General features: G+C 38.3%; 1 protein-coding gene across 1 annotated transcript; it reads right to left on the bottom strand.

The window, feature by feature from the left end:
- Positions 1-47288: 47288 nt before the first annotated feature.
- On the bottom strand, positions 47289-71523 carry LOC113043587 (39S ribosomal protein L23, mitochondrial-like). Its single transcript, XM_026203069.1, has 5 exons — positions 71363-71523; positions 68707-68829; positions 64321-64403; positions 59955-60028; positions 47289-48022 (listed from the first exon to the last, which is right to left on the bottom strand). The coding sequence occupies exons 1-5, from the start codon at positions 71377-71379 to the stop codon at positions 47858-47860; spliced, it is 462 nt and encodes a 153-aa protein (XP_026058854.1). The 5' UTR covers positions 71380-71523; the 3' UTR covers positions 47289-47857.
- Positions 71524-72089: the final 566 nt, after the last annotated feature.

The following is a 72089-nucleotide window of genomic DNA, read 5'->3' as shown; positions in this document are numbered from 1 at the left end:
CTGATGTCTCTGTAGTGGTTAAACAATATATATAGTTTGTTTTGGGTAAATCTAATTGGCAGTTTTTCTATGTTACTTTTATGCTGTATATCAGAGTGCATAATTTGTACTACTGAAGTACTTGATGGCTGTTGCTATTGTTTATTAAATATTTTAATTCAATAAATATTATTTTATATAAATTGTAGTAATATGCAATTATAGTTTTTAATACTTTGAAATGGAGAGTGTTTGTGATGGTGATAAGTTACATTGTTCCGCCATTAGATGGTGACAACTGTTCTTATGAGTGAGTCAGCAGTAAAGACTTTTATATTGAATGAGACTGAAACAGCCTTGTAAACAAGGAAGTTATTTATTACCTTCAACAACATCGTAGTCACGTCCCAGTTTGTAGGCTATTGCAAGTATTGGGTCTCGACTAAAATATAAAGTAAATAATATGAAGCTGTTAAATTTTGACTTATATCTTACTAAAATGTGGTTTTTATGTAGTTCATTCTTTAATTATTATGTACATAAATGGCCCATGGTGAACATATTTAAACAGGTTTTCAACTGTGTTTAGTTTATGCAGAACAATATAAAAAGTCCACTTATAAACGTTACTGCAGAAGCTGTAGTTATAAACTATTTGTTAATATTCTAGCAATAAACTTTGTTAATTTCATTTGCAAATAACAAAGTGCCTGAGTCTAACAATGCATTCATTATGTATTCACATTAAATGAGAAATGCTGAAGGAGTTATTATTTATTTACTTTTTTCACAGGAGAGCAACACAAAGTGGTATTTTATAATATGACACATATACATTAAACTGCCCAACATTATATAAGCATGGCTCAAATTGAGGAGGGATGGCATCACCCTGGTTGGCCAATCAGAACTCTGTACTGAAACAAGCTGTGCACAAGCAGAAGCAAGTTTTCATAATTTTTCAAAATGGTTCAAGTTACATTTTTAAATTCCTTTAAAAAGAAGATAACAGAAAATATTTGATTATGTGTATGTGTGACTGTTAGGGATTGAGAGATAATAGTAGAGATTCAAGGTTCAAGATTTTTATTCGCCACATACACAATTATATAGAGTACATATAACCAGCAGTGAAATGTGAGCTGACATTATCGAGTCATCAACTTTGCAAAAATCTAACAAAAGCACATATTGTCCAAAGAGTCCAAAAGCATTCTCTGCGCAATGACGCATATTAAAATACGAGTGAAATAACCTATAATTCATCAACATCAGCACATGTGTGTGAACATAAATGTGCTATTAATTTTATTACAAAAATGCACAGCAACACAGAGTTTCATTCCTTGAATGAATCTGATTTTGAATGAATCGATTGAGCCAGTGATTCAACAGTCCATTCAGATGGATAACTGAATCAGCCATTTTGAACGAATTGTTTGATTTTAATGATTCAATAAATCCTTTATTAAAACATGGAGTTGCTGCCACCTACTGGCAGTTTTATTGTCATCATTATTTATCTGTGACAGGCCTAGAAAAAAAAGGAAAGTGCCCCCCAAGAAGGAAATCCAAGGGGGAATGCTTGTCTCAGACGTCGAACTCCACGCATAAAAGCTGAGACCAACCGATGTCTCCCCAGGGGAATGTCATCCAACTCTCTCCGTGTGGCAATGGCCGCAACATAAACTCTCAAGGTAGTAGCCGCCGCCCCTGCCACACATTTTCTTGCAGGAAATCCAGTACTGAATCTATAGAGCAGCTGACTGTGTCCACTGCATGAGCTAAACACCATGACTCAAAAAACATTCCACTTGGAAGAATAGGGAAAGGGCTGGAAAGGGCTCTGGCACTAGTGATAATCTTCTGAACATCAGCAGGAAAACTAGAAATCTAAACTTGTGGTTTTTGATGAACCATACCCACAGCTTCCATATCTCAGGTTGAGGGTGCCAGATCTTGCCTTGAAGCTGAGATAACAAATCTCTTCTGATCGGAATCTCCCATGGAGGGCAATGCAGAAGGGATATCAACTCCAAGAACCATGTCTGGGATGGCCAGAATGGGGCCACTAGCATGGGAGGGACCCTGCTCTCCCTCACTCTGCACAGTACTACCGAAATCAGCTTGACAGATGGAAATGCATACAGTGTCAGGTTCAGCCACGGGTGAACGAACGCATCTATGCCCAGAGGTGCTGGGGAACATAAGGAGAACCAAAGTGGACATTGGAATGACTCCTGCAATGCAAAGAGGTCCAAACCTGGCGGTTCAGCATCAATTCTCCTGATCTGAGCTTCCATCTAGAAAGAAAATTGTCTGCAAGGTTCAAGATTTCCGGGACATGAACCGCACTCAGGTAGAGGAATCTGACTTGAGCCCAAAGGAGAAGGCGGAGCGCATGCCTGTCCAGGGTGCCTGATTGTGAACCCCTTTGGCAGTTTATATGAGATACTCCCGCCATGTTGTCCATCCAGACAATCACATGGCACCCCTTGAGAGAGGGGAGAAAGTGTGTATCAATGCCAGAAAGACATATCCAGCCTATTTATATGCCAGGAGAAAAACTCTTCGAGCCAAACTCTGCACGTTGGCCTGCCTTTGAAGACCATGTCCCAGCCCATCAGAGAGGCGTCTGTCATAACCATTTGGCGATGGTGAACAGCGCATATACTGACCCCTCTCTGAAGAAAACTTCGCTCCCGTCACACTGAACACGCGCAAAAGCAGCTGCATGACACCCTTATTAGGCAAGAGGCTGGTCCTGTTGTATTGTATATAGTATTCCCAGATTCCTCTACTAGTTTCATCTACCAAAGGAACGGCCTCATATGAAGCAGCCCCAGGGTGCAGCACAGGGAGGCTGATGCCATGAGGCCTAAAAGCCTGTGACAAATGCTTACAGAAACATGATGGCCTAGCTTGAAGCATGCTATGCATGCATTTAGACTGGAAATCTGGGCAGGAGCCAAATGGGCCTGCACCTGAATGGAATCCAAGTGAACCCCCAAGAAAACAGTTTTTTAAAATGGGGTGGGAACACTCTGAGCAAAGGAGCACATCCCTGTGGTGACTCACTAATTCCCTGGAGTGGGCCAAACTGAGTCAATTGTCCAGGTAAATGAGTATATGGATGCCCTGGAGCAATGGGGCCAGAGCAGCATCCATGTAATTTGTTAATGTCCTTAGTGCAAAGGCTAGGCCAAAGGGAAGAACCTTGTATTGGTAACTCTTTCCCCCAAAGGTGAACCTGAACAACTTCCTGTGTTGCCAAACAATCTGAATATGAAAATAGTAGGGGTGTAACAAAACACTAGTTTTATCGATGAATCGATTACAAACCCTGACGATGCAATGCATCGATCTCAGAACATGATTTTTTGAATAATGAATCGCTGATCTCGGACAGTAATTTAAAAAAAATCTGAATCGAATGAATTGCGATTTCTATGGCGACTCAGTGCTTTCAAAATATATACACCTTAAATTACTACAAGCTAAACTAATGGAGAACTTGAACAGTGTTATTGCCTTCCATCTCTCCTTCATGCCCTCCATTATTTACCACCTGTGACTGTCACAGGATTGCACTCGCTCTGTGCTCACGTCTGACGCAGCTGATGTGTGATCTGTCCTTAGGATTCGTGGCAAGTAATGCTAAAGTGAAGTACTGTATTTTTACTTTTCTATAGTTTTTCAAAGGCTTTCTGCATCTTACCAACGTTATTATCTGAGCAGTTGATGTATTACAAATTGCCTAAATATTCAAACTTTTTTAACTTTTGGTCACATTTAAAAAAAAAAAAATTCCCGCCATAGTAATTTCAGTAGGAATCCACTTCAATTGGGAATTTCCCCCCACACAGATTTCACAACAGGTTCAAATTGGCCACAAAATTTAGTCACACTGACCAACAAAGAGATTCTTGGTTTAAAAGTGACTTGCAATATTTTGTATAGTAATTTGTTGTTATTTCATGCAAACACATTCATACATTCTCAATTATGGCTCAAGTGTCTAATATTTTTGGGGTCACTATATGGACCCCATGAACTATATCTAGAATGTGTATTTGTAATAATATGATAATCCAACAGTGATTTAAGTGATAGTGGTTGTTTTATGTTTTCTGAGAATCAGGGAACATGGTTGAAGTGTTCAGTAGTACTAACAGGAACACTCGTCCAATTTCCAATAAAACTGTGAATAAATCCTGTTTCCCACAAGGACAAACAGCTTTTGTTTCTCTCATGCATGCTCAGAGGCAAAAGGCCTTTATTGGAAAATGGTTGTGGTGTTTTTCTGAAAGATCAGTAGGACTCATTAAAGAAGTCGCTATAAATGTAGAAAAAAAATATATGACACATTGCAGTGCAGACAGATTACCTATTTATGGAGTGACTTGTAGTGCATCTATACAATGTATATTAGACTATTTGAGGGATTACAACAATTGCTAAATCCATGAAAGTGGAGGAAACTAATGAACTAATGTTCCAGTCTGACATCAGTGATGTGTGAACTAGATAACAATGCAAAAAGTCAATAGATTCAGCTTGACATTTGTATGCCCTTTCCAGATATCCAATACAAAGCACACACCCACAATTTTTATTTACCAGCTGGTTGAGTAGTGTTTGGTCCGAATCCATCTTTTTGAGTCTAAGTTCTTTAACAATTGGGTTTAAATGAGAGACATTTATTAATATTTTATCATCTTAATTTTATGTTGTTACCTTTTTTATCTTTCATAATACATGACATGAATTTGACTGTACTAGGGAAAAAGAAAGTCTAAAGTGTCTAATCCAAGTCCACTCGATTGCATTCAAGTTCATTCATAATTACAGTTCGAGTCCAAGTACCCCATGGCTAAGTTAACCAACAAACCAAAAACAAATTTCAGAATTTTAGTTTATAGGCTCGTTGCCTTTATTTTATTGGTCAGTAGAGAAATTACATGAAAGTACTGGGACTGGGACATGACCCAGCCAGGACTCAAACCCAGGTCTCTATAACCACACCAATACTTTATGTGTCTGGAGCAACACAAGTAAGCTTTTCTAATTAGGGTAAATCGAATGAACTGAAGGAGAAATCAGCAGGGGACACTTAGAAAAGGTTGTTCGTTTGCCCTGGCCTGCATTAGGTATTTCTTGTTGCTAAGCAAAGTTTAAATAAACAAAGGAAAACATACCAATGTCTGTGATTTACTATTCTAGTATTTATTGGTCATTACCAATATATTTACTTTTCTTGAACATCGCCAACTAGAGTAAATAGAAATGTTCACTCCCAGTATTGTTTGGTTTAAAATCCCAGTTGTCTGATAAAACCACATTTACATTCTCAGTCCTCTGGATTTGACTCACTGGTATCATAAAAAGTGCTAATTTAATTTAGGAATATCATGAAGACAAGTACAGTATAATTACATTTGACAGTTAATTAGACTAATTATATTATAATGTAGACCACCTTATAAAATGTGACCCTGTCTGTGAAATTCCAGGCTAAGGTCTCAGAATCGAATTATAATGTAGCGCGTAGGAAGCGGGAATTGTGCCTTGATTGAATCCGGTGGTGGGCGTTTGGCGCTGCACCTTTAAATCCAGCAAGCTGGCGGTTTCTCTGATTAATGTTTTGCTACATATTCTTGGTTCCTTGGACTCTTGGTTGGTTGTACGAGTTGATCTTGATCTGGTGTGTGTGCGGTTATTCAGTGCCGTGGTTACATCCAGCTCTGTCTTCATGAGCCCTCACCGGCTACGGATTGTGTCTGCGAGTTACAATGAAAATTCACTGATATAGAGTATGACCACTACAAGTTTGCCGAGTGCTGTTCGTTGTGTTGAGAATTTTGGCCTGGGAATGTACGAGTAAAAACCAGACGGAATAAGGCGATTGCTACAGTATTATGACTAAACAAGCTCTTGGTTCGACGCTGTGTTCTGTTCATACAGGAAGACCGTCATATGCCATCTTGGCCACTGTTTTTCCTGTGCCCAGTTTTTAGTATTCAGTTGTGTGTGAGCATGTGTGTGTGGGAGGGAGGCCCACTGTGTTGCCCACCAGTCTCCCACTGTGTGTGTTGCTGTACGTTTCATGTTTGTATATTAGGGTTGATGCAATATCTTGGGGGGGGGTTAACAATTCTGCTGTGTGGTCACTGGTTTGCTGAGTGTAAATTTACTTTGTTTTTCCAGTGCATGTGATTTGTGATGTGCCCTTATTTATTCTGTGTTTGTTGATTGAGTTTTGCTGAATTTGTATTGTGTTATTCATCCAAACACCTTGATTTCGCACGTTGTTGTCCCCGTCTCTGAATTTGTTGACCAGAGGAGTAATGTTTGTCATTTTTCAAGTGTGTCTAACTTGAGAAAAATAAAGTAAACGGTTTCTATTTTTATAATTCTCCAGTCCCTCTCTCTCCTTTTATTTCCCTTTATTGGGATAGCCTGCTTGTGACATCTAAAATTCAGATTGTTGGTTGACTGGTTTAAAAAAAATTCCCCCCAGGGGTTACAATAATATAACAAGTATCAAAGTGTGACGTCAACCATTAATTTCAGTATGATTTCAGTCTCTGACATGATCTTACTCAGTCATTTTTAAATATATCAAAGTTACAATTTCACAGATTGTTCTTTACATGATAAAGAATGATTTAATGTAAAATAGTAAATCACAAAAAAAACAAAAAAAAGACTTTAGCTTGGTTTTCACAGGCAGAGTCACAAATTTCTTAAAATATTGATCAATCATTTTGACCATTTGGGCCCTATTTTAATGATCTAAATGCAAAGTGTAAAGCGCACGGCGAGCACCGGGGCGTATTTTTGGAATGGGTTGTCCCTATTCTCTTAATGAGTAATAGGCGTAACGTTCAATAAACCAACCAGAGTGTCATTAACCATTTCCATTTAAGAGCGAGATCGCTATTTAGAACTGCCGTTAATGACATTAAGCAGATCTTGGAGTAACCACTTCTGCTAATTAATCGGTTTGAGATCAAATCACATACACACTTTATTAAATGCTGCTTTAATAAAACAGAATGAAATCCGTATCATATAGTTTGTACTACATCTTAGCTTGCTTATTTGCTCAAGTGCATGATTTAGGTCTATATGTCATACTGATATAAAACACTGCTTTAAAAAACCACAGGAGTTCCAACCACACCACTTTGTAATGCTGTTTGCGAATGCTCAATGACTTGGTGTTTCCCGATTCCCGAATCCAACAAACATTGTTGGTAACAACAAAACTAGCAAACATAGTTGGCTAACAATGCTTTTGGGAAACACCCCAGGTTCTTTAATTTAACTCACTGATTCAGTGATTCAGTTGCAGTGATTAACAGCTCATTGAGGACAAGAGTCTTGGTCAAGTGATTCATACATGTGCTCTTGATAGGTCTGACACGGTGTTAAAAATACCTTTTTAAACGCTGATGTCTGGAGTTACTATTTTTTTGTGTGTCATTATGCTAAATACATAAATCTTTATGCCTATGTATTATGCTAATAAAAGCTAAACCATTATCCCCTGTTGGAAAAAAAAAACACCTGCCTGGTTTTATCTATTATTTCATAAAAATATTTCAATATATTATTTCCAAATTAATTCTGAAGAGGCACTTCCACAGTTTGGCCTTAGAGAAAAGTCCCCTGCTAGGTGTTTTGTTGGGTACTTGCATTGTTGAAGATGAAGACCATTTTCCACAAGCTTTTGTTGACATCGAGACAGCATTTCCTTTGACCTTTGTGTAGATCATTAGTGTGATTCTTTCAAGGGAATATGGATGGTCAAAGCCACCAACATTCCCAGGATGTGAGCCACACATAACCATCTACAACCTCCTCTATAAATCAATTCATTGAAATGTCACTGAAAGTCTTTCAGAGTCCAAAAGAGAACAAAATGAAGCAACAAATACATAATATGTATTATTTGTGTTAATATGTATTATATTATTACATAATATGGTCAGTTTTGAGGAGATACATGGAATTCTGGCCTAATGATGAACTTATAGATCCTGAGGGGTTCAAAAGCAATTAGTTGAGTATCTTTTTGTTTGTCCTAATGAACACCACAGTTAATGGCATTACAAAAGCTTGTTTGCTGTTAAAGACAAAGCAGCTATTATTCTCCCTCACTTGGTCTCTGACCTTGTAAACAAAAATGGGTGCCGTGTTGAAGAATTCACCAAATCGCACATCAGCGGGCCTAGTGCTTTAAGGTAATTTCATCCTGACAAGCTAATTTTTTTATTTGGTTTTTGCATCATGCACAGCATACACAAATTGGCTGTCCAAATTCATAAATCTGGAACATTTCAGAACCATGAGTTTGTGTCCACCCAGAATACAAGAACATAGATTTAAATTGGCATAAACATGCACTCAGCATAACAATCATACTGGCCTATTGATCTCCACACAATGTAATGTTGGGCAAAACTGGCATGAATATTCGCAAAAAAATCACATGAATGAGACATCAAGCGTCCACACTTGTATAGCTCTCAAAGTTTACTTCGCATAACCAGTTTTAACCCTTTCTGGCTTTCATGAGTAAGAAAATATTTTTTTTCTACTGTGCCTTTAAGGCTACAATAAGTAAATGCTTCTGTTTTGATTGCATAATTTCCACAGTGTTATTCATCAGGACAGACCAGTTTAGATTCATACTGCATGAGCTACAAGAACTCTGCTGTACACATCTGGAATGGAACAGGATATAAGCATAGCTAGTTATAAGTTGAAAGAGTTCATGACAAACAACCTTAAAAGGCCAACTTAGGCAAGCATAAATTTCCTTGCTGGAACAGGTTGGTTTGTGTTGGATTCATGTTGGTCTGGCTAATGGACTAGCCATGCTGTTCTCCAGCAAAACTTGGTCTTTCTGATGTATGGTCCAGCTGGTGGACCTAGGTCGGAGACTGATGTTAATCAGTGAAGTCTCCATTTGGTTTTTATAAGAAGCTTGCACTCACTCTTTACTCATGTGAATTGGCTCGACCAATTTGAATATGAACTGCTTTTAGTGTTATTACCATAAACAACATTTATGATACTGTTCATGTCAAATTTTATTGCTGTTTTGAGATATTTTATTGAAATGAGAGTTTGGCAAACAGTGTGTGAGATTTTGGTTATTTCCCTATTCAGTTAGACAGGAGCTGTACATGCATGACTGAAAATAGCTTTCCGATGGTGCTTTCCAAAGAAGACCGAAGAGTGAAGAACAGCTGAATGCCTGATACCAAGGCACACAAACTGGGAAACTCTTAAATAATTTTGATGTCGCATTCCTGTACAGTGCACCTTGAAACAATGCTGTCATGATGCCAAACAACCTCATGGATGAAAGAAGCCATTAAATAAAATAAAAATATCTTTTACAACTGTGACAATGAGATCAACTGAATGCTGAATTTTCAAAAGTTTAAGCTCATGGCAAAAGCTACAATCCTGCAGACTTGAGTTCTAACCATGCTCAAACACATCTGCTTGTAATTATCAAGCAACCCTGAAGACCTTGATTAGCTGTTTCAGGTGTGTTTGATTGGGGTTGGAGCTGAAATCTGCACGATGGTAGCTCTCCAGCAGCAAGGTTCGAGATCCCTGGTATATACTCTGCACTATTGTACAGTAAACTTTCACAACATTCTTGAATAAATTATTTATTCGTTGCATGCTGGTCTGTTATTGTAAGGACATCGGCTTTACATTTTCACTAGCCCCTAAACAAGACACTGAACCAAACAAACAAACTTTTATTAGTTGCTTTACTTGTCTGTTAGATGGCCTGTTGGATGGTCTATGGCAGGGTTCTCCAAACTATGCTGCTAGAGGAGACCGTCCTACAGATTTCAGCTCCAACCCCAATCAGGCACACTTGAACCAGGTAATCAAGGTGTTCAGGGCTACTTGTGAAATGCATGCAGGCGTACAATCCTTCTGCTGTCAGTCTGAAGATCTAGCAACACCAGATTAGTCCAGTACAGGCTCATTTGACAAACTTGTCTGTTGCAACATTTCTGCAAAACAATATCACATTGCTCCTTACACGCTTGTACTAGTGAATTGCACTAAAAGGGCTTTTGATTTTTTTGGAAACAGATGAACATTAATCTAGCAATATTTTATGTTATTTGTCTATTAAAAGGTTAATGCTCTATCGCACCTACAATAAACCCTACCCTAAACGATAGTGTTAACAAATGCAAATCTGAGATAAAAGCAAATTTGCTGAACCATGACATTTTAGCTTTCTCCTACAAGTCTTTAATGGTGACTTGTGTTTCACAGGACTAAAATCCCAGCATTCTGCTTTTCAACTGCAGTGGTGCACCAGGTAGGCTACTAATCATTTTTACCATGTCAGAAAACCGAAGTGAAGTCATAATTTGCCTGAAAAGTAATAAAAGTTAGTTGTGTTTTAATGTCATTAGTGTTAATTTCATCTATGTATATTTCGGTGTGTATATGGGTAAATTTTGTTTTTAATTTTGCAAAAATGCATGTAGGAGCATGTTTTTCCAATGAGCCTATTTTGGACTTTGTCTAAGGCCCAATCCCATTTCTACCCTTTGTTGTTCTTTTGGTTGGAGGGAAAGCAGTGGGGGGAAGGGCTAGATAGCCCTTCAAACAAAGGTTTTTTGGGAACCTACTTCAAATGAAGGGTTATAAAAATTATCTCAGCATACACTGGCTACAGTGGCAACATTGCTGTCCAAGTTAACAAGGAGACCCATAAATTTAGTTATTTTTGCCATTAATAAGGATTTGAATGAAAAACAAAACATTTGTTTTCTCCTAGCAGGCTCATTGATGTTGATAAGATATCAAATTGACATCCTACATTGGCGTCAAAATGCAAAATCAAACTGATGTCAAAAGCACTTATTCTTATTGTGAACAAAGATCACAGAACAATAGATGAATTATTACTGACGTTAGTCCATATCACAATTAGAATTTGATTAGATTGCAGTACTACTTCCTGATTGTTTACTTCAAATTGGCCAAATTCTGTTACTCTCTGCACTATACAGGGAATTTCGATTTTATGCCTGAATTTCATGGTTTCTTCCATGTTGTCTGCATTGCAGAAATCACAGGTATATATATAAAGTATAAGGGTTTTAACTGCATAATGAAGTAACTACCAAGTGAAATAGTGGTGTGCCTTTGATTATCCTCAAAGACAAACAAAACTATGATGCACGCATGCTACAGTGGTAAATTTAATCAGGACATTTGTTTTTCCTACCACGTACAGTAGTAGCCATGCCTTCACAAAACACTACTAGAAAAATTGCATCAAAAATACATATTTTATTGAAACATTCATGTAAGTGTTGAAAGTTAAAACTTATTTAACATGACATGACATGTACCCACCTGAGAGTGACTGAACATGAGCTGGACACAAGGTCAAAGTTCGTTTTAGGATTGACAGTGCTTTTAAAGCAGAGGCTTCCCTGTCACTACTAGCATACCACCATCTACTGGTGTCGTGTTAAACAGCTGATAAAGTTTTGCCATTGAATGGCCATTTTGAAAGGACATGAGTGCATAGATGTAAAAAAGGTCAGTTTGATTTTTAGGACATGTTTCAGAAGGAGAAGTGGCAAGCAGATAATGTCCAAGGTCCCAGTTAAAAAAAAAAAAGCTTAAACTGATTCAGGCTGACAAAAAATTCATATTATGCAATAAATATCAATCAAATACACAAATCATTCAATACAATTTGTCAAATCAATGGCATGGTTTGACGTCTAAACCATGACATTGGCTATGTTTTCATCCAAAGATTCAAATAAAAATTATGCGCAAAACCTGAATATCGCATAAAACATATGCAATTGTGAATATCACTAAGAATATAGAAGAAGCCACTGAATATAATAATTTTCATATATGATATAAATAACTTGCAGCTTGGAGTGAGCAAACTCAATAATGCTGTCAGTGCTTTAGAAGGTGAATTCTGTTGTTTGAGAACATGTCATGTAAGTCATGTAAGACAATTATACTTTGCTCAGGCATTTCACATTGACAAAAACAACATAAAGATGATGTGAGCGAGATTGGTCAGCTGCAGTCAAGTTATCCCATCTTATAGCGCAAAGTTACATGTGTGCGCATGTTTTTTGTGCACATTTTTAGAATTTATGCGCATCTTGGCATTTCCATCTAGTTTTTTATGCGATATTCCGAAATGTGCATAAAAATAGGTGGCTGGAAACAGCTATTGATTTGATGTAAACTATATTCGCCTACATATACAGTACTGTGCAAAAGTCTTAGGCCACTAGTATTTTAACCAACAACAACAAAAAATGGTTTTAAAGGTCCTGTTTTTCGTGCTTTTTTGAAGCTTTGATTGTGTTCACAGTGTGCAATATAACATGTTCATGTTTCGCGTGTAAAAAAAACACTGTATTTTTCACACAATTCACTTATCTGTATACCGCTGTTTTCACTGTCATAAAAATGGACTGATATCTTCCTTGTTCTATGAAGTCCCTCCTTCAGAAATACGTAACGAGTTCTGATTGTGCCAGCGGTTCCTGTGTTGTGTTTCGACATCAGCTTAGCGTGCGCTGCCCTCCTGGAAACCCGGTTGGGCTTGTTTTGGACTAGTTTGGGAAGCAAGTGGGCAGGATTTGTTTTGAAAACCTGGCAATCCTGATCTGAACGCCGGTGCTGGAGATGTACTCATAATCACAGGAGCGTTTTTATTGACGAGATGCGCAGGAAAATCGCTTTCGGTTTTGCACTGTCACTTTGTTTTATGTTTGTTTCTTGTGTTTAGTGTCAGCACATGGCCTTGTTAGTTATTTTCTCGGCCATGTGCTCCTTTAGCTCCTCCCTCCTCCTTGTTTCCTCTTTACCACACCCTCTTGTTAACCTAGTTGGTCTAATTGTGCTCACCTGTCCCTCATGTATTTTCCTCCCTATTTATAGTGCACCTTACCCTTTTGTGTTTGCCGGTCCATTGTCATTCTCACTGCCTCTGTCTGTGGCTGAATATGTATCAGTGTTTTCCTGTCTGGTTGGTCTTGTGCCCTTGTTTTGTCTAATCCTTGTGATTCTATGTTCTTGTCTTGCTCCTTATTTTAGTAATTTGTTTGTTCTTGCCCTTTGCTTTAATTTTGTAATATTTATTTAGTTTTCTAGTTTTGATTCTTGGTTTTGTTTGCTCATTCTCTTAAGTTGGTTAAATTGGTAATTTCTTATTTTGTTACTTTTATTAGTTCATTGGTTTATATTCTTTGTCTTGGATTTTAACTTTTTTTTCTTCTTCTTTTTTTCTTTTTTTGAGTTTTATCCTGTCTTGTGTTAGAGTTCCTGCCCTGTCCCCATGTGTCGTGTCCGGCCCTGGTTCTACCAGCCTGGCATCTGGGGCCCGTTCTTCGTACGTCGCTTATTACATCCGAGATCAAATGACACATCCAAGATGATATCGTCGTGCTAATCACGATCCGGCTAATTGGGTTCTTCGAACACACCAGTTGTGTATGATTAGTATCGCTGGATTGAGTTATCTGAGATAATTGCGTGTTCATGTGTTGTCTTAAAAGGGGATATGTATCGAAACTCGAAACCATGATCAGCAGTGCAGCGATTGGCTGGTTGCCAGACGGCAATGTAATGACGTCATATAATTTAAGACGACACTTGACAGAAAAACTTGACAATTTTCTGGACTTTTATAAGGAAACAGTCAAGCAAACAAAACTACATAAATGTTATAATAGATACATGAAACAGATAATAGACACATTTTTATTTTATTAGAATTTTTTTTCATGATTCCCAATTATTTAGATTCACAATTTATAATAGTTGTGCGGTCTTTACATTTTTATTTCAATGTAGAAATTATCTATTCATTTCATTTTATATTTGGACAGATTTGTTACATGTCAGCATTAATGAAAGTTTCTTAAGGGTCAATATCATGTTATCTGCATCTCCTGCGCTCCATCAAGCCACTCTTATAATAGCAGTCATCACTCAAAATAATGCACGACTCTATTATCTGTATAGCATGTGTGTAAGACTCTAATACAATTATGAAGTAATACTTTTATGACAAATAATTATTTCAGTGAGTAAAACTGGGTGTGTCTATAGTAGGCTGTTATGGACTACACAGCATTTTTATATTATTTTCAAAAAATAATTTGTATGATTATTATTTTAAATTATTGTCCCTGGATCAGTACGATACTCTTGTATTAAAGTAGCGGTGGTAGCAGACATATTTTGAGTATCAGTTCTGGTTAAAAATAAGCGATCTGATCCTGTTTACATGAAATAAGCTGCTCCCGAGCAGGTTTAAGCTTACGGACCTGTTGCTATGACAGCAGCTCCAGGATGAGCTTCGAAGAACCAAATGATCCCTTGCCCTTTGTGTAATAAGTTACAGAAACTGTTAAATGCACCAACTTAAATAATAAAATACACTTACTGGTTGTGGTCCATAAACAACACCTTCTCCAGACAAAGAGGGAACTGCTCCATCTTTCAAGAATAATCTTTGTGCGAATCCGGCATCAAACTGATTGAAATTGAGGAAGCTGTCCTCAGCAAAATGTGCTGCACAGTTTTACATGTGGATTATAATTTTCAGGAACAGAGTTAAACATAAATTGTAACCATTGATCTCGAAGTACAGCATCCCTGGGAAGCCCAAACAAAGGTGTTTGGACTCCGATGAAAATAACAGTGTTTCAACGACATGGCGACAAACGCAACTCTTCCTCTTCTCCGTCGGAGCGCAACAAGACCACGCCCCCTTTCTTGTGTATTCCTGTGGGCGGAGGTTAGTAAAAAACTGTTTCAGTGATGTCATTACTGCAGGAACTAGAGGGATGTAGTCCAAATGGGTCGTTCTTTGTAGGCGAATTCTGTTAAATAATATTAATATCTCGCTTTGCATTGAACTTTGAGCTTTAGAATTTTACAGATATTATTGATACTCTAACAACAACAACAACATTACACACCAACTAAAGTTTAAAACATGGGATCACGAAGAACGGGACCTTTAAGTCAGTTATTTCTATGTTTTGCTGTAGTGTCAATAGTAAATATCAGTTTACATTTCCAAACATTATTTTTGCTATTAAATTCTAATAATCCACAGCAGCCAGTGCTCCACACAGAGATCTGATCTCACCATCATCAGTCTGTCTGGAATAACATGAAGAAACAGAATCAAACTGAGACTAAATCCAGAAGAACTGTGGCAATGTCTCCAAAACAGACTATGAAGTCTTGACTAACATTTGACTTCAAAATGATATCAAGATGCCTCAATCTTGTTTAACCCTCCCCAGAACCTTACAAGTAATGGGGAATGTGAAGAAGGGCAACAACCACAGTGTGTTTCCTTGCAAGCACAAACAAATTTATTAAACACGAATGGTAATAAGAAGTGACAAAGAAACGAAAAGAACAAGAAAGGTTTAACCCAAAACAGACCATAGGGTTCACCAATCCCTTACAATGGCAATTCCACTTTTAAAGAATACATTTAAATCACAGCACAAAACCAATAACACAAGTGTAATAGAAAACCAACACGCACTTGACTCAAACCACTACAAATTGTGCCCAATCACCTTAAGAGAGTCAACCATGCGTACAAGAATGGGAACCCCTTTGTCGTTGGTTGGTTAAAACAAAAACAAAAAAACCTAAACAAAACAAAAACATAAATCACAGTCCCACAATAAATTAAAGTCACTTCCTCATAGTGTAACTTTTAAAAGTCATATCTTACAACCCAACATTAACCCACCAATATTTTAGATAAAAGTAATCTTTGTGTAATAATAAAAAAGCAAACTTTACATACTGTACTCCAATATTCAATTAAAATAAGTACCCGTGTTAATGAATAAATCTACTCAATTTATGAGGCATCCAGCAGTACATATATCCTTTAAGCACACTATAAAACAAACAAACACGTTAAAATGGCCCACACTAACCATAACCATGAGTCACAACCCTTACCTCCACAATTTACTTTAATAATGTTCACAAGGCAACGCCTAGTTTCACTAACACACAACGTTGAAACATACGACAAAGCTTCTCCTACTTAACACATGGTCCCACAAAGAGGAAGGCCAGAAGATTTGATTTCCCCCTTTATAGTACTTGGACTCCTGGGATCTGTAGTCCAACACATTTGTAGTCCCAAGCAAGCCTAATATGGAGCCACTACTAATGCTACCTCCACCCCATTACACTTGTGTTCATATTTACGTTTTTTAGAACCATTAACAGACTGCACGATAGTCCAGCAAAATATTTTCATCTCTGTTCAGGACCCATAACCACCATAGACATTGAGGGCGACAAGTCCCCCAAATATTAGAAATCACCAAACATTTTTCCCCCCTCAAATATGGCCATTTTGAGACAGAGATGCAAGTTTTGTGAATTATATCTATCTGTTTTTCTTTCTACAATGAGGGAGTTGCTGGGAAATATAATGCAGCCATTTAGTATTAAAGTTATTTTCCTAAAGTTGCAGGGCAGCGGTGACAAGTTTCTTTGCTCCTGAATGTTTGTGTCACACCCCAGAACTGTTTGTTGTGTTTTCAGTCCCATTGTGCTCTGTGACCTAGTTTCTGCATACCTGTCAACTCTACCATTTTTCCCGGGATTCTCCTGTACTTCACCATTCTATCCCGCTATCATCGCATTAAAATATCTTTCTGTATTTCTCCCGTAATTTTAGCTACATTCGTCCCCGGTAAAACTCCTTTGAATTGAATGGCCCAAACCTCATTATATGAATTATCATGTCAAAAAATTACAAGATTGCGACAGAGTTGAGGTTCGCTCTGGAGCCAGAGCCTCATATGACATCTGACCAGGTGCGAGAACTGGCAAATGAGCATGCGCCAGTGGATGAAGCAAGGCGAGCAAGACGTGTAATGGTGTAGTAGTGGTGTACCATTTCTTAGGGGAGTATTTTCACCCCTACCCCTTGAGGATTTGGCTTAAGTATCCTTGCTGGTTAACCTGGTTTTCATTACAGAACTTGCCTATTTGTTGGTGGTTTGCTATTATAGCCTGCAGGTTATTCAGGATTTTTACATGCAATTGTAAGAGAATATTGAGAGGTACCTTGATCATGTGAGGCTGCTGCCATTTGCACAAAAATAGTTTCTAAATGTGATTAAGCAGCATTTTAATATTGTGTTCTTTTTGCCAGGATATAAAGGATAATTATCAAAAGCAATGTCTATAACACAGAGTTATCACGCTTCATACTAAACCCAGGGTCTTCTGTGCCAACACATAAAACAGCACTGGCACACAAACCTTGTCAGCCTTTCTGATGACTTCTCTTCCTGTTCACTCACTCGGACGCCTGCCCATGTTTCGCTTCAGGCCGCATTTCAGATTGTTCTTAAATTTTCATCAGGACCTTTTCGTTCTGATCCCTGGAGCTGAGAGGTCTTCTTCTGCCACGAGCATCAATTGTTTATTCCTTTTGCATCATCCGCAACTTTCCGTGCCAACCGCTGTCACTTGTCAGAACTTCTTCAGTCACAGATTTCTACTGTTCTGCTTTCAGGGTATGTTGAGTTATAACACTATTGGCAGAGTTTGTTTATCGGGGTCTGTGAAAGAACACACACATGACAGCTAAAAACAAACTGTTCTACAATTAAATTACATGTGTGACTTGAATGAATAATAAAAACGCACAAATTAAATACAGCTGATTTTAATAAACAATATTTTATTGAGACTTGCAATTATTTATTGTAAATACAAATTATTTTTAGATTCGAAATGTCTTTGTTTTATGTGGTACATCAGGGCTGTACATGAAGTTACAACAATTATTGTAACAATCATTATTAATAAAATATATATTTTGCATTCAAGATATTAATTTTCATTAGATGAAATCTTTTTTTGCAAGACTTCCTTTGTGAAAGAAGAATTTTTTTTAAATGTGCCACTTCAATGAAATAGTAGAGGTGGTTCACAAAACCTGTCTAAATGGTATATTCATAAATGAGACTGAATCATTCTCGAGTCAACTGCATCATTCTGAGTTGCTCTTGAGTCAAATTTCTTCTTGACTCATTCAACCATGAATCAGATCTTTTTTTAAGGAAGAAATAACTTTGGCAGGAAGTTGCACCTAATGTATCAGTTTTTACCCGTTCTTGCATTTTCTGGGAATCAAACCTGTGACCTTGATGTTACTGGTGCAACAATCTACTGATTTAACTACAAAAATACTAATCATTGCCAATGTGGCTTTAGATTTATGTATCAGAGCATGTAATATCCCACAATGTCAGCAACCACAAAGTGATTGAAAGAACCACTGAACTGTCCGGAAGAACAGATTTGTGGAAATGAGTTGGACTTCCTATCACAACTAATTTTTCATTTTATCTTTAATATATTTCACTATGATACATGCACCTTTAGAACAGTATATCTCGTCCATTTCCTCGGCTTCATTTTACTTTTCCTTTGGGTCATGCAGGGGTAAACCGCCACAACTGCCGGCACGCCTCGCACTCGTAAACGACAGAGTTACTCACAATCATACGAGACATTTATATGATCTCTTTTCCCGCCTCTTCTTTGGGTTTTGGAACTGATATCAACGGACTATCTAAAACCCACATGGCTCATCAACGGGCCTCTGCATTTGGCTGAGGACACAGATGAACAAACCCTTTATTCCTCCCTAGCTCTGTTTATGGAGTCGCTTCCAATCTTTGATAAAGTTGAGACTATGAGATAAAAGCGATGGAGAGGATGCCAAGTCCATGTGTCTGTGATGTGCGCTTAAGCTCAGTCTCCTGCAGATTGGCTACTCTTTGAAAAGAGGAGACAGATAGGCAATTACCTTAATTTCCCTGATGAGACAATGAATCACTGGAATTTGTCAGAGATAATTGAGTGCTGTGCTGGTATGCTCCTCGCTGGAGTTAAGTGGAAATCCTGGTCACACCTCCCTCAAATCTTTTGCAGATGTAGAATCTCTATTATAAAAGTTGTCTAAGTGTGTCTTCTCGAATGCCTCATGGTTTGGTGGAATAACTCAATTGCTTTAAATGAGCGCAAAATTTTTATGTGGATTCAGATGAGGTTTATGGTTGATCTGGAATTTGAACTCTGATATTTGACACAATCGCAAAACGTGATATGCGGGCCTTGCTTGTGAAATAAAAAATGAAGTCTACCATGCAATGGTGAGGTTATTCATTTCATTCGGCATGTGCATATCATACATTTTTATCATTATTATTACTTAAAGGTTTTTTTTTTTTTTTTTTTTGTAACACCTTATTGACCAAAAATCCAGTGCACTCTCAGGGCTGTGTTGAGGCAGGAAAGGGCATCCGGCATAAAACATGTTCCAAATCGGTTGTGGCTACCCTGATAAAGAGAGCAAGCTGAAGGAAGAGAGAGACTGACCAAAAAACCTGACCAAAATTAGATAAAACAATGGCGACCAATAGCGGGAAACCTGTTTGAAAACAGTAGCTAAATTAAGCATAGAATGCTACTTATGCTACTCAATTTCTGCCATGGCTGTCATGATAGTAAGAGTAGTATGCTCTTAAAAAAAAAATCATTAATTTTGCAGTTAACCTGGAAATATATACAGCCTACCCTTCCAAGGTTTGGGGTCAGTAAGATTTGTTTTTGAATTAACAATCTTACCAAGGCTGGAGTTATTTGATTAAAAACAGTAATATTGTGAAATATTGTTACAATTTAACACAGCTGTTCTCTATTCCAGTAAATTTTAATATGTAATTTATTCCTGTGATGAAAAGCTGAACTTTCAGCATCACTCCAGTTTTGAGTGTCACATGATCCTTCATAAATCATTCTAATATGCTGATTTGCTGCTCAAGAAACATTTTTTATTATCAATTTTGAAATATCAATTAAAAAACAGCATTTATTTGAAACAAATCTTTTGTCACATTATAAATGTCTTTACTGTCATTTTATATATATATATATATATATATATATATATATATATATATATATATATATATATATATATATATATATATATATATATATTAGGGGTGTAATGGTACGCAAAAAACATGGTTCGGTACGTACCTCGGTACCACGGTTCGGTTCATTTTCGGTACAGTAAGGGAAAGAAATGGAAACATTAAACTGCAGGTTGTTCTATAAACTTTTTTTAAACAATTTGTTTACACTTTTTTATATACTTTTTAATAAAATATATATATAAAATTAAAAAATAATAAGAAATAAAATACTGCTGCAAAGTTCTCCACTAAATAAAATACTCTGTCTCAAACCAATATCATATAATAAAATATAATGAAAAATATAAATAAATAGCTATGATTACAGTGCAGCATTACCAATCCCAGCTTGTAGGCCTGCTCATATTTAAAAAATATGTATAACTTTTCCAAAGTGTAAGTTGCAGCATCAACAGTTTCAGTTTTTAGACCTGCTCAGATTTCGTTATTGCGTTGGACTGATCGGAATTAAGAGCAAAGGTCTGTTTAAATGCCGACGGGAGCTGCATTTGAATTACAATCGTTTTTTCCTAGTTGTAGTGATGTTCACACTCGCGTGATGCCTTCTGAAAACCTTAGGCCGGTGACACACTGGCAAACATAGTCTATTTTGCCATCAATACTGTTGACGGTGTCCTTTATCAGTAGGCTTTATATTTATGCTCAACATGAACTATAGATATTGTTGTCGTGAAGACAAGAGCCTGGTCTGTCGGTGGTCTCCCTCTATGTCACCTACAGCAGCAGCGCCCCAGCGCAGCGTCAGGCACGATTCTGGTGTGTAAAGACACAGAAAACGCGAAGCAGCCGTCACGCAACTGACACGCAGCAGAAACGCCAAGCAGCCAGTGTGTCGCCGGCCTTAGAATCAGCTGCAGGGCGGGATTTGCGCTGAACGCGGAGACTTCCGCCACTTAATATGTTCATTTGGAAAGACGAAAATGTACCTATGTTCCACACACAAAATATTGCATTAGGTCATTCGGTACACATGTGCACCATTCCGAAAGTCCTGTACCGAAGCGATCTGGTATGAATACACGTACCGTTACACCCCTAATATATATATATTTATATAATTCTATTGCATGATTCTTGTGCCGTCTCCAATGCACCCAATATATATAATATATTTATAATGATACTGCCTCGCCGTGATCTAGTGAAGTTTCTAGTCACACAATAGCCGTTAATTGATGTGTAAACATAGATAGTAACTCATGTATATGTATGGCGTCAAGAAGTTGCAGAAGGTCAAAACAAGAGGTTTTGGGAGCCTATTAGAAGCTCTTTTTGGATTCTGGAGGGAAGTTTAAGCTAAAAAAGTGACCGTGTATTTTCCTACACTAGGCTTTTTTCAACTACAAGATCAAGGAAGATTTGGTTCCTCGTGAGGTGACCTCAGAAGTAGTTGTTTCTCTTTTGTTAATCATACAGTTGTTCATAGGGAAACCCTCCAAAGACACAGCAATCTCTCCAGACCAACATCACAAAAGACATCTTGCTCCCAGACACCGACAGCTGTTTCTTTTTTCTTCTGCCACACAACCTTTATTCATTCCGTCCATGTATCCGATTTGTTTGCAATATAATCTAAAAGGAAGAAAACTCCTGAGGAAGTGGTGTGAGAGCTAGCTACTTTCCCTCAAGAGGGGCTATTATTCTTTAACAGTGTTTAGAGTGTAAGGCCTCTGTTGTTTTTCATTACGAAAGGAATCACCTTGGCTTTGCCAAGGATCTTGATCAAAACCAGCCGCTTATGACTTTTAATTGAAGCAAGCTGGACCTCCATGTAGAGCTCAATCCACATAATGTGACAAGTTAGCCCATCTCTTTAACAGCATTTCTTGAAAACAAAGCAGAAAGAAAAACACACTGAATGGCTTTTCTATTAAGGCAATCTGTATTTGTCATAATTCAGCGTCAAGGTTATAATTAAGGAAACATAAAGCCAGTTTGGCATTTGCCACATCTCAGGGGCAGATTTACTTTTGTGTGTTCGCTATTTTTTTATTTTATTTTTTTGCACTCCCTCAGGTCAGCTCTAGCTAAAATGAATGTGAGTGCAGTCTAGTTATGAAGGCTGGCAAGTTATGAAATCACATTATCTCTGTTATTCTCCCACACATTCTCCTGATTCCAAGATGTTTCTCCATTTAAAAAAGCACTCCAGTAATCTCAAATATTTTCATCAAATTCTTCAGTGTACCAATTATATGAGCCAATCTGTTAGCATTCATTAAAAATACTTCCTTTGTCTTGTCTGTTGTTATTTTTAAGAGAAATATCTGAGACAACGTTGAATGACAGATGTTTTCTTATTCGTGACCTGAGATATAACCTGAATTTCCTTATTTTACCTTAGCTGTTGTGGACCCTTGACAGATCAGTAAAACTAGTGTGGTATCCAGCACCCACGACCATAACCTTTGACCCATATATTTTTCAGTTTGTGAATTATTCAGTGACAACTTTTTATAGAATTGTGTATAGGTTATTTTTTGGCATGCAACCTGTTTGCCTTGTGCAGTGCAATTTATTGTTTGCTAAATCTGAAGACTTTTCAAACAAACATCTGCAATCATCAGCCACCTTATTAGATACACTTAACTAGTACCGGTTGTACCCCCTTTACTTGAACTGTCTTAATTCTTCATGGCATTGATTCAACAGGCTGCTAGAAATATTTGTATTCCATTACACCTCATCCCAAAGGTGCTCTATTGGACTGAGATCTGGAGGTCATTTACATTTAGTGAACAAAGTTCAATATGCAAGCTGGAGATGATTTGAGCTTTGTGACATGGCACATTATTTTGCTGAAAGTAGCCATCACAAGATGGGCACACTGTGGTCATAAAGCAATGGAAATTGTTAGCAACAATACTCAGCTAGGCGGTGGCATTTAAACAATGCTCAGTTGGTACTAAGGGGCCCTTAAAATAACCCCCCACTCCCCACAAAAATAGCCCCCACATCATTAAGCCCTAAGTGTACTTCACTTTTTACACGTATGCGAAGAACAGTGTACAGTGTGCATGACGCAAATTGCGTCATCAGAACAGTATGTGCACCTGATTTTTGTAACTTTGCCTACTTAAAACAGTCAGGTCGCACATGTGCACTTAAGTTATTTTGCAGCAATACGTTTTTTCACATGGTGGTATTGAAGGCTACGCATTCAACTGTACTAATATGCTAGCCGTATGCATATGAAAATTAAGTATACTTTGAACCTTACTCCACCATTAGCATTTTGAAGCACTGGTACAAATATGGATGAATCTATGCTTTCATGTTATGCAAAATTCTGACCCTACCATCTGAATGTCCTAGCAGAAATCGAGACTCATCAGACCAGACATCCTTTTTACAATCTTCTGCTGTCCAATTTTGGTGATCTGTGCAAATTGTAACCTGAGTTTTCTGTTCTTATCTTTAAGGAGTGGTACCCGGTGAGGTCTCCTGCTATAGCCCTTTGGCTTCAAGGTTTGATATGTTACGCATTCAGAGATGCTCTTCTGCATACACGGGTTTTAACAAGTGGCTGTTGGAGTTACTGTTGCCTTTCTGTCAGTTCAGTAACAATTTTCCTCTGACCTCTGCCATCAACAAGGTATTTTCGCCCACAGAACTGCCACTCACTGGATATTTTCTCATTTTCAGACCATTCTCTGTAAAACATAGAGATGAAGGAAAAACTTTTTTAATGTTAAGTACATTGTTGGCATGTAAGCATCCATTGAACAAAAGCTTTGGGTTACATAAACTTGAGTCTGTATCGTGATGACCTTATATTTAATTGTTTTTCTTCTCTCTTTGATTGTCCAATTGAAATAAAGACAGAAATGGCAAATTGTAACGATACAAATCTCCATATTCATCGGGAAGAAGGAGGCGGGAACCGGCGCACAATCAAAACACATTTTAATAATCACAAAATAAATACAAAACGGCGCACCAGCCCCTCGCGGACGACTGGTGCGCGCAAATAAAAACCAAAACATAAAATAACGTCCCAGGCCTGGTCCTCTCTCGTCCTTCACGGTCGTCGCTCCAGTTTTATATCCTTCCATCTCCTACGTGGGACTCGATACTAGTGGTGGGGCTCAGGTGTAGCTCATCTCCAATCACTACACCTGGCCTCACTCCTCGTTCCCACGCCTCTCGGCCCCGCCCCACTCGCCACATACCCCCATCGCCCCTCGCAGGCCGGGGGGTACTCCCGAGACTGCGCTCTACCCCCCCCCCCCCCTTCCCTCCGGGGGAGACCGCTCACGGGGACCTGCGGGAACCTGGGGGTAGGACAGACGAGGCGAGAGAAAAGGAGATGGAAGGAGGAGCGACAGGGACGAGAGAGGGGAGAGAGGAAAAAAAAAAAATTCCGGTTCCCAGACGCACTGCTGCTCGGCCCTCCACCAGCTGGGTGATCTCCTCCGCGGTGCCTGGCGGTGGCACTGGACGGCCCTCGGCGGACGGCGCGACACTCCTCCGCCGCCCGATGGACGGCGACGGCTCCTCCGATTTTGGGCAGCGGCAGGAGTCCCCCGTTCCCTGCCCCTCCGGATTCCGTCACGGAGGCGGCAGGCTCCGGCCCCCTGGCGAACGGCGCCGACTCCTCCGCTCCCTCACGGACGGCAGCCGTCCCTCCTTGTCGTGGGCGGTCGGCAGCGAGCTCGCCCGTCCCCGGCAACTCGCTCCAGCCCACCGCCTCGAGCGTCCCTGGCGGCACATACCTCGCCTGCTCGAGGGCACCGCGGATTCACCACAGTGGCGAGGGATCTTCAGCAGCGCGTCCCTCCTTCTCCCGGGCTTCGGCACCACTGTAACGATACAAATCTCCATATTCATCGGGAAGAAGGAGGCGGGAACCGGCGCACAATCAAAACACATTTTAATAATCACAAAATAAATACAAAACGGCGCACCAGCCCCTCGCGGACGACTGGTGCGCGCAAATAAAAACCAAAACATAAAATAACGTCCCAGGCCTGGTCCTCTCTCGTCCTTCACGGTCGTCGCTCCAGTTTTATATCCTTCCATCTCCTACGTGGGACTCGATACTAGCGGTGGGGCTCAGGTGTAGCTCATCTCCAATCACTACACCTGGCCTCACTCCTCGTTCCCACGCCTCTCGGCCCCGCCCCACTCGCCACACAAATATTTCACTTAAAAAGTTAAACGTACTTGTTAATCAATGATGCTGTGCCACTGAAGAGCTTGAGGTGAAATACGAGATGTGATGTAGAAAAAAAGCGAATTAATATCACTTTCGATCAAGATGCAATATTGTAAATAAAGTATGGATAAAGTTTGCAAAAATAGAGAGATAGCTATGTGTATTTATTAGGGCTACACAATAAATTGAAATGGAATTGTTGCAATTGACATGCGTATCTTTCAGTGAAGCACAGTTCTGTGATCAGCATCTGGAGGCCAGAGGTCACTCTCGTGATGAAACTCCAAATACGCCTTGCAAGAATGCAATGTCTTTATCACTTCTTAGAAAACTACGAAATATGTTGCGTGCCTTATTCTGTGTAAGAAAGACATGCTTTCAGGTGAAGAAGCATTTACTACACAGAGCCATAGTTCACTGAGAAGCTATGCAAACAGCTTTCATTATCGTGAACAATTTCTTCGATTTCATAAATCGCAAAGTGTCAGTGAACTATGGCTCTATGTAGTAAACGCTGCTCCATCTAAAAGCATGTGATGATGATTTACTGCTGATTACAGAACCAGCTTTTCTGACAAAATATGCAATGAGTCGCATTCAATTAATCGTGCATCCCTAGTTATTTATGTATTAATAAAACAAAACTATGAAAATTCATAAAACTATGAAAATTGCCATATTTTGTTAAAATAATATTGGATATAGAATCTCCACAACTCTCTTCAACAGAATGAATGATGAAATTGAGATGTGGTGGAAGTGACCTCATTCAAGGGCAACGACCAATTGCTCCTGTGTCCATTGTTATTGAACAGATTTAATAAGAAGCGAGAGTGCCATTTTAAGAGTTGAGCCCAGTCTCTTGAAAATGCATATCAATATCACTTTCAATTTTCACTTTCTACTTGGCATGCTATTTACACACAAAAAATTGACTTTGCTGTGCATATGATATGCATGTGTTTGGCGTGCATATAATATGCAGTTTTAATGTGCATATGATAAGTAACGTCTTGCTGTGCATATGATACCCAGTTTTGGCTTACATATATTACGCACCTACCACACACCCTTAATCCTAACCATTGCGTATCATATGTCAATTTCTGTGTATAAATAGTACTCCCTTAGAAATAGAATAGAAATAGAAACTCATGGTATTTATACACACTTTCGTGAGATTTGGTTGGAGCATTTAAGTGCTTTTAAGTCCCAAAAGAGTTTTACTTTGACTTACACTGAGGGAATTCAAGGAAGGACAAACCAGGGTAATTATTATTTTCTAAAGCTAAGTCTATTAAACTTTCTTGTTAGGGTTAGGGTTAGGTTGGATAGATGCTGAGATAGACAAAATCACATAAGAAAACAATTAAACATTTAACTAAATTTAAAATAAAAAACTTAAAATATTAATAAAATATACTAGTACATAAATAATACTAAAATAACACTGAAAATGTGAAACCTCTCACATTTCACACCTGGAGCTTTAGAATTTAACTCTCTTGCTGTTCTGACATTCATCTCTATTGACAATCACAAAAAAACTCTATTGCAAAAAAAAAAAAAAAAAAAAATTAGCTCTGCTTTTCACCCTTTTTGACACTTTAGAATAAGTAGTGAAGGGACTAGAGCACTATTCATCTTCATCTGTTATGCCTGCCATCCTTTTCCTTTTTTTGGGCATATCACTCCATCCCATTTTGCATTTCTGCTTTCACTACTCATCCATCAGAAAGCTTGACGTCTTCCAGAGTGCTCTTTGAGTCGAAAACCTCTCCCAGGAAGGTCTTTTTGATGTGCGCTCACTCGCGTTGCTCTCGGCTTCGAGCTGCGCCAAACAACAGCCGAATGTGGGAGGCAGATGAGCGGCGAACAGTCTTGGCACGTGATCAGTGAAATACACAGAGGGATTCCATATGTCTACCGGCATTCGCTGTGGATGACTGAGCCGAAACAGGACGATCAGAGGCAGAGGACACACAATGCTCAGCTTTTCTCAGAGATGTTTGAGTTTCATCACATTCTAGAATAGGAAATGATTCATAACAGTTAAACAGGAATAATTAGCTAGCGTAAACCAAAAAAGAATGCCGAAGGCATCTTTAACCCCTGAGCCAATAGTATTTTTCATTTCAAGGTCACCTGCTCGCTATCTCTCAATAGCCGATCGTAAATCTTAACGTGGAAGTGGCCCCTCCGGCACCAAAAGGAAAGACGGCCGGCTCGGGAGGTTTGCGCGAGAGCACTGTCAGCTGGGAACACAACTGAGAATCACATCCAGGAAGGCCTTGGCAAAGCTTCAGGCTTGAAAACAAACACAATGTCCCGACGCCCAGTGGATTCGCCAAAGGTTAAAACAATATCGTCTGTGCGATTCATTCAGGCTATCGGCTTTTTTTCATCAGCTTGACTTCGTGGACACACTTCTTGTCTCTTTTACGTGTTGCCGACATAGACCATCACGTCGTTGTTTTCCGGCGACCGCTGTGTTTATTTCAGCCAAAATATTTAGCGAATCGGCCTAATGAGAATCGGTCGTGCAGCCAGCGGCGCTCGAGGGAAGAGTTTGAAGTGGGACTCCTCTGAAGAAAGAAAATGATAACACACAGCTGGAGACGCGGCCGTAAAGAAACCCCCAGACACCCATCACGGACATTTACCATTCATCACGACAGCAATTTTGCTTTATACATTAGAGCAGCCATAACAACCACAAGTAGACTGAGTAATATCATCATTCATTGCCTTCGACGCGTTTTCAGTTAGTCTTCGTTTAACTTTTCCAGGTTCTGCTATTTGTATCTATTAGATGTAACTGTAAACTGCACAAAAGGGAAAAAGCTCAACATAAGCTTAGCATTCTACAAAACGGGTTATTTGTATGGTTGTTAATGTTTTGACAGGCAGACTATTGTTGTGTAGCAACACAGCCATTTACATAATTTAGCAATAACGTAATAACTTGCATAACAACTCATTCATTTCAGTTCAGCGACAGCTCCCAGCTTGGCCCCATAATTCACAGACACACCGCGGCCAGCTGAAATGGCTCTCTGAACTTGCTCTACTGCGTTTACAAACTGCTCTCCACAGCAGGGATCCCAACAGACTGCCTTAGACCTTTTGGCCTCCTCACCTATTGTGACTTGCTCCCAGTGTGGGCTCATTGAAAACAATAATAGTAAATGTCTGGGAGACATTAGCTTGTAGATGACAGTTCCATGAACAGGATATGCTTTGGTGCCCCATGTTTTTTTTTTTTTTTTTTAAAGCATTAGAGGTAAAAATCATGTTTGGTATGTTAGAAAAACTATTATCTTGCATAAGATTAATGAAGCATGAAGAGTAGCTATTTTTAAACCCATTAAATGTCCAATAAATTATATTGCACAGTAACAAAATTACGGTTTTAAATTATCTCAAATTTCGACATAATATATACATACTTAAACAGCTAATAGGTTTGAACTCATTAAATTTATTATTCTGGAAGATCAAGCATCTCCTTTCACTGAAAAATGTGCTGTTATTTATTTATTTATTTATTTATTTTTAACCAGCAGTGGTTTTCAAAGGAGGGTGAAACAATCAAGATTGACATAATTCTTTTTAATAAATATAAAATTTACTTATTTTAATTGTTATTTTAATCTGAATTAAAAAATATACATATTAATAAAATATTTTACTAAAATAATGATGACTAAATCCTTTAAAATACGGGATTTATTTTAATGGCTTTCCACCTGAATGTATGCATTTGTTACGACTAACTCAGAGCCATAACAAACGATAGGAGACCATGCCACAAACAAACGATACAAAACATAAATTTATTGTGTATCCAACACAGTTTAAATAACAAAATTCAAATATGGTGTTTGAGTGTCAATATCAGTAGTGTAAGACAAATGCATGGATGTATGATGTGTATGAGTGCAAGTGTTGAGTGTAACAAAAAGCAAAAACTTAAATAAACTCAAAAGTCTATCAGTGAAGAATGCTGGCGTCCCGAGCGAGGCCGGAACTGAGCAGGAAGAGAGCCTCGAATCCAGCAGTGAATCTCCTATTTAAACACCACTCTCAGGTGACAGCAATCAAGCCTGAAATAGACGAGGAGCAAGAAAACAAGCAAAAACAGGCCAGGGGCCGTAACAGCGGTAAATTGGGAAATATTATAAATATTAAGATTAAAAATATTAAATATGTGTTAAATAAATTAAGACATTTTTGGTAAATTCCAATTCAAAACATTTATATAAATGACAAGGCTGCATTTTCTGTACATATACAGGATGAAACTAAAACTATGCAACAACGTTATTATTGTTAGTTGACTTTCTTAGGTTCTGCATGTAAACACATATCATATTCTCAAATTAGACACTTATCTTCTTTAAATAGCTTTAACATGCCAGTAAAGGTTGGATATATACACAGAAACACTCATATGTGGTGTAGACACATTTGCAGTGCTGAGTCAATGCTCTCCCACCCAATGGCTGCTTATGAACACTCGTATGTAGCCATGCGGCTGCAGTCCGATGCTTGAAATAGATCAAGAAAAGGGCAAAACTAAAAGGTACATTAGTCAAGTAAGGTTATAATAAAAAGAAATAGCAACGCTCTATAAAGAGGAGTTATTTATGAGTACTTGAAAATGAGTGCAGAAGAAAAAAGTGCTGAAGAAAATCAAAATAGACCCCTTTGCCTTCCAAAGGGCAACAAAAAGAAAAATATCCAGAAAATTTACTAGCTTTATTGCGCTATAACTCAGTCTTCGGTACGAGCAGTTCAAACACACACGAACACTGAGATATTTTGGTGAGAATTATTACAACTATAGATTTAGTTGCATAATACTGAGAGTACATAGCAAATGTATAATTTATGAAATGGGAAAAAAAAGCAGCGTGAAGGGTCTTGGGAAAGCTCTGGAACAGGCCTCCTATTGCAGATGGCTCTGAAAAACGCCAGCAGAGACCTAATTGCTTGCATTCGTAGTTTTACTTGCCATTGAGATCCAGCTAATAGTAGAAAATAATATTTATTTGATGTTTAGACATCATATATACACAGCACAAGGACGTTCCTCGATTCCAAACATCACGTCACGCTTATGACGTCTGTAACCTGCGCTCTGGTAAACAGACAGATGCATGTGTAAGAAAAAAAAAAGAAAAGAAATAAAAGTCAACAATGAGCTAGTCATCTGGGGGATGCATTTCATAGCAGTTTAAAAGAGAAAACGTCTCTAGCGGTTTGATGTGGGGAAGCCCTGTTGGTTAATTGAGAGAACGAGGGGAAAAAAAACAACGCTCCAAATGTGTAGCTGGAAAATCCATTACATCATTCCAAAGGAGAGACATCGAGCGGGGGAGAGTGAATCGAGAAGGAGCAAAAACAGCGAAGGGTCAAAATTGGGCCTGATTAGCAATGGTTTCCAGTGAGGCACGCTGTGGGTTTCCCAAATGAAGGGAAACAGTGGTGTGTTTTTGCGTGGGTCTCATTTTCACCCTCTCGCCCCCCCTCTGTGTTCCAGGGGCGAGCGGGTTTGTGTCTGAGGTTCATTGTGGTGGCAGCGTGAGCGCTGTGTGATCTCGTCTCACTCGGAGAAGTCTGTGCGTGTTTGTGTGTGTCTGACAGGAGCAGAGGTCACGCTAAGGTTCCGATGAAGTCAGAATGTAATTATGCCTCAATGAACCAAAGGGGAAAGTAATACAAAGCAGCTGGATGTTTTTGACTCTGACTCAAGACATATAGATAGGGGTATGACTAGCTCTCTCCCACTCTCTGTCTTTAGCCGCTAGTGAAAAACAGATTGTTATGAGAGATGTTTATTTTTTTTTTTATGGTGGTGTCTCCTTTATTTAATAACGTAAAAATACTCTAAAGTTTTGCGTTGTTTCATTCCGAAATGTGGACCGCCATTCATGACACAAAACAAAGAAGTTTTGCATTCTCAGTACTGCCACAAGGGACACTTTGACAAACATTGGTCTAAACTCCCTTCCTCCACTTTTCTATTTCAGGACAACTATTTTAATAGTGGAGCTACAGTTTAAAGAAAAGGTTGAAATCAGCTTTCTCCACCATCTTTTTCCTTGTACTTTTTTCTTTACAAATGCAATTCGATTCAAAGGAAAAGTATTTTTTAACTTATGCTTTAAAGTAATATTACAAGGATAATATATACCGTATTTTTCGGACTATAAGTCGCACATGAGTATAAGTCGCATCAGTCCAAAAATACGTCATGATGAGGAAAAAAACATATATAAGTCGCACTGGACTATAAGTCGCATTCATTTAGAAGCAAGAACCAAGAGAAAACATTACCGTCTACAGCCGCGAGAGGGCGCTCTATGTCTTCAGTGTAGACTACAGGAGCACTGAGCAGCATAGAGCGCCCTCTTGTGGCTGGATAAGGTAATGTTTTCTCTTGGTTCATTTCTCTTGGTTCATGTCAAATTAATTTTGATAAATAAGTCGCACCTGACTATAAGTCGCAGGACCAGCCAAACTATGTAAAACAGTGTGACTTATAGTCCGGAAAATACAGTACAAATAATACAGGGAACCATGTCAATATAAATGCATAGAAACCATTTAACTTAGTGAGTGTTATGGGGATGTAAAGAGACTTTATATTACACGCATCAGAGATGTCAATGTGATGTGTTCGTTTACCTGTGGAAGACGTATGTTGCTCATCTGCAATACGTGGGATATTTCCTGCCAGACAATTTACCAACAGACAAGTCTTTTTAACACTAGAAATGTATAAAAATGTCTTTAAACTGTTTGTGATTTAGAATGTATGTTAAGCTGACATCTCCAAGACGTTTATCAGATGTTTGTTCACAGCAGATGGATTGCAGATCAAAGCGCATCACTTTCCAAAGCACTCTTTAACAGACATCTTGCAAATGTATATTCACTAACTGGGAAATCACCTACCCTGCCTGCCTCTGTCACTGTTTTCATTTTTATTTAAACATACGTAAAGTACTGAAGACCAGGTAAACTTAAGTAAATGTAAAGGATGTGTAATATATAGTGAATACAGTTTAGTAGAGTTTTAAAGTGAGTTTTTATAGCTGGCTATTGTTGAGTCTATGGTCATCATGCCCATAGCCAGGGTAAGGATTCAATTCAAGATGGCGCCGGTGTATATTGCGTCATATATATATATATATATATATATATATATATATATATATATATATATATATATATATATATATATATATATATATATATATATATATATATATATACTTTAATAGTGTTCTCCCCTCCTTCACAAACATCTACATCTTTGTCTCTTTTAAAGTGTTTTGGTGTATATAACTTCAGGTTTAACAAATTCGCAGAAAAACATTTTATATTAAATGAGACTGTGCACTCACAGAGATTTACTGCAACTATCCATTTCATGCGGAAGTATGAAAACATATTTCAAACCTCTGCTTGTTACCACTGCAGCATAGACAGTGAATAAATTTAACAGGACATGGGCTGAATACCAGGTGGTTTTACTCAGGTGATCTTGCATCTGAACTGCCTAAAAAAAAAAAAAAAAAAAAAAGTTTGGGTTTTAAAATGAAGAGGGCAAAACTACATCACTTTCCAAGAAAGCCCACTCGTCATCATCTCCCAATCTGTCTCTTTCAGACATGTTTTCCAGTTCATGACATCCCCAGATACCGTATCCACCAACAGTAGCAGTGCAGTAGGTTGTGGGAAACCGCACAGGGAGTGCAGGGCCGTGGAGGGATGGAGAACAGAGTGATATGGATAAGCGGTTAGTGGGGGCAGGAACAGTGCACTATTTGTTCCAGATAAAGGGGTCCAGTTACCCACATATCAGGAAATATGGAGAACAGGAAACATATTGCACAGAGTATGATCAAACAGTACACTTGGAAGGGCAACAGTCATTCCAAACCACTATTTTGAAAATGGATTGAAAAAAGAAGCACAAATCATCCACATATTTTGGGAACATTTGTTGGCCTACTTCGTCATGTACAAGGACGGAAACTAATACTTTTTTTCTTTTTCTTTTTTTTTTCTTAGTGAGTACAGGGTGTTTTTTTTATTTAGAAATCTATAATGAATGGTAGAAATCATGAATGAAATGTACTGATTAAATATCAAATTCTCTCTCTCTCTCTCTCTCTTTCTCAATAATAAGGCATGATTTCTATCTATGAAGAAAGTGGAAAAAATGTATGACATTTGGAGTGTAGAAAACTTGCTGTGATGTTTTGTCTTTTGCTGTGATTATGGGATAATGACAATGAGGAGACAAAGAGGTCTGTGTAGTTTGTAGATTTGTATTTAATAAAGGTATCAAATTAAAAAAAATCTCTCTCTCTCTGTGTGTGTGTGTGTATTTATTTTAAAATCTTTTTTTTTAACTGATAAATATTAGTTTGCCATGTTTTACAGCATCTTTAAAGCATTAAAGCAACTGTGTCGCACCACAATTTTATTAACAAATTATTATAATATATGTTTTATATTTATAAATAATATTTTAAATATATAGGATCAGTGAAAAGTGTTTTATTCTTTTTCATGAAAGAAGTATAAAGTATAAATAAAAAGTATTTATACTGTATACGCTTTAACTAACCCTTTAAATTTGAATACAGATGTTTAAAACATGCACCATATAAGAAATTCATTCGTTTTATTTTAAGCATTTTACGTATGAATGACATTTGTATGTATTTTTGACTCATAACTTCTATATTGAAGAAAAAAAGTGACAAAGTGACGTGACATTCAGCCAAGCATACTCAGAATTTGTGCTATGCATTTAACCCATCCAAAGTGCACACGCACAGAGCAGTGAACACACACACACACTGTGAACACACACCTGGAGCAGTAGGCAGCCATTTATGCTGCGGCGCCCAGGGAGCAGTTGGGGGTTCAGTGCCTTGCTCAAGGGCACCTAAGTCATGGTATTACCGGCCCAAGATTCAAACCCACAACCCTAGGGTTAGGAGTCAAACTCTCTAACCACTAAGCCACGACATCCCACACAAGAAGACATTAAACCGTAACCAAATGAAACAATAGCTAAGAGATTAATGCCAGAACATTGTGACCCAGGAACTGGATGATCCTATACTGTTACCATTATAAAAGACAGTTAACCTAAGACTGCTCTGGGGATTGTGGTACAGTGTCTTTCCCTGCAGCGTGTTCATTGTACTCCAGATTTAGAGAAAATGCCTCACAAACATCTCATATACACTTTTATACTTTAACACACACTTCCAATGACATAATGGGTACATTTAAAATTAATTGCTGGCCTGCTCCACCTGAGTCTCAACAAGTTAGTTTTGTTTGTGTTCAAACAGAAGTCAATTATGCTTCCACTGTATAATTATGGTAAAACTTTGGACACCTACCCTCAGCCAAACAGGGCATGGAAGTCTTTGGAAAACCTTTCAATCATACCTGTAACGAAGACATTATACAGAATGCTGAGTTCAAGGTTTTGGAAATATACTTCAAACACGCTTAAGCATTGTTATGTCAGGAATATAATTCTTTGGTCATATTGGTATTTTTTTATAAGGATTTTTGACTGAAGTTAGCATATCACCTGTGTGCTGACACTACTTTAATTTGGCATGAATTTGGAAAACTGTGAAACTCCTCTTATCAAACGTCAAGAGAGGGATAACGTTTTTTGATTTATTTTGTCTATTAATGTATACATACACCAATCACTCAAATATTTGTATCAACTTATCAAGCTATTTATGTAATATCATTTATTACACATTTTAATTTGACATATTTTCTCTGCAAATATGGATATATGTGATCCATTAAAATTAATTAGTAGGCATTTAATTTTTATAAAACACGTTTTAAACAATCGAGAGCCCTGTTAAATAGAAAAAAAGTCAGAGTCAAAATCTCTTTCCGACTTTGTCCAATACAGGTCTCATCACATCACATTTGGGAAATCGTGGCCTGGTGGTTAGAGAGTTTGACTCGTAACCCTAGGGTTGTGGGTTTGAGTCTCAGGCTGGTAATACGTGGTGCCCTTGAGCAAGGCACTGAACCCCCAACTGCTCCCCAGCCACCGCAGCATAAATGGCTGCCTACTGCTCCAGGTGGGTGTTCACAATGTGTGTGTGTGTGTTCACTGCTCTGTGTGTGTGCACTTTGGATGGGTTAAATGCAGAGCACGAATTCTGAGTATGGGTCACCATACTTGGCTGTATGTCACGTCACTCACTCATCACCTCTGGACACTGTGAACTGTTTTAGCTCCTCTATAGATCTCACAGAATGGACGGCTCCTAAATCCCACCAGTTGCTTCCTTGCTGTAAACTTAAGACAATGTATTTGTAAAGATGGATCCATGTAAGGTTATCAGTGTAGTTGCTCTGTTTTGTGTCCCAATGGTAACTATCCAAACATGGAGCTCAATCCTCGACAAACATTCCACCGTGTGACAATAAGTATCAGCATGTATAAACTGAATCAATATAAATTGATATATCAATTTACCGATATTTTCCCGATATTTAAGCATTTTACCATAATCGGATAGCGGTTTTGTAATATCGGATTTACCTATAAACGCCACCATTTTGTGGGTGTTTGAGACAACAACAACAGAATGCAGGTACTTGATTTGCTGTAGTTAGTAAACTTTATTTAACATAACAGCCAGTTATGCAAAAATTAAATGCATTACAAAAATGACTGATATGTAGTTTATGCAGCTTGGCTCTAAGAAATATAGACCAACTCATGGAGTCATGTTAAATAATCTGTCAAGTCCTGTCCCAATAAAGGCGTAAATTCGAAATATATAATAATATGCAACCATGAATGAGCGCATGTTTAAAAATAAAAGTGCTGAATTAAATTTTCTCTCTGTTGTCTATGCTCATCGTTACTCTTGTGAAGTCAGAGTCACGTAGATAATCTGTCAAGATCCTCTCCCAATAAGACGTAACTTTGCTCATCATCACAATCACTCACTAGGTTGATGTGGTTGATGCTCAGGAAATGCTCCAGCACGGCCACCGCATGTAACTTTTAACAAGATTCACTTGTTTAAAACACCGTAAATTATATTAACATTTACTATTTAACCATTATTTTGCTAATAAACATCGAAATAAATATTTATTATCTCTGCGAGCGATCGCAGTTTGAGTATAGTTAACTGCATAGATACTGTAAACCATGCTGTCAGCAGGCATTTCATAATCTAAAAAATATTATTAATCATTTTGATGTAACATTCCAGCTGAGAAATGCAATAAAATACAATGTTTTTGTTTATTATATTCCAGCATTCCAGAAAATATTATTCAGTGAATTAACATTATCCAGTGAATTATTCTTGACTCTGTAGCTATTAAACAACTTAAAAACCTACTAAAACGGTAGCTTGAAAAAAAGTTGATATGACTCCTGTTCTTTATTTTATCCATTTAAAAAAATATTAGAAATTCTACATTTATTGTGCTTCTTGTTAATATTAGTGTTGATGCTGTTGATAATATTTTTATAAATAACATTTTTTTATTATATTGTTGTAATATATATAAAATTTTACATGAAAGACTAATTTTCAACACTTAAAAAAAAGATAACTGAAAACAGGAAAATCCAAAGCAAAGTATGTTCTTTCAGAAAGACTCGGGAGATAAAATGATCTACGAAGCATACATTTATTGACAACTCAGCAAGCATAATTATGCATTTCTTTGGCGGAAGGCCCCATCCATGGTTCGTAATGCGAGGGTAGCGGACCTGCATTTCCTGCCTGAAGACGAAGGCAGGGGTGCAGCCGACACCCCTGGAAGGTAAGGACAGGACCATCCTGGTGGTAGTGAGGATGGTGGAGGTTGTTATCACATCGGTATCTGCGAACTCAAACATGTGTAAGTACGATCTTTTATACCAAAGTATAAAGACGTGATTGGATAATGATGAAGGTAATAAGTTCCTGGCAGAACTTAGGCTAAAGCTTTCATTTCTTACTTCATCCAGTCATTTATTTATGTTATAACAGTAAATAAATATCGGTTCTGCATATCGGTTATCAGGCACAAAAACATGCAAATAATCGGTGTCACTATCAGTTACAAAAAATATTGGTCGATCACTATCATAGATACTATTGGGTTTACGAAACACTCAAGCATTTCACACACACTGCACCGTATCCTTCCATTTTTTTATTTATTTCAGTCATTCTAATTCAGTCCGAAAATTCTTTAAATTGAATGTGTCACTTCTCTCAAGCAATTTGTAGGTTGATTTCCCTGAAAAAGGGTAAAAATTATTGCCAGACACAGCAACAGTGGCTAAACACATGGCTAAATTTTGGTAGTGTGGTGGTCTGGTTTTCCGATCAATGGCAGAGCAGAGTGTATGGGAAACAGTTGCTTTTACAGTTTGAATTTATTTTAGTAATTTTTATCCAATGTGCCACTCAGTTGTGTAGTCACATATATTTTAGAGTAGGAATTGTTTGAAGTTTGAAAGCTTGGTCAGAATGCATCATACAACCTTTTGGGTTTGGTTTGACCTATTTTTACTTGATTGATTTCAGTGCCTGGCAGTAACAAGCAAAAGAAACATGTTGGATATCCTCATCGTGTGACCTTAAACTTTGGCAGATTGTCTCTGATCTTCAGAGCTTTTGGGATTTCTTAACATTATGTCAAACATCAGCAGGATGAAGAACTTGATAGATGACATTTCTCTGTTTTCTCATAAAGCAGCATAGCCAGGGTGAGTTGCGTCTGTGAGGTCAACAATCTGTTTAGCTTCTGCCAAAAACAAAGATGTCTGACTGAAGACGTTGCTCTGTGAGCAGGGGTTTGTTTGAAGAAAGCCAGCCTTGAGGGTTTTTTTTCTTTCTTTTTTTTTTCTTCTAGGAATTCCAGAGGGGATTTCTAGGAATTCTGGTTGTGGTAAATGTGCCGTCCTTTGGAGGGAGTTTGAAGTCTTTATGTCATTAAATGTAAAAAGACATATATTTCCATGGTTTTTGCCAAATACATATATCACATTAACCTTAAAAAACAAACAAAGGGAATGCTGGTTAAAACAGACAGTTTAGTGTAAAATAACGATTTTATAAGCATCAAAGCATACCAAAAAAATCAATATGGAAAAAGGCCATTCATAAGATTTGTATGATCAGCCCATTTGTAAGACTGCATGAAACAAAGTGACCAGAACATTCTTCAGAATGTATCCTTTTGAATACCACAGAAGAAAGTTCAACCGGCTTGAACTTAGTTTTTGGGTTTAAAGAAATTCCCCACGTATTTTGAACATATTAATGCAGTGCCTTTTGAGTTAGAAAATGCTGTTTTATGACTGTCAACCCTTTAAAAAGTTCAATTGCTCTCTGCTGAGCTCCTTTACATCAGTTTTTCCTCAGCGTGATACAAAGGAAGGCTTGTTGCCAGTAAACAGCACACATGAATCATTTACTTCTATTTGTAATGCATGATCTGGACGGTACGGCAGGAGATGCTGGTAGAAATTTGTATGAGTGATTTTTATATTCACAGTAAAGTTATGCTCGACGTGGAGAAAAGCAAACCCATTTGCCAATTCACAATTATATAACTTCACATTTAATGGTGTGCAAAACATTGCCGAGCAGGAAGTACTATTTTACATTGTTTTTGCTCCCATTAAATGTTTAATGTTCTTGTAAAAGTAGGGGGAGAGGGGTTTAAAAGCACTCTCCGATCTGCTTACAAGGGAAAGCTGAATCATCTGACTCCAACCTGAGTCTACATATGACACGTAGATTCAGCACGAGTGTAAAACGTGACACGTGAACAGAAAAAATGACTGCAAGCCTACAAACTGACAGTCAGAGACCTAGTAAAATGCTTTGCTGTCTGCAATCTATATAGGCAACTGTCTTCTAAATGTGTATCACATTTTTGTATTAGGTTCAAGCTCGTCCAGAGAATTTGCTGTATTGACCAATAGAAAGCTGCTTGGTGACTTCCCCACTTAGATTATGTATTGCGTTCAAGTTGTTTACTCAAATTTGTCATATTGACAGTAAGTTGCTTAGTTTGAAAAGGACTTATTTTTGAGGATCATCACTGCAATATTGACAATGAATGTTTTTGCTTCCAAAATTTCTACCAGTATCTCCAGCCATAGATTACAGATTATCCATTTAGTTTTGTTTGTGAAATTTTGCGGGCGACATCTGGTCATTTAAATAGGAATCCAAGCAAACTGGAAATGCGCCTGAGGGATGAAAGGTTTCTCATGTACATTTAGCAACAGGTCCAAGTATTAATGCTGAGTTACCGCACTGACCAACAGAAAACTGCTTCATTCATTTGAAATAGTCTTCCTTGTAAGCCGTACTTTATTCGTCTCTACGCTATTAACAAATTATGTTTTTTTGCATGCAAAATGTTTCAGAATTTTCATTTACAGTTGTGGGACAAAAGATTTTCCCACTTAGATTTTGCAATGGGTTTGGGCAACAAATGAAAACGCTGCCAAAATTTGTCGCGTTGACCGACAGAAAGTTACGTAGTCTGAAAGTAACTGCCACGTGACTCGTGCTTTATACAGTACATTGTTAAACTATCGACAAAGGACTTTTTTTGTCTGTCAAATTTCACAAATGCAACCCGAAGACAAAATTATAACTGAAATGGCAACTCATAGGTGACTGACTGGGAACATTGTAGATAGTCAGAAACACGCTGTACTACACAAAAAGCGTGTGAAGGTTGTGGTTCGCTAATAATAAGTTAATATTGCCAAGCTAATGGCGGGTGCAATTATACGCATAAAAATACATCAACACAAATACATCAACACAAAAACACAAATCGAGTAGTCTTTTTAATTAATATTATTATTATTTTATTGGTTTTTGCCTTTTACTATGACAGGACAGTAGCTAGACATGAAGCAGGACATGGGAGAGAGAGGGGGATGGGATGGGGAAAGGGCCGCAAACTGGGAATCAAATTTGGGACATCTGAAGCGCTACATGTTGGCATTCTGCCCACGAGGCTATCAGCACAGATGTTGATTTAAATCTAATTAAATAAACATTTTTAATTACAATGAACTATTTTAATGAATATTGTTGTTGCACTGCATAATGGGAATGCAGTGTAGAGACTAAGGAGTCATCAGAAGAATGAGGAAATGGTCAGGAAATAAATACTCATAACCCCATAGATTGACAAAATAAAAAAGTGATATCATTGTAAGTGAAATACTATTTGTATTAAGTCATCATAAATCACGATTACTGCTGTAATGCTGATCATCCCCAACCTCCACGTATCCTCAACTGAGGTGAAGGTAAATAGTTTCAGAGGCTAGTCAGGAAAACAACTTTCAGTCAAAACAGATGGATTTGATGTCTGAATGAAGACATCATTGGGATGAAAAAGAAAAACATTTTAATTACAAATAGATTGGCTGCTATGATGTTGTTGTGTGGTCTTTTTGTAAACACCAAAGATTTACTTTGAGACTAGATGAAGCTGTTCCCTTTGTCTGCTCTCCAAAAAAACAGAAATACACAGGACCAGGCCAATGTTTGTACAGAACACCAAACTCAGGACACCCCCAGGGGCAGAAAATGTTTGGTCACATGCCTTGTTCTGGCCTCAGATTAGCGTAGCTAACGTTGTTTTTCCTTTTCTTGTTACTAAGTACAAAAGTCAAGGATTCACTTACAATAACATTAAATAATAGGCCGCTGTTTTTGATCTCACTGGCTTCACAAAAAAGAAAAAAAAAACTTTTAAAAGTCTGACAATAAAAGCGTGAAGCACATTTACAGGATGGGAAGAAGGCCAGCTGAAATCTGCCTAAGAACTTAGAAAGATTACAATCTTCTTTCTAAATGCATATAATGCCATAACATTTTGATAATCTCCTGTGTACTTTTTATATCATTAGATTGTGATGTAGCTCATCATCTTGACTTTCCGACCCCTGGAAAGCCTCAAAATAAACATCCTCTCTGTTTACAACTCATTGAAGACCTGCTGTTGGTGTTTTTACATTTTCAAGCTGAAAAATAGGATAGTGGTTGTTTGTTGAGTATTTACTCTTAGAAAATGAAATACAGACATCATATTGCAACAAAATGAATAGTTAAAATAGACAAAATTGCTTATAAGTTGTTCATTTATAGCTCATACAACTTAATGGATTCCAGATTTTTTATTTAATTTAATTGCATATAATTCTTTTAAAATCGCAAAGAGAAATGACAAAGTCAGAGGTTGCACAATTTTTGCAGTTGTATGCATTAAAAGGATAGTCCACCAAACACTTCCTCATAGATTCCAATGGATTTTTTCATTGTATGGGGCAAACACATTTGCAATCTTATTTTGTGTTCTTTAACTAAGAAAATTGTTGCATTACGTGAAATAATTTTTGTGTAAACTAATCAAATAGGAGATTTGTTCTTAAATTTAATCTCCATTTAATCACATTGATCTCATTGATGGGTTTCTGATACATTGAGGATAATAAAATGGGTTGTACTAAAAAAAATCCCCATTTTCCCATACATTTCTTCAATGCTGTTACATTATTTCACCTTTCCTAGTTTATTATGGCTCCTATAGGCCTAGCAGGACATCTGCTTGAACGTGCCGAGCTAGAAAGATGAGTCCTCAGTGTGCTGTCCAAGCCTGACATCTCCACTTTGCGTGTGGAGAAGACAATAAATGCGATGGTTTTCATGGAATGTGAGACGGTTCTACAAACGAGAAGCCTATTCACTCCAACGACAACAGACCTGACGCTAACTCCCGGGCACTGTTCGTCTTCACCAGGGACTGCATGGCTTCTCACACCACAAAGTGCCAGCTGAACTAACATAACCTGGATTCAATTCTCCTGCAACCATTTCCCATCCAGTATCCACTGTGTGCAATTAGTACTGAGGCGTTTCGCCCTGGCCAAGAATTGTGATATTTTTTTTCTTTATTTTTTTAACCATACCAAACCCAGCAGCCGCCAAAAAAACAGTCCAATTATAAGGAACAATTCATCAAGTTGCAAGCACAAGTCTTGGAACGGCGACAGCCACAGAAAAACAAAAAATGTGCTTCTAACAGTAAGGGGAAATCTGTCTTTACAATCCCAAGCCTTCTCACTGCCAACTTTGTGCTGGCTGTTGGGTGAGCGGAAATGAAAGCGTGCTAGATTCTACCCCCCAGAGAATAACTCTAACCCTGCAAAGCGCAAATCAAACATACAATCGACGTCACAGGAAACCATTTTGAAGCCTAAAACCTCCCAATGGAAGATCTATTTGAGTGCCGCGGGTATGTGCGCGCCGCTACGCCTCCCTTTTTCAAGGCTTCAGCCGCAAAATAACCCAAACCATACCACACCACCAGTGCTGAGGACAGGACCTTTCTCTTTCCCTCACTCCCTCCCTATCGCAGTCGTTCTTTCTCGCCATCCCATCTCTCATTCTTGTACTCACTTCATCCAACACACGCAAAACTCCTCTTCTTCTCCCACTCTCTTTGGTCTGCTGCTTATCAACAAACATGTGATTGTTTTGAACAAAAAGGCAATTGTGGATCAAGTTTATGCAGACAAGAGATTGAGGAATGGCAGCTCTTGATTAGAAGCACCAATTTGAATCAAGAGGTCTTTTTTCGAAACTCCCCTGCCCGCAAACCAGGAGTTCTGGAGTCAGTAATGATCTGTATCGCATTGTGTTTAATTATCCAGGATCTGTGTGAGGCCTGGTGCCAAACCCTTGAGCTTTTGCCTTAGAGGACCACATGACCCCAACGCCTCCCCTTCCAGGCTGCTTGACATTTGAAAGATGGGTTGAAAGGTCAGCGCCCCCCACCCGACCCCCCTGGCTGGGGAAAGGCTTTGCCATCACCTCGCATGCCTCCTTGAGAAACAAATATGTCCTTAAAAATCATAGTGGGATGAGGCCACGCATTTGGATTGGTGCAGGGTAGGTACCAATCTTCACAGCTGAGCTAAAGGAAGTGGATGCAAATGAGAACCGGGACACATCACAAAGTTTCCCTCTGAGCTAAAGGCTGGCTGAGGTTTCCAAAAATGTACAATTCATGCACCGTCCCTACAAAAACACATGAAATTCTCTTGAGGGGGTTGGCATTCCAATCACCTATTGGTCTCGCTTGAATGAGATCAGAGGATGTGTGTGAGTGTGTGTGTGTTCTTTCAGTGATTAACAATGCTGTGCTGCCTAAACTATTCCAATGACTCTGTTTGGGTAAGGCCAAGGGGGGCGACACATAACCATTAAATAAAAAACCACAGCATTCTCAGACGTTCAAGAATCTCTAAAAGAAATCCTCAAACATGTATTGTATTTCCCACCTGATATCACTTAATCAGACTCTAATATTTCAAGAGATGCAATTCAATTATCATTTCATGGTTCCCCATCTTGCTTCTTGTCCTGCAGTTTGGGTGGGATGTTGAGGATTCCTGCTTTAAAACCCAGAAAAATCAAGCTCGCATTTGGCATAGCCTTGCATTAGGAGAACCTACAACAGTAAAGCAAATCATTGCAAAAAGAATGAACACTGTCTAAATGATTCTCATCTGCATGATTCCACTGATTATGCATTTAAAGGTGCAGGTTGGGTGGCCACATACTGTCAAGACTAAAACCCTAGTCTAAAACCCTTTTCTGTTACATTCAGAGCATCAAAACAGCCCCACCTCCTGTTCTTTTTGGTTTCATTATAATTATTAGCTTGTTTAAAATGCAAATGCATTTCTTGAACAGCTGCTTTTGACAAAGACCACCCAGTGGGTATAAGGCATTGTTGATTGCAGATAAGCAGTAATGGGGTGCCGGGGGATCTTATTTACTCCTCTAAGGCACACCACTATACAGGAGACTTTCAAACACATCACTGGTAAAAAATAAAATGAAATAGTATGAGTGTAATAACCTGTGTCAAGATGAAACCGATCTATGGTAAGAAATGTGAACGTGCTGGATCAGACTTTTTTTTTTTTTTTTTTCTGTTTTGAAATGTGCAACAAATACACACACTTTTGAGATTTGACTGATTACTTGATGTTTGGGATCTGCAAGCTCTTGTTTGAAGGCTTTCTCCAAGAAATAAATCAATGCAGGATGTCTCAAATCAACTGACCACGTATGCACTGCCATTTAATTATCGCTGCATAATTATACTGCTTATTCAAGACTTATTCAAGGGAGAGCCAAACTGTGCAACCAAATTTACATTTAACTAAATAGTATTTAAATAACCAGACTGAACAAGATACTTTCACCATTTACTCACCCTAATGCCATTCCAAACCTGTCATGGAATACAAATAACAAATGTACAAGTCATTCTTTTTCACGAAGTTACATTGCATGGCTATCAAAACAGGCAAGCTTCAAAAACACAAAAGCACCATTTGCACTAAGTATCAAGGCATACTTTTGTGCCATTATACACCGATTATTAATTTAAGAACTACTAAACGTTGATTTGAATGAGTGAATCATTTTGTGAACCTGATCAACCAATTTGTTGAAAAGATTTGACATTACTTGGCAGGAAATGTTTAAAGTATATGTGGCATTATGGGAAGTTCACATGCTCTGTGCTGGCAAAATTGACTTTCAGCCATTTCCTGAAATCCTGATTGTTTCCTCTCCTTTGTTAATGTAAAAGAGAGAGAGAGAGAGAGAGAGAAAACAGCATCATCTTTAAGTTTGGATAAATGGAGAGCAGATGCTGAAAAAGCATACACATCTGGTTGTCACAACCATTAGTTAGTTTTGTTGGGTTTCTTATTCTTGTTTACATTAGATACTCTTCATATTAGGGAAGTTCTTTCAGTATTTTTATTTGTAAACTACGGTATATTACTGCACATCTCCGTTCAATTCAGCTGTGCATATGTGCTTCCTGCTGGGCTAAAAACACTGCTGTTTGTGCACTAGGCCAAGACAGAAAATGTGAGGTGACAGAGTGCATTGGCTGAGCTCAAATGAACCAACAGAAACCTGGGGGTGTCAGGAATGTATATGGCTCCTGTCCAAATATCCTTCTCACTATGGACCTGCTCTGGTTGTCTTAGAGAACATCTTTCAGAGACACTAAAATGTGTAGTGCATGAAAAGTTTTTTATTTTTTCCACAAGATTTGTTTCACAACTATTTATAGGAAGAGTATTTATCAGACCATCCTTTGCTGGAGGTGGCACCATGCCCTGGAACTAAAGGAGCATCACAATCTAACACTTGCCCATTAGCTTTAAGATCAACATTCAATTGAATGTTGTCAGCAAGAAATTCTGCTGGGTTTGAAGCTGTGGAGAGATTATGTTTATTTTAAAGACGCAGATGTGTCTCTCCAAGGCCTGAGTATTACTGAAAAACAGCCACAGCCATGAGTCAAGAATGACAACATATTTTACTATCAGGGGACGGAGCCCTTATTACTGTATGAAACAGTAGACCACACAGGATGATTGCAAAAGCTCACATTTATTAAACGAACAATAACTGTGAAATAGTCTTTATTGTTGAAAAGGTTAGTTTATCTTTCCTGATAGATCTTATAAATTCTACTTCTCTGAGAGAAACAAACTACAGTTTATAATACGTCATCTGAATAGTGCGTATTTGGAGAATGCTAACAAAGCTATTCCCTACCAGTCATGCACTTACGTGAAGGCAAACAAATTGGCTTAAAATTGGCCCATGCACAATTTTATGGTGGAAGGAAAAACGGAACTATCAAACAGATGTATTCACTGAGGGGTTCTGCATGTTGATACAACATATTGTGGATTTAACAGTTAAAAAATCATTGACAATATCATTTTATATTGCGTGATTTAGGTTTAGGGTTAAAATGGGTCATGGGTTTATGGAGAAGCGAGCTGACAACATTAGTGACAATCTGATGTAGGCAAGAGTGTAGTGATGGAAGTCAATCTCATGTTACAGCTAGTGATGGGAGCGTGCACAGTTTCAATAACGTCATCTTCTATCTTAAGCCGATGATGTCATGTCAGTTCCAAACTTGGCATAAAAATAGGGTCATGCCCACTTTTCTTACAAGAGCCTGAATGAGAGGCAGAGAGAGTCTGTGTTAAATATTCAAGCCTCTTCCATTAGAATGAACTGCGAACATGGCTCACACTGTCAATTTCTTATTAAATTAAAGAATGAAGAAGGTTAGAAAGTAGATTAGATGGGACAAGAGAACGTGTGCATCTGCTGGATGGCACATCTAGTTTTTAGTAATGATCCATCTTCCATAATTCCTCAGTTCTGTATTCTCTTTCCCGTACCTCTTAAAAATTCTGAGGTCACATTTTGTTTTTATCACCAGTAGGGGAGCATCATTTTAAAACAAAGCAATAATCTTGGAAAGCAACCATATAACTCCTATTACTGCTGCTCTGAGATCAAGGAACCAAGTCTTCCCAAATCCAGAACATTATGGTCAATATCAATGTGTTGGGAACATTATGTTAACAAATCAGGAAATCTGTGCCAGGTGTGTGAGTTCTCAGTTAAATGCATTGTGTTTCAGGGCTTTTATAAGGTTTGGGCAAGAGAGGGGGAGTTGATTGGGTTGTTGAGGAGAAGGATGAAGGGGGCCAACCTTGGCAACCACAACGAGACTTCCCGAATATAACGCATGCTCTCCTCATTCATTCAAGCAATGAGGATACTGGGAAAAAATTAAGGGTTCTTTCTTTGTTGCCCAGCTGGTCCCTTACAAGGCATTTTTTGTCTTAAATCAAATTGCTGTATTGCAATGCAGGGGGCACTTGAGTACAAGCACAAAACAGTAGACAAATGTTATCAATATTGACATTCACCCTGGTGAACAACAGGTTGGCTGGGTGAAGTAAACTGCTCTGGCATGTGAGCTGGCAAGTGGTTATCCAACACATCTGTGGGGAATAGCCAAGTTGAAGAAAACACAAAAATAAGTCATGCTGTACTGTTTTATTGGAATTGAAGTATGCAGTTTTTTTAAAAAGAGCTTTCAGGAACAACATTAAGAGTATGGTTTTGCACAAAGAACTGGAGAGTCGCTTCATTAGATTGACCATTTTACCGCAAGTAGTTCATGAACTTGAAGATCAGCGAGAGCAAAAAGGAAAACATTGGAGGAACTTTAAAGAAAAGGAAACATGTATGCTCAAGAACTTCACAAGGGAGACCTTTGCTTGAGCAAGTTTCTGAGACCTGTGGGAGGAGAACATAACCTGAAAGACTTTCATGACGTGGCAGATGCTCAGGAGTGATCATATGCTATGTAGACATCAGCGTTCGTTGACAGAGCACATGATTCTAATGGAGTAATGGATTTCCAAGCTTTCTCTCAGAGAATCTGTCTTTCCATTGGGTCAGATCAGATCTCTCCAAATGGCCCTCAATGGATGCTGGTCAGATCACTGTAAATGGCTCTTCCTGGACAAATACATAATCTACAATAACCACATTCTTCATTCAGCTGCTGCCTCTCTGAAGTCATTCTTCATTCAACACTTCTCGGTCTAGAGGCCAAACCATTCAGTAACTCCTCCTCTTCTGGGATCTGATTTCTGCCTCTGACGCTCATCCTCCATGAACTTCTCCTGCATCTCCTCAACAGAGCCCTCCTCATGCTGCTTATCCTTCTCAGGAAAGATATCTGGGAACTGGAAGGTTTGCTGCTGAGCCTGTAAGAAAAGCAGCAATTGTTAAAGGTTTGAAGATTGTCTGTCTGTCTGTTTATCAACTTTATCATCCTTACTACGTTCCATTTAGTTTTTGTGAAACAGCAGTTTTGAAAAATGCGTTATGCTTCCTTCTAAAAGTAATAAATATCTACACTTGTAAAATCTTTAATGCTTAATGTTACTGACAGAAATTATTCATTAATCTCACTTCACTGGACAGAACACAGTATCATTTTCTGGAGCTCTGCTCTCCACTGCGGTCTCTGAAAAACTTGCTGAAATAAATAGATCACCATATCTCAGGGGCCTAGCCCTTATAAAACACTGTCAATATTTTTGGCAGACAGGAAGGGAGAATAGGCCTTGTGCATGAAGACAGAGAGACAATGTGCTAGTGCTGCTGGTACGTCTCCATGCCAGAGACTAGAGCCCTGCGCGGGACTGTTTTCTTCATCCCGCTCCCGCCGAATTTCTGACCATTACCACCCGCTCCCGCAACGTATGTGTTACACTCCTGCCCGCTCCCGCTATGTGTATGTCCACTCCCGCTCGCACCCGCAAAACTCTGACAATTAATTCCCGCACAATAATAGAGATGCATTGATTTTGTGTCTTCTCCCGTCCTGAAGGGAAAAAAACACGTATTTATATTTATATTATTAAAGAGATTCATGGGGTTGTTTGTTTCGTTTCCCTGGCCTGCATGTAAAAAAAAAAAAAAAGAAAAAAAAGACAAAACACACAATACATTCAAATATAATTTTTTATAACTTTGCACATAAAAATAGACTGCTTTGCAAAAATAACATACATAATATGATAAACTAGGCTACATTAAAAACAGTTTTACAATTATTAGCCAAATGTCGCAGGTATTCTGTTTGAAAAATACAAATAAGAATAAAAACATTCAAACTTAGGCAGTGCTCAATAACACTGGCATCATCACGCCTCTTGACCTAATTAATAAATGGCAACGAGGGGCTGTTCTCAAAAAACAACACTAATAAATTACATTAGGTTCTTTTCTACATCATCTATTGACATCTTCTCCATCATGTTGCTAGGCAACCTCCCTATCCCGCTGTGTTTTTTTTAGCCGCCCATTCCGGCCCACTATTTTATTTTTTCCTTTTTTTTTTGGCGCACAATTTTTTTTAGCGGATAGGCATTTTCGTCCACACGGATCTGGCGTTTTGGAAGAGTGAAACCGATGTTTTGAAACCGGGTCCCAGAGTGGATATATTTGAAAGTTGCACCTTTGTGTTGCGTCTCGACGGTGAACCCGTACATTTTCTGAAAATATGGTGTCATCAGACCACGTCTCGCCCCTAGTCAAACACCACTACATCACGTAACAGCAAAAAAAAAACATGAACAAACACTGAACGCTAACATTAACACTGATTAATAAATGTATTCTTCCATGTTCGCTTGTGTACCACGCGCAAGGTTTATCAGCAAATCCATGTCTTCTTCTCCGTTTTAAGCAGTTACTCCAGAAAAACGCCAATTTTTTTTGTGATTGTTGCGGGCAAATACCTTGATTTTGCGGCAGGTTTTCTTAAAAAATGCGATGGAATATGCGGGATATTTTTGCAATCTTATGCGATGAAATTGCGGGAACTTGCAAAAACTGCGGTTTGATGAAAACCTGTTCTCACTAGGCTACTACCTTACTGTAATGAGTCATTTCTTATGACTTCCTATGATAAGCAAGCATACTAAATCACATAATATTCAAGTTCTCATTCTGTTTTATTTCAGACCTTAATTAACACATGGCTCAAACTTACAAAACATGGAGTCAAACAAGTTCTCTAGCTTTACAAAAGGAATATTCAACAACTTCTGTAAAACTGAATACAAATAAAATATACACACAAATATACAAATGCTGTTTTACAGGAATTGCAAAGTGCAATCTCTTACTGCAATGTATATTATTTTACATACTTATACTTACAACTGTAAGGTTTTGGTACTATTCTGTAACAAAAAAGTACAATCTTACAACTGTAGAGGTGCATCAACTTCTGAATGAAACTACAACAGTCCACTGTGAAAATGAAAGCTAACTGTGTAGCCTCTAACACTGGCCTATCATTCGCCATCCTCATCCTCATCCCTCTCTCAAAATAATTTGCCCCCACTGCCATGTATGATTTTGCGGCAGGTTAACTGCTTCGCACGGTCTTGGCACTTATTTTTGTTGGCAGATGTGAATGATTTGCGTCCTTCCCCCTGGTTTCACCACGGGCTTCACAGATGATGTTCACGTCGCGCAATTACGTCACTTCATAAGGTTCCCATTGGAAAATAATGGAGATTTACTTGTGTGAAGTAAACGCAACATCTTTCAACTTTCTGCTAAGATATGTGACTTTTTTGCAACGAAAATTATTATTATGAAATCATGCTACCTCCGCATATTTTGCTTCCTGAAATCGGCAATTTATGAGACGAAAGTGCGGCGTATTTGAAAAAATGCGCCCCCCGCATAAATATGCGGCCCTTGGCTGATTATGCATTAAATCACGCGATCGCATAATCATGTTTTTCTAGAGGGACTGTTTAAGTGTATCTCTGTGGCAGAATTACAGCGCCACATGCTGGTCTGGCATGTATACTACATCGGTTTCGTGTGGACGCGGATATTTCTTGAGACGAGGGAAAAAAGATCGGGGGTGCGTCTCCGTGTGGACGGGGCCGAAGAAGTAAAGGGTACTTACGGTTATGGATAGAAATGTAGCGGAGTAAAGAGTACAATATTTGCCTCTCAAATGTACTTGAGTAAAGTCATGAGTACTCCCCAAAAATGATACTCGAGTAAAGTACAGATCTCTCAAAATTGTACTAAAGTACTGTACTCAAGTAAATGTACTCCGTTACTGTCTGGCTCTGTATATCATGTTAATATATAGTTAAATTCCAAAACATGCCAATTACATGTGATACCAATTTCACATGTTAGGACAGAAGTTCTTGCATAATTTTTTTCGTTAATTCTTAGTTTTTGCCTTGATAATAGAAAATAGGAGCTAGGCATCATGTATGACAGTCAAAAATGGGATATGAGCTACAAAATGACCAGAACCTGCCATTAGCTGTATAGAAGACATAACTTGTATGTATAGAGCTTATATGTGAATATGAAGAAGCAATACAGGAGACCTATATTTCCAGTATATGCACATGTATGCACCTCTATTTTGCCTATATGTGGCATATATAGGCATATATGCAGCATTTATACACGCATATATGCAATATATATGGCATATATCCAGCATATATGCAGCATATATACAATATATATGGCATATATGCTGCATATATATATTATCGTATATGTGCATAAATGCAGCATATATGTGGATATACACTGCATATAGGTTTCATATATGCGCATATATCCACATATAGGTTATTTCCATGTGGTGGTATGGCAACAGCAGGAGAAAACAGGGACTGTTTAGGTTAACAGCTAAGAAAAAGCAGTGCCTTTCTGAAACAAATGCTTCTACTGGGATGATCTATTATTTTGGCCGGTTCTTTGTAACAAATGCAGTAACTTTTAAATGAGCAAAATGACCAAAGAATAGTGAAAAAAAGAGAGGAAAAAAAAAACAAACAAAAAAAAACAAGTGAAACTTAAAATCAACAGCTTGGCCTCCAAGGCTCAGCAGTGGCACTCCAACAATACCATCTTGGAATGCGAAACCCCACACTATAAACATAGAGTCCAGCCAAGTGAAAGTACAAGAACCAAGCCTATTATAAACAGGACCTTAGTAACAGAGTACTAAAATGGATGCCAAAAAATGTCTGTTCCTTCACCTGTAGTAAACTTTCCTTGAAAAAAAAAAAAAAAAAGATTCACTATGACTAAAGACCGGCGGGGGACCCATTCGCATGATAATCCAAGAGTGGAGTTGAAAAGTTTTGAAGCCCTGACTGACAGGATTATTAACAAAAACAAGTCACCATATGACTGTCTACCAAAACATTAATGTACCTTAAACAAGTGCCTTATTGTTGGCTAGCACAAATTTTTAAACAATGTGTACAAACTCTTATCTCAGGCTATGGCAAACACTTCTGCTTCTAATATTACTATTTCAAATGTAAATGCAGCACTAAATGTTCATTTTAATTTAGGGCCGGGACTTTAACGCGTTAATTGAGATTAATTAATTACACAAAAAATAACGCGTTAACTAAGATTAATTAATTACAGAAAAAAAATTCCCGCATTTTTAATAACTTATTTTTGCACCGCGGAACGTTTCTCACTGGATGAGTTTCGGCGGACCGATTATACTGGAGCACCAACTAACGTTCTCATATCACCGCAGCACATCGAACCTCAAGTATCACCTCAACGCAAAACATATAGCAGCTAGCGTGAACTTTACACTTTATGTTGAACTATGTATTATTTTGTTGGAGCAACAGTTTATGTTGAACTCTTTATTGTTTTGGCCAAGGTTATTGAGAGTTGGACTTAGTATGTTATGGCCTCTGAAGCAACAGAGAGATGTTTTCTAATAGTCAGGGTTTCCAATGTTCTGAATGTAATTGACAGTATTGTGTTTTACAAAAAAAAAACCTTTACAGAAGGTTCCAGCACCTATAAGCTTCCTGAATTTCTGAAATGTACTATTTCTAAATTGTTTCTAAATATGCTATTGCTACACTTCATGGCAAAAATTACACTGGTCTGCTAGACTCGGTTGAACAAAAATAAACAATATTTTGTTGCTTAAGCTTATGTATTCAGTCATTATTCAATGGTATACTATAAATCCATGTGAAAAAAATTACTTCTCACTGTTCTCAGGTCAAATATTTATATGCGATTAAAATGCGATTAATTTCGATTAATTAGTTACAAAGCCTCTAATTAATTTGATTAATTTTTTTAATCGAGTCCCGGCCCTAAAAGTAGTTAAATAAGTTACATAAAAGTAGTTGTTAGGAATAGCATGTAATACATTATACAGAAAGTGCTGGATGCATCAATTACGCATTGACATGTCTCATTTGACATGTCCCCCCTCACCCCTCTGTGAAAAAAGGAAGACTAAAGCATGGAAAAAAAATGTTGTTGTTGGGTTCAACCCAACATCTGTCCCTGTTAGACTAACCGACTCCCCCTTCTCCACCCCTCTATAAGTCAAGCCCTGAACTTGCACAATAAACTGTACATGAACAGGAAACAATGCATTCATGTTTAAAATACACTGGTTCATAATGATTTGTGAAGACCAATGTATTATTGCTTTTGGTCTCAATATATTTCATAAAGGGGGCACAGACTAATGTTACAGGAGGAACTGGAGACATATTGAGCAACCAACATATATAAACTTGGGGTTGGGCTTGGGCTGTAAGCAACCACCTACTAATGCCCAACAATTACTCAGAACAGCATAGCAACTATCAAGCAATATCTACACAATCATCCTGACATTAGGAACAACTCGGGACACCTATTAGGAAATGAAAGGTAGTCATAGTTTGTAGCATTGCATTGTGGTGGAAAATTTTATATGGAAAGGACCTTCCTGAATAAAAAAAAAAACAAAAAAACAAATAAAATGGGGAGTGTTCAGGAAATATTTCTTATTTTGCCAATTCTGTTTACTGACGCTAATGTCTGAAATCATAGACTTCACCTTTAGTCTGATGTATATAGCATTTCCTAGCTCACCTTTAAAGATTCTTCGAGTTAGTTTCAATGAACAGAGTCTGCAGTCACTCCAAATCAGTAACCACCCTAACACTAGCACTCTTGGTGAACTCTAGTGACTCACATCCCACAATCACTTCCACGATCAGTCAAACGGGAACAGCTGGCATGACTTGGGCCAGTCTGAAAGCATTAGCAGTAGATGGGGTTTCAGTACATAAAGCACCACCCTCTACCCTTTAGTCGCTGTCTTATGTCCACTTTTTGCTCTATGAAGATAGCTAAACTATAAGACAGAAACAGAAGCTCCCATTTAAATGTTTCTGATGTTTCTTTAAATTCCCATAAATGAAGGGGAAAAAATTAACATTTTATCTTCAGAAAGAAATGCAAGTACCCAAAGAAAACTGAATGAACTAGTTTGGGAGTATAAATTAAAAGGTTGTACTATTTAAATGTACTAGCAAGTTAGCTAGCAAAACCCTCCAATGGGAGTGAGATCAAGACCTGGTTGTTTTGCCGATATCTCCTCAGAGACATTCATTTTTCTTCTCATGCTTATCAAGATTTCCCCTTGGCCAATCACTGCTGCGAGAAATGGACCTATGACAAATTTGATTTATTTTGCACCAAGGAGTTAAAAGTCAAACAAAATGTATAAATCTGATACATTCTTTGCATGTGACCGCATTTTCAGGACTTTTAATGATGAGTGCATGTTTGGGTAATGTTGAAAGTCTATTAACAAGTTCATTACCAGACAGGAGAGCAGGAAATGCTTGTAAACAGCTCCCTCTGTCAGTCTCACTGGGTGGGCCACACTGCTACTTCCTCCGAGTCCACAGTCTTAACTGACGACCGATACACACTAACCACAGATATTTGGCTGCCCTGAGACACCCCATATCTCTTGACACACACCATACCAAAAATTGAGCCTGAACTGAGCCAAAAGTTGCAACGATGGTGGGATAGTGGGGACAGGCTCCTGATAAAGAGTTGATTTGTAGCTTTAATGGTTCTTGCCAATAAAGTGGTAATTCAGGGCAGCTCTATGGCTAGACAGGAATTCCAAAGCTAGTCTCAGTAGCGAGGACCCAGGTTGGGACAAACAAATGGAAAACTCCCAAACTTGACCACAAGGGAGGAGCGGATGGTCTCAATGAGTACATGACCTCTACACCATCTCAATAAACTCGCAAATTTGGTGTGACCTTTAAACCACAGTGACCAACAAAATGCTATGTGGATGGGTTTGTTTATATAAAAGTATAATTGTGTTTAAGTGGAATGCAGCCTATGTACAATCCAAAAAATGTGTAAAAACAATATAGACGATGAGACTATTTGGAATTACTGTAGCATTTCATATTTGATCTGAAGAAACAATAAAAAAAAATCATGGCTTTGATTCCCAGGAAACCCATGAAGCAAAAAAAAAAAAAAAAAGTTTACTTGAAATGTACTGTAAGTCACTTTGGATAAAACCATCTGCTAAATTTGTAAATGTAACGTAAGTGAACAAAAAAAAGTTGAGTACTACAACAGGTATGGAATGACATGAATGGGGCAAGTTTATAACACGTCTTTGTATCTGTATTTGTGAAAAAGAGCACAGACCAATAGTGCTAATGTAAAGCATTTCAGAGAGAAGGATTTGGCCCATCTGAGGCCTATCTGGGCCCGTGCCAGTCTGTCTGTCTGCTCCGCTTCACTCTGACGCCTTGACTGCCTCCCAGCAGAGGACCAGCGTTTGTGCATAAACACTTCCTTCGGGCATGGGTATAGTGGCCCAGCTGTCAAAACCTGACTGGCCACAGCAGTAGAGAACATGATTCATGCAATGTGTTCCCCTTGCCAAGACACAGCTGCCTTGCCAAAAATGTGTGGGGGTCCAGAGCCTTTGTTCCCAAAACCACTCTAACGAATCCTCAATGCCAGGGAAAAGTGTGCAGAGGGAAAAATTAAACAAAACATATTATATTTCCTCAATGAGGACAGCCATGAGCCAGACGTTTTTCTACCCATTACTGTAAAACAGAAGCAGGTTTCCACTGCAACTGGGGAACTGTTTCTCGTACACACGGGCGTAGACAATCGGCTGGCACACAGTCTGGCTTGTTAAATCATTACGGTCAAGCCAAGCGGTCAGTCTAAACGAAGGGGTGGCAAAGTCTCCATTCAGAGCAGTATCAGCCCTCATGTCATTTTAAGCCACTGAGTCACTCGTTCCATGTTTGCAGTGCTGACAGTTGTGACCGGGCGACTTGTTCAGACTTGCCCAATTCCTGGCTCTTTTTTAGTTCCCCAGGATATTGGACCCTGTCAACAGCAATCAAAGATAACCCCTACTTTTGCATGTAGGGTCCTGAACCTCTCCCTCAATCTCCGGTGTACAAAACACACAAAAGAAAAGAGAGGGCGATAGAAACAGTGAGAGACAGAAGCAGGAAAATTGAGGTGGTACCATAACAGGAAAAGCATTACTAGCTTCTGAGTAATTTATTTTGAAAATGATACAGAAATAAAGCTGGGTGGTGCCTGGACATCGAGAGACTGATAAAACAGTAATGAGGTGGAAAAAGAATGGTGTTTCATGACAATGAGTGTTTGTAGTAATCCTAAATGAGAGTGCTTTGAGGGAAATGCAAGAAATACACAGGTCATAAAGGACGTGGAGTGGAGGTGGAGGCAGGGCTTCAATATCATCTCCTTTGCTCACGTCTGCAGGCACTCACAGAGGCTGTCCCGTAGTGGACGTACACTGGGGAGCTGAGTGTGTGTGTGTGTGCTTGCTTCAAACAGGATGCCAGAGACCCCGCTGGCCTTTCCATTATTCATGCTGTGCTTCTTTCATCTGAACACAGCCTTACGAAAGTCCTTTTTGGTGGATGAAATACTGTACATTTGCAATTAAAATGCTAGTTAAATAAAAGAAAATTCTGCCTAAAAATGCCCTGATCACATGCACAACCATATATGATAAACAGTGCCTACGGTTTATACTTTTTTATACATTTAAAAAAAAAAATTATAAAAATAAATGCCGGCAAACGTATTCTCTTAATTCTACAATGACAAAATTAGCTTGCATCTTTTTATCTACTACGACAAAATGTATAACTCGTACCTTTTTTGATGTTTTTTTTTACATTTTAAACTTGTACTGTATCTTTTCTATAATAACAAACCTAACTAGTTGCTTTTTATTGTACAGTATATTTTTATTTATATACTGACAAACGTAACTTGTACCTACCTTTTCTATAATACAACGACAAATTTACCTCATACATTTGCTCCATTGATAAACTCACCTCGTACCTTTTCAAGTTGACAAACCTACGTCATAACTCTTTGTTTCTACAGAGCAATGATAAACGAACATCATACCTTTTCTAATTGATGAACTTACCTCGTTACCTTTCTGTTGTACAAAATTCAATTATAAATGTGCCTCATACCTTTTCTAAAAGACAAACTTACCTTGTACCTTCTCTGTTGCACAGTGCAACAATAAACCTAACTTGTGCCTTTTAAAATGACAAACTTACCTTGTACATTTCTATATTACTATACAATAACTCAGCCGGTACTTTTTCTAAACTACAAACTTACCTCGTACCTTTTTTATTTAACAATTTTAAACGTAACTTTCTCAATGCTTGTGAAATCAGCATTTCAAAACGTGTTTGAAGGCATGAAACACGTGAACTACTCAAAAACATCTCAGTTTTCTTCTTTCATTACTTTGGCTTACAGTACTCTGAACTGCAAGGAATACATGACAGCAATGTGTAGGACCCTACATTCAATTAAGCGCCACTGAAGCCAAACGTTGCCATCTAGTGTTGATAAGATCACAATGTGAACTTTCACGAGCCATCAACTTAAAACAGCAAAAATGGAAAGGGTGTTAATTTGGGCATGGCAATCATTAGGGGCGATGTGTGTAACAGGAAGAAACCCATTTGAATAGAAAAAAATAATAGTATGCCTTAGCATGGTTGAGTTTCACTCGGTTTTGTTGAGTGGTAATTGAGCAGAGTGTGCTCAAAAGTTCAGGTGGAACATTGCGATCTGATCTGAAAGGTAGCCTGGCTACCAGCTGATCCAGACAGAAACACGGCCCCAAAAAACAACGACTCAGCAACAAGCTCTCAAACAACAACAAACATCTATTAGTACCAACAACAGTTGCCTTGTCTTGCCAAATACTGATACTTGCAACAAGACCCTTGTGGAAAAAACAGGGTGGGTGGGGGTTCAATATAAATAGTTGTTGTGTTCCCACAAAATCCTTGGCTTTGAGGGGCAGTGTTTCAGTGAGGTATATAATTAAGCAAAATGGCATTTATATAACATTACAGATCAGTGAAATTCAGCGTAGGGGGTAAGTAATTCTGATAGGGAGAGTCTATACAATAGCATGTGCTATATGCATTATGCCAGCCAGCCTGGGAAACTACAGACGCAAAATCAACAAACAGAACCTTTATGCCAGGAGCGAACAGGTCACGGCCTTGCAAAGAGAAGCAGAGGATATCATTTCATTTAACTAGAGCGTTACTTCCAAAGCGGTCGTACGTAAAGCCTTGATATTGTCTCAAGATTTTATGTTGCTTAAGACTTCCCTGACCCCTGTCTGGACCTCCCTGTTCTGGCATGGCTCCATGGTGCCCTTGCTCACCTCGCTTCATGTGTCGACTCCATCCGTAACCCCCTCCTCCTCCTTGATGAACTCCTTCTCCTCCCCACCGTGGGGAGGTCTGATGAGAGAGTGGCCGTCAAGGAACCGAACTAACACACAGCTTTTTCAACAAGCCTGGAGTTTGTAAAATCTGGGGGGTTCGGGGGGGAGGGGGGGGGGGGTCGTAGAGAGCGTTCCACACTGTATTGCCTCTGGAATATTAGCTGATGTAGTGGATTGGTGGGGGGCTGGCAGGGGGAACCATTGAAGGTATCCAACCACAGAACACTCCCCCACATGTGGTGTCAATTAGGAACAATCTTGTTTTTACCCACCACTGAAAAGAAAGGAGGGCTTTTCTTGGGCAGTGGTTTTTTTTTTTGCAGACCTGCTAAAGGAGAAGAAAGAGGCCGGACATTTGGTTTCATATCAGTGTTTTTCTGAGATTTGTTTTAGCTGAAAGATTGGACAACAAGGAAGCAGTTCTCTCCAGAAATATTTAAGCAAATATGGCACTGTATTAGAAAGAAGACAAATGTTAGGAACAGGATGCAGTAATTCTCTGGATCCATGTCCCTAACTGGGTTTATGAGAAGGTTAAATTGATGGCACAAAGCTACACAGGAAGTCATTCAGCTCGTCAAGAGGAAGTTCAACGTTAAATATTAATCTGTTTTGCTTGTGTATCCCATTACAAGTCGCTCTGTTTTGACAAGTTTAATTATTTACCCCTGCCTTGATTGGCAGCTGAAAAAAAAGAGAGCAAATAATCCAATGCTTCTCTTGAAAACTAAAAAACCATAAAGAAACAAAAGCAGCTTTCCCAAATGAATCCAAGGAGATCAGATTAAGGTATTTTCACACCAGCATACTTCAAACACGGTTGGTATCAACAGCCCAGGGCTCTGCCCAAAAGCAGGTGCGAACCCAGCAGTGTGATTCGCCACTGGATTGCGACCAATGCTAACGTTCTGATGCCCCGAGAAACAACTCTCCTATCTGCCCATGATAATAACCATGGCTCTCTGAGAACTTTGTACTATAATTCCTACACAAAGTCTGGCATGTAACCAAAGACGACCTCTTGCCTTCTTGGCCAAAGCCAGAACACAGACTGCTGCCTTTCTCAGGAAACTAGGGGCGAATATGTGGGAGAGACAGAAACTAAACAAGCAGCGATGGGACTCAGGGAGTCGAACACAATAAAGTGAGGGTTTCGCATTCAAAGAGTACCAATGCCTTGAGGTTTTTAAGGGAACATAAGCTGTTTTGGGCCCTCAAAACAAAGAAGAAACAAAAATGCAGGGCTTAAATGCCTAAACTTTCCATTTTTTCAAGGGGGTATGGTTTTGTTTAATAATTTCAACTAAGACAATCCATCTGACCCAAGCACCCATAATCTATAAAGTCATAAAAAGGGATTAAATGGTCCTGTGCTAATGATGGAAGCATTTTCTGAAAATCAAGATGGACAGATGTACACACAGGGACTTTAAGAATGCATATCAGGCCCTTTCAAATCCAGGCCTCAACAGAATAACACTCACCAGTTGAACGTATGCCACTTTGTAATCTGGCCTCTTCACTCGCTGGTTTGAGTGGTTTCGTTTCTTGTTTGTACCTTGATTGAAGAAAAAAAAGGAGGTGATGAATATTTAGCTAAAAGATTATTATAATTATTATTCATTTACAACTGCTCATTCTCAATACCGTAATGCAAAACGGATTTTGAATTTTACTTCGGAATTATGTTTTTAGTAAACAATTGTTTGGTTGCACTAGAGGAGGCACAAATCGCAGATATAAAGTTAATGAAAAATACTTGTTTTTACTTGTCTAAAAAATAAAGCACACTGCAACAAAGCAATACGATCAATGTGTTTGTTTAACAACGAATAAATCAACCAGTAATATCTGGTTAATGTTGACTAGTGGTGGTTAAGGAGATGCTATTTAAAATGTAGCTAATTATTATAATTGTAGTAAGACCTCAGGTGATATAAAAAATAACCTCTCCAACTGTGTTGCACGGAGTATATTTAAATTTACAGAATTCAAAAAAGATGATTATGTTTTGCAGAATATCTTAGATACCCAATATGTATTTGAGGGTAACAGGGTGTTGGGTTTATCTGTTAAGAAGCCCATGTTTTCAGTGATGTTAACTGTGGAATGCATGTTAACCTTTTCCCAGCTGGCCATGATGTAATTGCACAAAGCCACCTGGGTGATATTCACAAGAACCCAGAGAAAGAAGTCAAGAAATACATCCGAACCAAATCACTTCCAAAAAAACAAGACAGTGCAAGAAGAGTAAAAAGATTCAATCATTAAAAACATATGACAGAACACAGCACTGTTTTACTTTAAAACATCTTTACTGCATGACATTTGGTTCATTCAGTCAGAAAATGTAAAGGTAGTTATTATTACGTAGTATTAGGTAGTTTTTCTTACTACAAGTTCATAGTGACCGTGTCTACTTGGCTCGAAATACATACAATTTCAATTTAACTGTGATCCATATAATCTGTGCTACATTTCAGGTCCTCCGAAGCCATAAAATACAGGCCATAGTTTTGAAGCTTAATATCAGTATTGTCACAAGGAACTGTTGTTATTCAAAGAAGATTTTTTCTTCCACTGAAGAAAGTTCTGCAATGATATAAAGTCTGAAATGATATGAGAGTGGTATTGTAATGTCAAGATTTTGCAGTGAAATCTCTTCTCAACAGAAAAGTTTAAATGACGACCTGTGTGATGAGTTTTCTTGAACAGGAGTGGCAGTCTTCCTTTACTTGTACAAGGAAACCCTAAACACACAAACACTCCCTCCATTTAGGGTTAAATGAACGGTCAACCCGCAAAACAGGTGAGAAGCACTTTTGTTCAAGTATGCGACCTCTGTTTCCATTCCCGTACTCCCACCCAACATTATATAGTATAAATAAATATTCAATCAAGCTCTCTTTTGAGGTTGTGTGTTGGCTGGCTACTATTATGTTACAAATCCCAGGCCTGAGGGGTAGTTATAGAAACCCCTTCCAAAATACTCCGTAGGAAAAATAATAGACGCCTTGAGCCCGAGGGTTCAGCCCGAGCCCCCCTTTTCTCCATATCTTTTAAACCATCAGCGGAGTGGAGCCCATGACGCAGAGTGGGAAACCTTCTCTGACGTGGTCTATTTCACCTAATGGTTGTTCCGCATTTTTTTTCCGCCTTTACGTTGTGGCTGTTAAAATGGCCACTTTGCTTATTGGCCGTCTCCAGCGTTGGTGTGGAAACCGCACGGAAAAATCCCAGTGGCGTAAACCCAAATGGCAGCTCGTAAAAGTGGTTCCCTCTGCGTTAACCAGACGGTAAAGCCTATAATAACCCCGGCATTATTTACTTACCCTTAGGTATTATTGTTTATGTTATATTGCCGTAACCTTTATGCTTTTAAAGGAATGGTTCCAGGTTTTAAATTATGTAATTTAGGTCACCCTAATGTTGTTCCAAACCCATACAACCTATTTTTATATGAAAACTAGATAAAAAAATAAATAAATAATGCAATCTTTTCCATACCATGACAGCTCAAAGTGGCCACAGCTGTTAAACTTTAAAAACGTAAAAATATATATAAATTAAAAAAAAAATTAAATGCACCATTACAAGTAGTCTATACAACCTAAGTACTGTATTCAATGTTTTCTGAATACATATTTAAATCCATTATTTTTATAATTATGTGAGGAACGGAGCTAAATTCTATTCCCTGATAATCTTCTCCACAGTTAAATGTTAACTTAAGAACTGCGAAAATATCACTGAGTTCAGAACTTAGACTTGTGAATGAACTGTTTGTCCGATATGCCAACCAGATCAGCCAGTTCAATGAAAAGAAAAAGCTCAAAACCGATAATGCCTAAATCTGTGTGTTAAGATTTGTTGTAATTATAAAACATCATGAATGTTTCTATCCATTGGTTGTTGGTTGGACGGAGGCAGATCTGAATGCGAGCAGAATAGTCTCATTTTGGAAGTAAAAACAGCTTTGTCCCTGGTGAAAAACTACATTAATAATCAGAGTCGCAGCAAGCAAATTGCTCCACCCAGTCCTATGAAGAACTGCAGGTTATGTAATAGAGTCAAAACACTAAAATAATAAATAAAAACTGTAAAATATATTGTTTTTATGTGCAATCAACACCTTTAAATGCATAGTTTTTCATTTCTGTCATTCATTAAGATTCAAAGGATTTTGGTGACTCTGAACTGTTAAGAACAAGGTCTTGTATTGTTTGTGTTTTATATAGGCATTTTTGCTTTAATACAACGTTGTAGCTGGTTGGCTTGGTTCATGGCTTATAGAGCTTTAATAAAAGACGTTTTTAAAATACATTTGAAAAATAAATGGAAAAAAATGCAGCTGAAGAAATTGGCAGGGACTAATGCACTCTTTTGTAAGAAAGGCTGGAGTTTATTCTGACACAATGATTGGAGAAGCATGACATGCTGTGCCAAAAGTCTGATGTTTTACAGGTAGAGGATAATGACATTTCAATAAAAAAAAATAAAAAAAATTACATGGTCTAAATAAACAAAACAAAACATATTGAAGGATGACCAAAAACATACATTGCATTTTCTTATTAATTTTATATTTCAATGTGATTCTCACACAAAGCTGTAATGTGGGTTCAAGACATTTTGACATTTATTTTTGGCATCTTACAGATGTGATACATTATGAACTGTCATTATATGAAAAAGAGATGTTTGTGAATATTTAAAAACAAAATCTCCTTTTTGTGTTGAGCTTACATTGTAATGGCATGGTAGTATATAGACGCTTTTATTATATATATATATATATATATATATATATATATATATATATATATATATATATATATATATATAAACACGGTTATGTAAGACTTCTGGCAAACTTTGTGAAGAAATAAACAGGGCAGGGCATCCTAGGACAACTGTTGATTGGAACACTACAGCCATGGATGGAGAGATAAGCAGCTGTGAGTGGAATCACGCAAACCACTGCTTCTTTCACTTCCCTCTCCTTCCCTCCCTCAGTGTCTCCCACTTGATTCGAATTCCGCAATACACAGTTCCCTGAATTAGCCATATGTTTATACATAAACTTCAGTAAACTCCCGCTCGGCTGTCAAGCATCTCCAAAACATCTTGTCAGTATTGATCATTCTCATTGACTAACACTCATATTACCCCTATCTAGGTGACCGACCACCCCAGGAGCGCAAACACAAGTGATAAACATAGAACATTGGCGAGTTGTTGTATAAGGGCTTCATAAAGTTCAGGCCAGTTGATGGCACTGCGGCAGTCAGCTGAGTTTGGCTTGCGATGTTAGGCAAGTCGACAACAAAACAGAATGAGCAGAGGTGCAAAAGAGTGAAGGGGGCTCACAAGACATGCTCTCGCATGCAAAAACAGCTGGCCGGAATGGACTGGAATGGACCAGAATGAAGAGGCCTTGACGCTGTGTGTTTTATTTTTAATCACGTATTTAACTATTAGAGCACAGGATACTAAAAAGCACCGTAATGTTTCATTTTCAAATAAAGCTGTGTTATTTAAATTGGTATTACCAATTTACCAAGAGAAACGCAAATATAATTTAATAAACAAAAATTGCACAAAAAAAACGTCTAATCTAGTAAACAAAATCATAATCACAATCACAGATGGAGTTTTACACTTTTCAAAACATCAGCCAAGAAATGGCATACATGTAATTTTTTACATATAAAATAGATAATTACATTATCTAAATAAAATAGATTTACATTTTTTTTTGTAATAATGTGGTCTAATAAAAACAAACTGCTTTAAAATCTTTCATTAATCACTCTAGATCAAAAATAACGAACAGAATGTTTTACTCACAGTACTGGATCCTTGTGCGTACAGCTGCAACAGGAACACTGTAGATCTTCTCTAGATAATTTCTGACATCAAACTTGGTCATTCTTGAAGAAAATTGAAACGGATAGAAGTTTAGAGTTGCCATGGAGTAAGAGAACAAAATATGGTGTACTGAAGTAAGACCTTAAGATTCATGGCATATGGAAGTATTTAAAACAGAGATTCCCAACCTTTTTTTGGTCCACAATCCATCTTATAAGTTCCAAAATTCTTGTGACCCCACAACCCCATCCCACCCACCTACATAACAAAATTAAAGATGAATGCTTTAGGATCTCACAGGTGGCAAATTACAATCATCTGCATCTCTGGAGACCCTAAGGCTGAGAAACCCACATTTAAATTTAGTTTTTCGAGGACTGAAATGACGTACAATGCTTTTTGAGACATGCTTTCATGAACAAACAAAACATAATTGTATTATTATGTTTTCAGTTACTGAAAACCCAACGAGAACCATTCAGAAAACATGACGCGGGAGCTAACGGGAAGAACATTATGATCTGCTTTGAAAAACAAGGATGTTTGTTCACAAGTCAGTCCATGTCATTTTTTCTTTTCTTTTGTAAAGGAGAGGGTTTCCAAGAAACCCAACAAACAGATGCTCCTTCGGAAAGAGTATTGTACGCACATCTTTCCGAGTCTGCACCAGCGTGTGATGCCCAGATTTCAATAAAGTGGAGTGGAGTGTTGGCAGCTTAATTTATGTGAGAGAGGAGATGCGTACAAACGCGCGTTTGTCTATGTGAAAGTGAGAGAGTGAGGCGATTCCTAGAGAGCAGAGCACTCGAGCCACAGTGAGACAAATAGTTAGCAGACATAAGTGCTTTCTGAGATCTTGGAGTGGAGATCTTTTTCAGTTCCGACCTCCTGGTGACCTCGACAGCACTGCCAACAGGAAGGACCTTTGCGTCCCCATCCAAGTCTAGTGCTGTATAAAGCTAGAGCATCTGATGGTAATGTACAAGTTAACTGACAAGATTAAATTTTCTGTCAGTCTCTTTTTAGGCTTTTTATGCAGGATTGGGAAAGGATGTGGAGTGGAATCGACCCCACTTGAGCAGCACAGCTCAATATTTCTGCTAAATGCATTAAAACCACTAGGCCACATATGTGAGGCTTCATCTAAGAAACAGAAAAAAACATCACTTGGGAAATGCTGGTTTGAGTTTGACCTGCAACATATTTCAATGATATTTTCTTTCTTTCCTTGATAATTTACTGCCATTTTTCACTTTATCTGTTAAATATATACAAAATAATGCAAATATTAAAAGAAAATATTGAAAATATTCAAACTGGGGTTCGTGAACACCTGGGGGTTTGTCAGTTCATGAATTATATAATTAATACAAAAATGAAAATATTCCAGATAAAACACTAAAATATTTTATATTTTGTTATAACAGAAAAAAAAAACAATTTTTGGTCAAAAGGAACAAAGCAAACTGATCAGACTCAAACTCAAATGAATAAAGATCACTAGGCCACATATCTAATGGTGTATTCACACCAAACGTGAACTCTTTATTTATTTTCATGAGTAGATTGCATACAAAGTCAATGCAATGATGCGAATAGAGGGGAATTTGTGCGAGGTGACGTGAAATGTGCGACATGTTTTCTGCGAACGCAAGATATTGGCCTCAATCGCATCTTTCGCGCAGGTTAAAAAATGTTTTATGCGCCTCTGTATGGTGTTGTGAACCCAGACGAGTACAAAGCAGCAATTGTATTTATCCTCACCATGGTTATGCTCAAGGGAAGTTTTTCGCCAAAAACATCCCGCGAGTAATCTAGAGCAAGGTACGCAATAGGTATATTCCCTTCACGTTTGGTGTGAATACACCATAAGACCTCATCTACGAAGGCAGAAAAACCATCACATTGAACTTGGTGCTAAGATGGGAAATGCAAGCTTGAATTTGGCCAGCAACATATTACTATTTCTTTTTTCTTTCCATGATAATTTTATGATATTTTCCACTCCCTCTATCAACGACAAAATAGTGAAGAGTGACAAAATATTGCAAAAATAAAAGGGTTCGCAAACCTCCGGAGGTTGATTAAAAAATAATAATTGATTAATTCATAATATTGTATAATTGAAAAATTATTTTAAAATAAAAACACATCTGAAATGCATATTAAAAATATTTTATATTTTGTTAAATTGTGCAAATATTAAGTTATAACAATGAATAGTTTAGGTCAGAGGAGCGAAACAAACTGACTGGACTCGTCCCCACATGAGCACAATGGGTCTAGAAAAAGCATTCAAATCACTAGACCACATGTTTGACTCTTCGTCTTGGAAAGCAGAAAGACAAAAGAAAAGATGATAATTGTGTGTCATTTTCCACTTCATCTATCATATACAGCAGGGTTTCCCAAACTAGGGTTTCGCACCCGTGTGGGTTAATGAGGGAACTGCAGGGGGTTTGTAATAATTTATTAAATCATAATATTTGTTTTTATTTAAAGTGGTTTATTTATTTTTATTATAAAATTAAAACAAATCATTATAGTGTTACTGAATTAGTGAAATATTAAGTTAAAATAAAAAATATTTTAGGTCAGAGGTGTTTGGCCCAAAAACAAAAACAATTGGGAATCCCATACACGAGGACATAACGGTGAAGAGTGGGAATTTAGTTGCAATTTTAATAATCATTTAAATTATACTGTAAATTTTTTATCTGTTTGGACAATGCTTCTTAGCTCTACTCCATAGAATCAATTAAATGAAGCACTGGGTGACACGGTCATGACCTTCAGCTGATGTAAACAGTGCCTTGCGCTTGTGTGGCTTATCTTTTGTAAGTGCTGACGTCTTATAAAGATAGAGACCTCCTCGTTGTTCAATCCTGTCTACTGCGAGTTGCGCCCCACCCTTCACACATAAACAGTCCTCGCTCATCTCTGAACTTGTGCGCTCAAACCGCCCATTTGAAAGGCTTTCCAAGTAGGTGACTCAGAAGCAGAGGGACAAAACACTCCACATTTTGAGGAAATCCAAAAAAAGGGGGATCTTTTGTTAGCCGATGACCTCTAAGGTTACATTCACACCACTGGGACTATAAAGGCGGCAAGAGAGTGGACAAATAGCTTTAATGAACTAAGAAAAGATCATTAAAATGAAATTGTTCAAAAAAGAAAGAAAGTAAATAAAAAGATGAAAGATCAAATGTTGACGATGGACCACATACTTAAAAGGCCTATAGGACGGTAAATAAACGAGATTAAACAAATCCCGCAAAGACAAACACTTTGTAAAGAGGCCCTCTTTCACAAAAACAAGTGCTTTGAAATTCTTTGGCTCTGATAATCGCTATGCAAACCAGGTTGGTTTCAAGCAAAACAACTCCTTGCCAAAGTGAAGGGTATCTTTGAAAAGTAGAAAGTGAAGAGGGGGATGTTTTAATGATACTTCTGTTGCTTTGTCTACTTTCATACTGTTTGCGATGGGACTGTGTCAAATGCAGCTCCAGAGGAGACAAAACAGTTCTTGATGTCCGAGGCGGCAGTGGTTCCTAAAACAAGAAGAAGAAAAAAAACACCTCTTCCTTTGATTGCACAGGCAGGAAATGATTAGATTCGGGTGACAAGGATGCCTGGTGCGGATTAAGACACTTAAGATCACAAAACTGTTTGTCTGTAAAAACAAAGGAGTAAAAACAGGTAAATAAAGCTTCCTCTTAGCACTTGCGCAAGTGATAGCATATAGCCCAATTACAAACGTGTGCGGTTTGGAACACATACTAGTGGAATAACAACTGAGGAACAGGGCTCCACCGTCACTGCTTTAGATGTACGCCCTGAGGTTCTCCAGAAAACAAAGCAGACTTTGTCCTCTTTTCTTGTGTGGACTCCGATTAGACCCGTTATTAACAGTCTGACTGCCTGTTTCGTATTACACCGCAGCAATGCAATAATTACGGCTGTATTTTTGGTGACGTTTAACAAACGTCATCAATAAAGGAACGAGAAGGTGGATTTTAAGTAGGTGAACGAGCTGTAAACAAATCTTGAGAGAGGCAAGGAAGCTCCGAGGCATCATCGGCCATGCAACCGCACACGGAAACGTCATCCCGAGTTTTGTTACGAAATGCTGTGTTGCATCTAACCGGTCTGCAATTATAGTTAAGCATCACTTCAGAGGCTTTAATTCTTTGTGATCATCGTGCGCAATAAGATTCCCACTCTGCAATTAACAATGCCAAGATTAAATAGATTTGTGGGATTTGTCTGCCACCTAGTGGATAATAATGCAACTACATCATTGAAAACTTTCAACATAACAGTGACACAATTGGTTTTATTGAATGAATGACATTAAATACTTACTCCATAGGAATGCGAAACTGTACGGTTTCAGGTGGCTGCTCTTTGCCGGGTCTGACCAGGGTTAGATTGAAGGTGGGCCGGAATATTCTCAGCTGTGGGTTACCAAGCTGGTATAAAGGATATCTGAACAAATAGGGAAATTACATAAAATAACATGAAAGGAAATTACCATTCCATGTATTTATACTCCAAGGTTTTATCATAGAACTTGTATAAATATGTAAAGAATATTTTTGTACTCATACAATTCAACAATTTATATTATATTTTTCCCAGCGATTTCTAATTAAATGTTCCAATCACTTCCAAAATAGTGGAAGACCATAGTAGAGTTTAGCATATTTACCACAACACTAAATGACATGTAATTACATGTAACTAATGAGCTTCAAAGAATAACACTACTCCCTGTAGAAAAAAAAAAACAGGATTTGCTGGTTAGGTATGTTTTGATGCTGGAATGCTGGTTTATGCTGATCCTTTGCTGGTTTATGCAGGTCATTTGCCAGTTTATGCCGGCCCTTTGCTGGTTTATGCAGGTAATTTGCTGGTTTATGCCGGCCCTTTGCTGGTTTATGCCGTTCCTTTGCTGGTTTATGCCGTTCCTTTGCTGGTTTATGCCGTTCCTTTGCTGGTTTATTCTGGTCCTTTGCTGGTTTATGCAGGTTCTTTGCTGGTTTAAGCCGGCCCTTTGCTGGTTTATGTAGGTCCTATTTGCTGGTTTATTCAGAGCCTTTGCTGGTTTAAGCCGGTCCTTTGCTGGTTTGTGTAGGTCCTTTGCTGGTTTAAGCCGGTCCTTTGCTGGTTTATGCAGGTCCTTTGCTGGTTTATGCAGGTCCTTTGCTGGTTTAAGCCGGTCCTTTGCTGGTTTATGCAGGTCCTTTGCTGGTTTATGCAGGTCCTTTGCTGGTTTATGCCGGTCCTTTGCTGGTTTATGCCGGCCCTTTGCTGGTTTATGTAGGTCCTATTTGCTGGTTTATTCAGAGCCTTTGCTGGTTTAAGCCGGTCCTTTGCTGGTTTGTGTAGGTCCTTTGCTGGTTTGTGTAGGTCCTTTGCTGGTTTAAGCCGGTCCTTTGCTGGTTTATGCAGGTCCTTTGCTGGTTTATGCAGGTCCTTTGCTGGTTTATGCAGGTCCTTTGCTGGTTTGTGTAGGTCCTTTGCTGGTTTGTGTAGGTCCTTTGCTGGTTTAAGCCGGTCCTTTGCTGGTTTATGCAGGTCCTTTGCTGGTTTATGCAGGTCCTTTGCTGGTTTATGCAGGTCCTTTGCTGGTTTATGCCGGTCCTTTGCTGGTTTAAGCCGGTCCTTTGCTGGTTTAAGCCGGTCCTTTGCTGGTTTATGCCGGTCCTTTGCTGGTTTATGCAGGTCCTTTGCTGGTTTATGCCGGTCCTTTGCTGGTTTATGCAGGTCCTTTGCTGGTTTAAGCCAGTCCTTTGCTGGTTTATGCCGGTCCTTTGCTGGTTTAAGCCGGTCCTTTGCTGGTTTAAGCCGGTCCTTTGCTGGTTTAAGCAGGTCCTTTGCTGGTTTGTGTAGGTCCTTTGCTGGTTTAAGCCGGTCCTTTGCTGGTTTATGCAGGTCCTTTGCTGGTTTATGCCGGTCCTTTGCTGGTTTCTGCAGGTCCTTTGCTGGTTTAAGCCGGTCCTTTGCTGGTTTATGCCGGTCCTTTGCTGGTTTATGCCGGTCCTTTGCTGGTTTAAGCCGGTCCTTTGCTGGTTTAAGCCGGTCCTTTGCTGGTTTAAGCCGGTCCTTTGCTGGTTTATGCAGGTCCTTTGCTGGTTTAAGCCGGTCCTTTGCTGGTTTAAGCCGGTCCTTTGCTGGTTTAAGCAGGTCCTTTGCTGGTTTGTGTAGGTCCTTTTCTGGTTTAAGCCGGTCCTTTGCTGGTTTATGCAGGTCCACAGCTAGTTTAAGCCGTTCCTTTGCTGGTTTAAGCCGGCATAAAAAAAAAAAAACAGCATCCAAGTGCCAGAACATACCTAAACAGCATATGCTGTTTTTTGTTTGTTTGTTTGTTTTTTAGCAGGGCTGTCACATGTATTTACTATAGTATTATCCAAATTATGTGTTCAAAATAAGGGTAGCATTACCATCCCTGCAAAAAAAAAAAAAAAAAAAAGCACACTAAAACCAGCCTAAACTGGGTGATTGGTTTTAGCTGGTCTTTCAGTCTAGTCATAGCTGGTTAAAGCAGGCTGGTTTTTGAGGGGATTTGTATTTTGACCACTTCTGTTCAGACTGGTCTAAACAGCTAAAACCAGCTAACCAAGCTGTAAGACCAACTTGACAGTCTTAAACTAGCAAATGCTGGTTTTAGCTGTTTGTTTATTTGTTTTCTTTTTCCGCAGGGTCATTGGTACAAATAAACAAGAACGATGGAATTAGTCTCATACTATGTCGAAATTAGCATGGTATTACCCTGGTATCACGTCTAAAAAAAATGATATTGGTAAGCATAGTAGTACCTGGGTACCATGTCCATAATATGATATTACTGATGTGAAAGAGTACTACAAGTGTAAGTACATTCTGTAAATCTACACAGGTAACGTTAATTTACACATTCGGAAGGACAAAATATAATGTTGTCTTCACTACTTTTTATACAACACATTGACTCATGTCTACATAACAACATACTGTAAACAAACACGAAAACACTCACATTATCCGTTTCGCCATGTCCTGTAAATGTTCTGGATTTCTACAATCACATGTGCTGTTTCTATTTTATTTTCATGTGCTCAAGGTCCTAGAAAACTGACTGCTGTGAAAACTGCGCAGACAAGCGTCAGACACTGTTCAAAATAAAAGTCTTTTTGCAAAAACTGTTGTCGATTGGATTGCACAGTGCAGTTAAACGTTGAGTGTTGTAATATATAGGATATTTAAATAATGTTTATATAAATTGGGATATATATATATATATATATATATATATATATATATATATATATATATATATATATATATATATATATATATATATATATATTGCATACATGGTTTAATAAAAGTCTGTCGGATTGAAAAAAACAAAGTCACATTTGATTTAATATAGTTTCAAATAATTTAATATCTTTTTACAGATCTATTTGCATTCGAATATAAATACATTTTGGTGTCCTCTCTCTCCGAAAATGTCCCCGTTTTTACACTACAAAAAAAGCTGCTCCGACCGTAGCCTACACGTTTCCTGAACACTTGTGTAGTGATTATTTTCACCAGCAGAGGATGCACGAGAACTACACTGATTATTGCCGCCACTTCAGTCAGGAAGAACAGACCAGTAATCAGAAAAGAAGACACTGTTATCGGTTTCAAGGTAGTATTGACGTTAAATTAAAGTAATACTGTTTGTTCTTTATAACAGGGCCTCAACAGGGTGAGGG

Source organism: Carassius auratus, chromosome 25, assembly GCF_003368295.1.
Source record: "Carassius auratus strain Wakin chromosome 25, ASM336829v1, whole genome shotgun sequence".
Taxonomy (NCBI): Eukaryota; Metazoa; Chordata; class Actinopteri; order Cypriniformes; family Cyprinidae; genus Carassius; species Carassius auratus.
The sequence above is the reverse complement of the archived record's forward strand: the minus strand, read 5'-3'. Positions and strand labels throughout refer to the sequence as shown.

What these genes read in the sequence shown, in the direction of transcription:
- LOC113043587 (XM_026203069.1), bottom strand. An exon ending in ACGCACAAGGATCCAGTACT is followed by an intron (nt 60,029 to 64,320) that starts GTGAGTAAAACA and finishes TCTTCAATCAAG; the next exon opens with GTACAAACAAGAAACGAAAC. An exon ending in AAGTGGCATACGTTCAACTG is followed by an intron (nt 48,023 to 59,954) that starts GTGAGTGTTATT and finishes CTTTTCTTACAG; the next exon opens with GCTCAGCAGCAAACCTTCCA.